The sequence below is a fragment of the Triticum urartu genome, chromosome 6 (genome assembly GCF_003073215.2).
Source record: "Triticum urartu cultivar G1812 chromosome 6, Tu2.1, whole genome shotgun sequence".
NCBI classification, from domain to species: Eukaryota; Viridiplantae; Streptophyta; class Magnoliopsida; order Poales; family Poaceae; genus Triticum; species Triticum urartu.
Genome location: NC_053027.1, coordinates 28822575 through 28893994, shown reverse-complemented (window position 1 = coordinate 28893994; position 71420 = coordinate 28822575). Strand labels below are relative to the sequence as shown.

Genomic DNA, 71420 nt, shown 5'->3' with positions numbered 1-71420 from the left:
CAGACATTTTGAGTATATGCTCACTGACAGAACTGTTCTCCTCCATCTTGCAGCTATAGAACTTATTGGAGACTTCATATCTCTCAATTCGGGCATTTGCTTGAAATATTAACTTCAACTCCTGGAACATCTCATATGCTCCATGACGTTCAAAACGTCGTTGAAGTCCCGATTCTAAGCCGTAAAGCATGGCACACTGAACTATCGAGTAGTCATCAGCTTTGCTCTGCCAGACATTCATAACATCTGGTGTTGCTCCAGCAGCAGGCCTAGCACCCAGCGGTGCTTCCAGGACGTAATTCTTCTGAGCAGCAATGAGGATAATCCTCAAGTTACGGACCCAGTCCGTGTAATTGCTACCATCATCTTTCAACTTTGCTTTCTCAAGGAACGCATTAAAATTCAACGGAACAACAGCACGAGCCAGCTATCTACAATCAACATAAACAAGCAAGATACTATCAGGGACTAAGTTCATGATAAATTTAAGTTCAATTAATCATATTACTAAAGAACTCCCACTTAGATAGACATCCCTCTAATATTCTAAGTGATTACGTGATCCAAATCAACTAAACCATAACCGATCATCACGTGAGATGGAGTAGTTTTCAATGGTGAACATCGTTTATGTTGATCATATCTACTATATGATTCACGCTCGACCTTTCGGTCTCCATGTTCCGAGGCCATATCTGCATATGCTAGGCTCGTCAAGTTTAACCTGAGTATTCTGCTTGTGCAAAAACTGGCTTGCACCCGTTGTAGATGGACGTAGAGCTTATCACACCCGATCATCACGTGGTGTCTGGGCACGACGAACTTTGGCAACGGTGCATACTCAGGGAGAACACTTCTTGATAATTTAGTGAGAGATCATCTTATAATGCTACCGTCAATCAAAGCAAGATAAGATGCATAAAAAGATAAACATCACATGCAATCAATTTAAGTGATATGATATGGCCATCATCATCTTGTGCTTGTGATCTCCATCTCTGAAGCACCGTCATGATCACCATCGTCACCGGAGTGACACCTTGATCTCCATCGTAGCATCGTTGTCGTCTCGCCAATCTTATGCTTCCAAGACTACCACTACCGTTTAGTAATAAAGTAAAGCATTACATCGCGATTGCATTGCATACAATAAAGCGACAACCATATGGCTCCTGCCAGTTGCCGATAACTCGGTTACAAAACATGATCATCTCATACAATAAAATTCAGCATCATGCCTTGACCATATCACATCACAACATGCCCTGCAAAAACAAGTTAGACGTCCTCTACTTTGTTGTTGCAAGTTTTACGTGGCTGCTACGGGTTTAAGTAAGAACCAATCTCACCTACGCATCAAAACCACAACGATAGTTTGTCAAATAGACTCCGTTTTAACCTTCGCAAGGACCGGGCGTAGCCATACTTGGTTCAACTAAAGTTGGAGAGACAGTCGCCCGCAAGCCACCTGTGTGCAAAGCACGTCGGGGGAACCGGTCTCGCGTAAGCGTACGCGTAAGGTTGGTCCGGGTCGTCTCGTCCAACAATGCCGCCGAACCAAAGTATGACATGCTGGTAGGCAGTATGACTTATATCGCCCACAACTCACTTGTGTTCTACTCGTGCATATAACATCAACATAAATAACCTGGCTCGGATGCCACTGTTGGGTTTCGTAGTAATTTCAAAAAATTTCCTACGCACACGCAAGATCATGTGATGCATAGCAACGAGAGGGGAGAGTGTTGTCTACGTACCCAACGCAGACCGACTGCGGAAGCGCTGACAAGACATAGAGGAAGTAGTCGTACGTCTTCACGATCCAACCGATCAAGCACCGAAACTACGGCACCTCCGAGTTCGAGCACACGTTCAGCTCGATGACGATCCCCGGACTCCGATCCAGCAAAGTGTTGGGGAAGAGTTCCGTCAGCACGACGGCGTGGTGACGATCTTGATGAACTACAGCAGCAGGGCTTCGCCTAAACTCCGCTACAGTATTATCGAGGAATATGGTGGCAGGGGGCACCGCACACGGCTAAGGAATAGATCCCGTGGATCAACTTGTGTGTTTCTGGGGTGCCTCTGCCTCAGTATATAAAGGAGCCAAGGGGGAGGGGGCGCCGGCCAGGAGGAGGGCGCAGGAGGAGTCCTACTCCTTCCGGGAGTAGGACTCCCCCCCAATCCTATTCCAACTAGGATTCCCAAGGGGGAAAGAGGGAGAGGGGTGGCCGGCCACCTCTCCTAGTCCTAATAGGACTAGGGGAGGGGGGAGGCGCGCAGCCCTTATGGGCAGCCCTTTCATCTTTCCACTAAGGCCCACTAAGGCCCATATGATTCCCGGGGGGTTCCGGTAACCTCCCGGTAACCCGGTAAAATCCCGATTTCACCCGGAACACTTCCGATATCCAAATATAGGCTTCCAATATATCAATCTTTACGTCTCGACCATATCGAGACTCCTCGTCATGTTCGTGATCACATCCGGGACTCCGAACAACCTTCGGTACATCAAAATGCATAAACTCATAATATAACTGTCATCGTAACCTTAAGCGTGCGGACCCTACGGGTTCGAGAAAAATGTAGACATGACCGAGACACGTCTCCGGTCAATAACCAATAGCGGGACCTGGATGCCCACATTGGCTCCTACATATTCTACGAAGATCTTTATCGGTCAGACCGCATAACAACATACGTTGTTCCCTTTGTCATCGGTATGTTACTTGCCCGAGATTCGATCGTCGGTATCCAATACCTAGTTCAATCTCGTTACCGGCAAGTCTCTTTACTTGTTCCGTAATACATCATCTCACAACTAACATATTAGTTGTAATGCTTGCAAGGCTTATGTGATGTGTATTTCCGAGAGGGCCCAGAGATACCTCTCCGACAATCGGAGTGACAAATCCTAATCTCGAAATACGCCAACCCAACATCTACCTTTGGAGACACCTATAATGCTCCTTTATAATCATCCAGTTACGTTGTGACGTTTGGTAGCACCCAAAGTGTTCCTCCGGCAAACGGGAGTTGCATAATCTCATAGTCATAGGAACATGTATAAGTCATGAAGAAAGCAATAGCAACACACTAAACGATCGGGTGCTAAGCTAATGGAATGGGTCATGTCAATTAGATCATTCAACTAATGATGTGACCTCGTTAATCAAATAACAACTCATTGTTCATGGTCAGGAAACATAACCATCTTTGATTAACGAGCTAGTCAAGTAGAGGCATACTAGTGACACTTTGTTTGTCTATGTATTCACACATGTATTATGTTTCCGGTTAATACAATTCCAGCATGAATAATAAACATTTATCATGATTATAAGGAAATAAATAATAACTTTATTATTGCCTCTAGGGCATATTTCCTTCAGAGGGACGGACGTGTGGCGCTGGAGTAGCCACCTCGGCAACCGCGTATCATTATGGGCGGCAGATGGACGGACGGACGGACGGCACTTGTGTCGTTTGAAGGCGGAGCAATCGCCTGCACCGGGAAGCGGGGAGGGCGGCGCTGACTGTTTCGGGCGGAAAGCGCGCGCGGGCGAGGAGATGACTTTACTTGGAGAGGATGACAATGGGGACCCACCAGGTCCATAGCCTCACGTACGCAAGTGCCTCCTTATTATATATATATATATATAACTATAATTTATTTTGCTTCCTCCTTGTTTTCTGACATCACGGTCTCACACCATTGTTAACCGATGTAGTACTCCCTCCTTTCCGGTTTATAGGACTTATCTCAAAATTTTAGTTTTTCCATTTTATAAGGCTCAATTTGGTTGTTCCCCATCACATGTTTAGACTTCAAGGTGCATTAAATCATTGCATGCAAGTATTGAGAGAAAACTGACCAATGCATGCACTTTATTCATGCATGCATTGTAATTAATGCATTCGTAAACATAATTTTTTTAGGAAAACAAGAGCATTAATTGGGTGCTTTTACAAACTACAACAAATATTCCACCACTCATCATCTACCTTGGTTGGTGAGATTTTCGAATTGAGCCTTATAAACCGGAAAGGAGGGAGCAGTCAATAAACGAGAGAATTGCACAAGAAGCGGCCGACAGCTGGGACCAAGAAGCTCGAGCAGTATTTGTGTTTTTGAGGTGTGAGCACTACAGAGTTTTTCGATGTTTAGTCCAGATATTATTATTTTTCACCTCTGAACAACAACGAAAACATCACTGCAGGTATTAACTGGGTGGGCTGTGGCCCGTCTAGCCCAGGCCAGATATCCAGCCCAGATATTAATTTTTTTCAAGCTGAAAATGGCTAGCCCAGATATACTTTTTTTAGAAATACCCAGGCAAGGTCAAGTTGTTATTCTCCGCCCCGCTGGGCTGCAAATCTTTCCTAGGAGGGATGCATTAGGCTTAACAAGAAAATGGACTTTAAAAAATAATAAATGGGATGTAATTATAAAAACTGGGCAGTAACTATAAAAAATGCACCAAACATGTGATTACTTTATAAAATATTATTTTTGGATATTGAAAATTTTAATTTCATTAATTGTTGCGAGCGCAATGTTTCGTTGGATTTTTACGTAATATAAATTTATATTGAAATTGTATTTAATCTGATTAGAAATTTCGGGATAAAAATATTTCGGATCCCATCAAAATGTGGGAAATTTTATTGAATTCAGTTTTGAACGGTTGGTTGAAATGGACTGTACTTTTAACAAACTGTAAATGGACTGTAGTAAATTCCATTAGAATTCAAAAATGGGCTAGACATTCTTACAAATCTCAAATGAGCTATAAGTTCTCTGCCACACACTTCTGGCCTTACTAAGTTGATGCGTCCCCTAAAAAAACAGAGTTGACGCGTATGCAAGGCTTTGTCAACTTATAGTCAACACACGGTTCTAGTAGCAGTGGCCGTTGGATGTCCATCCAATGGATGTCGTTCTTCTTCTTCAATCTCGGATATTCTAGCTTCACCCGCCCAAAAAATGATTCCTCCCCCTGACATCTGGGGCGCACCGTTTCAGAAGCTGACCTATGGGCCTACTAAGTTGATGTACCAAGGGCTTTCTCAACTTAGTCAATATAAACGATTCTAGCTGTAGTGACCGTACGATGTCCATCCAACGGCCGTCGTGCTTCTTCAACCTCTGGTCTTCTTGCTCCAGCTGCCCAAAGCAGCGCCGGTCATGCCGCCTACTCCTGCCTCCCGTGGCCGGCCGTGCTGCCGCGGAGGCCTCACCGCCCCCTACTACTCCCACCGCTGGCCAGGCCATCCCTCCACTCACCCACACCCCCTGTTATTCTGCGGCGACGGCAGCGCAGCCGAAACAGTGAACCCTCGTACTCCTCTCCACGTGTGCATCCACTTCCGCGTCTTCCCCGGCTCCGCGTCGTACCCTTCCTAGGCCTCGCCGTCGTCCACCGCCCTGGTGCTCTCGGCGCGGCATGGTCAACGTGGTCAAGGAACGACTTCCATCGGACGTGGACTGTACGTGGAGAGGCTGACAGTTGGGTCCATGGCAGCCGCAAGGAAGTGCCTCCTTATTACGCGCAAAATAATTATTCCTCCACCTGGCAGCGGGGACCCACCGGACGGGCCACCGTATTTCACGAAAAAAATGATTCGCCCCCTGACTGCTGGGACCCACGAGCTACATCTTCGCACGCAAGGAAGTGCGTCCGGAAAAAACGATTCGCCCCCCTGACTGCTGGGACCCACCAGCTATATCTTCGCACGCAAGGAAGTGCGTCCGAAAAAAAAACGATTCGCCCCCGACTGCTGGGACCCACCAGCTACACCTTCGCACGCAAGGAAGTGCGTCCGGGCAAAAAAAACGATTCGTTCCCCTGACTGTTGGGACCCAGCAGCCACACCTTCGCACGCAAGGAAGTGCGTCCGGGCAAAAACAAAAAACAAAACGATTCGCCCCCCTGACTGCTGGGACCCACTAGCTACATCTTCGCAGGCAAGGAAGTGCCTGACAGTCGGGACCCACCTGGTCGAAGCGTATGTAGCGTTATCATTCTGGTCGCGAACGTGTACGTACATACTGGTCGATGTAGAGGCGCGCGCGTGTCGTAGTAGAGGCACGCACGTGTCGTAGTAAAGGCACGCACGTAGCATGTACACGTACGTACAGCGGCTAGGGGGCAAGAAAGAAAATACGTCCACGTATGTGTACATACGGGCAGGGTCTCGAACGCCTACTCGTGCATACGTACGGCCAGGGCTCGTGTACATGGCTGGGTCGGAACAGAGAAACAGTGTCGTCGTCGTGTTCATGGGGAGGCAACGGAATGCGTCGTGTTTATGGGGAGGCAACGGAATGCATCATGTTCATCGGGAGGCAACGGAATGTGTCGTGTTCATCGGGAGGCAACGGAACGCTGGGAGCCAACCGGCTGGGTTGGAACGGAATGTGTGGTCGTATTCATCGGGAGGGCTTGGACAGAACAGGCGATGGAAATAAGGCCTGGCGTACCATAGAACGGAGGAAACAGACCTCCTACGGTCGAAACGGGGGTCATGTTGATCGGGAGGGGTGTGGCGTACCGCAAAACGGTGGAAACGGACCTCCTACGGTCGAAACAGGGGTCCTGTTGATCGGGAGGGGTGTGGCGTACCGCAAAACGGACGAAACGGACCTCCTACGGTCGAAACGGGGGTCCTGTTCATCGGGAGGGGTGTGGCGTACCGCAAAACGGGACTCCACGGGATACTGTTCATCTCCACCGTCGACCTCCTCCAGCCTCCACGGGCTACCATCGACCTCCTCCAGCCTCCACGGGCTCCTATTCATCCAGCCTCCACCGTGCACTACTCCACCGGCTACTGTTCAACCACCCCTCCACGGGCACCCCTCAACCGTCTACTGTTCATCCAGCCCTCCACACCACGGGGTCCTGTTCAACCACCCCTCCACGGGCACCCCTCCACCGTCTACTGTTCATCCAGCCCTCCACCACACCACGGGGTCCTGTTCATCCAGAGGCAACGCCACCGCTCACTGTTCATCCAACCCCCCCCCCCCCCCCCCCCCCCCCGCAACGCTCACTGTTCATCCAATCGATTGGCTTCAGTTAGCAGCAGTAGCGGAGGAATCGCTCTATCGGGTTCAGTTAACAGCCATCGATCGATTGCTCGGGTTCAGTAACGCGTAGCCTACAGTGCAATCGCTCGGGTTCAGTTAGATCCCAACGCCTCACTTGGGTTCAGTTAGAGCCAACGCCTCGCACATACGCGCGCACGTGTACGAGATAAACGCGCATCGCTCGGCCCCGACCTCCCACCGTAACCGGGAACTCCCCGAAATTTTCCTCGCCCTCACTTCTACCACGGTTTTTTCTGTCATGGACGGCCCAAAGAATGTCATGCAGCTGCGTCTCCGGCCCGCCCTGGACGAAAAGCCCATTTTCTGTCATGATTTTTTGTCATAGAAGTAGGAGGCCACCACATCTATGATGATACCGGGTTTTGTCACAATTATCGTCATAGAAGTGTCATATGTATGACAGAAAAAAAAATCGTTCGGCCCAAAATGTCATGGATGTGTCTTTTTTTTGTAGTGCCCCTCCGGTGTCTATATAAACCGGAGGGTTTTAGTCTGTAGGACAACATACAATCATACCATAGGCTAGCTTCTAGGGTTTAGCCTCTCTGATCTCGTGGTAGATCTACTCTTGTAATACTCATATCATCAAGAACAATCGAGCAGGACGTAGGGTTTTACCTCTATCAAGAGGGCCCAAACCTGGGTAAAACATCGTGTCCCCTGCCTCCTGTTACCATCCGCCTTAGACGCACAGTTTGGGACCCCCTACCCGAGATCCACCGGTTTTGACACCGACAGCCATCGTCATCGCCAACGATCCTCTCATCGGGAGGGGGTCAATCTCCATCAACATCTTCACTAGCACCATCTCATCTCAAACCCTAGTTCATCTCTTGTATCCAATTCTTGTCTCTAAGTCCGGGATTGGTACCTGTGGGTTGCTAGTAGTGTTAATTACTCCTTGTAGTTGATGCTAGTTGGTTTATTTGGTGGAAGATCATATGTTCAGATCCTTTATGCATATTAATACCCCTCTGATTATGAACATGAATATGCTTTGTGAGTAGTTACGTTTGTTCCTGAGGACATGGGAGAATTCTTGCTATTAGGAGTCATGTGAATTTGGTATTCGTTCGATATTTTGATGAGATGTATGTTCTCTCTCCTCTGGTGGTGTTATGTGAACGTCGACTACATGACACTTCACCATTATTTGGGCCTAGAGGAAGGCATTGGGAAGTAATAAGTAGATGATGTGTTGCTAGAGTGACAGAAGCTAAACCCTAGTTTATGCGTTGCTTTGTAAGGGGCTGATTTGGATACACATGTTTCATGTTATGGTTAGGTTTACCTTAATACTTCTGTTGTAGTTGCGGATGCTTGCAATAGAGGTTAATCATAAGTGGGATGCTTGTCCAAGTAAGGACAGCACCCAAGCACCGGTCCACCCACATACCAAATTATCAAAGTACCGAACACGAATCATATGAACGTGATGAAAAGTAGCTTGACAATATTCCCATGTGTCCTCGGCAGCGCTTTTCTCTATATAAGAGTTTGTCTAGGCTTGTCCTTTGCCACAAAAAGGATTGGGCCACCTTGCTGCACTTTATTTACTTTTGTTACTTGTTACTCGTTACAAATTATCCTATCACAAAACTATCTGTTACCTATTATTTCAGTGCTTGCAGAGAATACCTTACTGAAAACCGCTTATCATTTCCTTCTGCTCCTCGTTGGGTTCGACACTCTTACTTATCTAAAGGACTACGATAGATCCCCTATACTTGTGGGTCCTCACAGAGCTAGATGGTAGTTCCTTACCTCCCCTCGTAGTTGAGGGATAAATCTTGGTTTTTGGATCTCTCAAGTTCTTCATAATGATAAGCAGATATAAATCCCAAGTGACTCAAAGAATAGAGCTATGCTCCCCGGCAACGGCACCAGAAAATAGTCTTGATAACCCACAAGTATAGGGGATCGCAACAATTTTCGAGGGTAGAGTATTCAACCCAAATTTATTGATTCGACACAAGGGGAGCCAAAGAATATTCTTAAGTATTAGCAGCTGAGTTGTCAATTCAACCACACTTGGAAACTTAATATCTACAGCAAAGTATTTAGTAGCAAAGTAATATGATAGTAGTGGTAACGATAGCAAAAGGCAATGGTAGCAAAAGTAGTGTTTTTGGTATTTTGTGGTGATGATAGCAATAGCAACGGAAAAGTAAATAAGCGGAGAACAATATATGGAAAGCTCGTAGGCAATGGATCGGTGATAGAGAATTATGTCGGATGCGGTTCATCATGTAACATTCATAACCTAGGGTGACACAGAACTAGCTCTAATTCATCAATGTAATGTAGGCATGTATTCCGAATATAGTCATACGTGCTTATGGAAAAGAACTTGCATGACATCTTTTGCCCTACCCTCCTGTGGCAGCGGGGTCCTAGCGGAAACTAAGGGATATTAAGGCCTCCTTTTAATAGAGTACCGGACCAAAGCATTAACACATAGTGAATACATGAACTCCTTAAACTACGGTCATCACCGGGAATGGTCCCGATTATTGTCACTTCGGGGTTGCCGGATCATAACATATAGTAGGTGACTATAGACTTGCAAGATAGGATCAAGAACTCACATATATTGATGAAAACATAATAGGTTCAGATCTGAAATCATGGCACTCGGGCCCTAGTGAAAAGCATTAAGCATAGCAAAGTCATAGCAACATCAATCTCAGAACATAGTGGATACTAGGGATCAAACCCTAACAAAACTAACTCGATTACATGATAAATCTCATCCAACCCATCACCGTCCAGCAAGCCTACGATGGAATTACTCACGCACGGTGGTGAGCATCATGAAATTGGTGATGGAGGAAGGTTGATGATGACGATGGCGATGGATTCCCCTCTCCGGAGCCCCGAACGGACTCCAGATCAGCCCTCTCGAGAGGTTTTAGGGCTTGGCGGCGGCTCCGTATCGTAAAACGCGATGAATCCTTCTCCTTTATTTTTTCTCCCCGAAAGCAAATATATAGAGTTGGAGTTGAGGTCGGAGGAGCTCCAGGGGGCCCACGAGGTAGGGGGCGTGCCCAGGGGGGCACGCGCGCCCCACCCTCGTGGCTAGGGTGTGGGCCCCCTGGTCTTCATCTTTTGCAAGGATTTTTTATTATTTCCAAAAATATGTTCCGTGAAGTTTCAGGTCATTCCAAGAACTTTTGTTTCGGCACATAAATAACACCATGGCAATTCTGCTAAAAACAGCGTCAGTCCGGGTTAGTTCCATTCAAATCATGCAAGTTAGAGTCCAAAACAAGGGCAAAAGTGTTTGGAAAAGTATATACGACGGAGATGTATCAGTCACCGGTACCCGTCAAATTGCTCGGGGCGATCTCCACAACCTAATTGGAGACCCCGACGCTTGCCCGGAGCTTTGCACCACAATGATTGAGCTTCGAACACCACCAACCGTCTAGGGCGCCCAAGCATCCAAGAGGAACAAGCTCAAGGGTACCAAGCACCCGGGAGTAATAAGCTTCTCAACTTGTAACTTCCACGTATCACCGTGGAGAACTCAAACCGATGCACCAAATGCAATGGCAAGGACACACAGAGTGCCCAAGTCCTTCTCTCCCAAATCCCGCCAAAGCAACTAATGCTAGGGAGGAAAAAGAGAGGAAGAACAAGACGGAGAACACCAAGAACTCCAAGATCTGGATCCAAGGGGTTCCCCTCACATAGAGGAGAAAGTGATTGGTGGAAATGTGGATCTAGATCTCCTCTCTCCTTTCCCTCAAAAACTAGCAAGAATCCATGGAGGGACTGAGAGTTAGCAAGCTCAAAGAAGGTCAACAATAGGGGAAGAACACGAGCTCAAGAGATGAGGTTCATTGGGGAAGAAGACCCCCTTTTCTAGAAGGGGGAAAATCCAACCGTTAAGTGCTCAGTCCGCACACGAGCGGTACTACCGCTCGGGCGAAAGAAGCAGGGAAAAGGAGCAACAAAACATGAACCTTGGGGCGGTAGTACCGCTCGGTACTACCGCTCACCCCAACGGTACTACCGCTGGAGGAGCAGAACACAGGACCAAAAGAGGCAGGGCAGAGCAGAGTACGACGGCAGTAATGCAGTAGCGGTACTACCGCCCGACCGGAGCGGTACTACCGCTTATAGGCGGTAGGCGGAACTACCGTGCCTTACTGCCGTGCAACTACTGCTAAACCCGACATGAAAAGTGCAGGATCCGAAATCGAGGCGGTAGTAGAGCAGTACTGGAGCGGTACTACCTCTTGACGCTACAAGCGGTACTACCGCTGCCAACCGCGGTACTACTGCAGGGAGAAAACCAGAACTACCATAACTTCTTCATAAGAGCTCCGAATTGAGCAAACTCAAGCTTGTTGGATACAAGACGACGAGTAGCATCAAAACAGAGGAGTGAAACCTCCAACCGAGAAGAACCGGCAAAACCTCCAACATCGAAAACATCATAGAAGATGCATGTGAACTCCGTTTTCGATGAACTCGAGCTTGTCATCAAGATGACCAAAAGCTCCAAAACTCACAAAGAGAACCAAAGAAGAACCAAGAAAGATGATGCAAGGATGCAATGGTTTGAGCTCTCTATGAACGATACGATCAAGCTACTCATCGAGAGCCCCCCTTGATAGTATGGCAATCAATCCTATAACCTGGTCTCCCAACTACCACTATGAGACCGGTAAAATAGAAAACCTATCAAGGGCAAACCTTTGTCTTGCACATAGTCCACTTGAGCTAGATGATGACGATCTTGACTTCCTCAAGTTGGACCACCTTTCTTGATTGCGTTGGCTCGATGAAGACTAGTTGATTGCTCCCCATACTCCATTACGGGTGAGCCACTCTTCCGCACATCTTCATGAATCCATTGTTACCACAATGGACGGCAAGCTTCAAGCATTTGATCTCTTCATGATGCTCCACTTGAACTTGCACACCGCAACCTAACCCCACAAAGAACTCTCATGAAGAACATGGGTTAGTACACAAAGCGTAATTGATAATGCTTACCATACCATGGGATCACTTGATCCCTCTCGGTACATCTTCTACGCTTTGTGAGTTGACCAACTTGATTCACTCTTTGACATAGTCTTGATCAACCTCTCACAAGACCAATCTTTAGGTAATTCCTTGAATAGCACCTTGGTCGACACAAACTCTCCTTGAAATCAACACATGTACTCCAAGAAAAGCCTATGGACAAAACCTTCAAATAACTCAAGGTAGCCATTAGTCCATAGAGATTGTCATCAATTACCAAAACCAAACATGGGGGCACCGCATGTTCTTTCACTTGGCATGGTGATGCTAGTGTGTGGAAAAAAAAATTGGGTCCCTTTTATTGTTGTGGAAAAAAGTGCATCTAGACTTATCGTCTCGGCCTACTAGAACCACCACATGTGAGCATGTGGTCATAGTAATGGTAGGCCTCGACGCGGAAATTGAAGGAATACGGACACCGAACGCACGTTGCATCAAGTTCTGCTAGTGTTTTAGGGTTTTTTCACAAGGAAAACCTTAGAAAATGCATAAAATGTCATAACTCAATGAAATTTATCATGGATTCTTGGTATGGTGATGCTAGTGTGTGGAAAAATTTGGGTCCATTTTATTGATGTGAAAAAATGCATCCAGACTTGCCCTGCCTGCCTACCCAAACCACCACCATTGAACATGGTGTGCTTCTTGCCATGCATGAAATGACACCAAAACTTGCCAGCATGTGGGCATGCTCATGGCAGGCCTCCATGGAAAATTTGAAGGAATTCAGATACCGAACGCACGTTGTGTCACGTTCTGCTAGTGTTTTATGTTTTTTTACCGGGAAAACCCTAAAAATGCGTAAAATGTCAGAGCTCAATGAAATTTATCATGGATGCTTGACATGGTGATGCTAGTGGGTGGAAAAAATTTGAGTCCATTTTATTGTTGTGGAAAAAATGCATCCAGACTTACCATATCGGCATACCCGAACCACCTCTTTGAACATGGTGCACTTCTTGCCATGTATGAAATGACACCGACTTTTGCCTGTGTGTGAGCATACTCATGGCGGGCCTCCATGCAAAAATTTGTCCAAACTTTTCTGGTTCGGGTTGTTTTCCCGTGTTTCTCATGAAAAAAATTCATCGAAACTTTCTAGCATGAGATCTAGTTTCGAAGATCTCGACATGAGAAATCCAATAATGAAAACAGTTCATGATTTGGACGCACAGTTTAAGAAATAAAACATTTTGAATAAATAAATCTAGAAAAAAAGCGAAAACTTCCAGATTGCGACAAGTGCGTCACTTTCACAACCTGAGAAGTTAGGAGCGACCTTTGCAAGGGCGCCCCTATATCTCGCGCCCAGTGAGAGGGTGGGACCCTCGCTAACTGGTGGTGTGAGTTGGGCCGGCCCAGGCGCATGGGAACATTAGGCTCATTTTTCTTGTTTTGTTTATACTTCCAAAATATTATAAATAAATATATTTAAAAAATCACCCCATATAAAAACATTTGAAAAATGATAAATTTGTATAGAGAAAATGTTTATCACATATTCAAAAATTGTATACAAAAAATATGTTTGAAACAATCTGATCATGTATTTAAAAAATGTTAACCATGCATTTGAAAAGAAAATGTTGAACAAGTGTTTGAAAAGTGTTAAATGTGTATGTAAAAAATGTTTACCATGTATTATAAAAATTATGAATTTTTTCTGATCATGTATGTAAATTTTTTAATTAAGCTTTTGAATTTTTTTGAAAAAGTTTTTGAATTTTTTTAATCAAGCAGTTAAATTTTTTTCAATATGTATATTTTTTTGACCATATATTAAAAAAAGATAAACAAATTAGAACATGTATATAAAATTGTTAATCAAGCATTTGAAAAATATTAAACAAGTATTTGAAATGTTTTAATCAATCATCAATAATGTTGAACATGTATTAGAAAATGTTAATCTTGTATTTGAAAAATGTAAATCAAGCATTTAAAAATTTTAAAGTGTTTATAGAAAAAATGTTGATCATGTAATTAAAAATTAATCTTGTATTTGAAAAATGTAATCAAGCATTTAGAAAATTAGAAAATGTTACAAATGTTTACCATGTATTAGGAAATATATAAATTTGTATTGGAAATATATTAATCACGTAATATAAAAATGTTGTTGACATATGTAAAAAATATAGAATAAAATTAAAAAAAGAAACCCAAAAACCAAAAATGTAATAAAAAAGAAGAGACATATGTAAAAAAAATTGATAAAAAGGAAAAAACAGAGTAGAAAAAAGAAACAAAACAAAACCAAAAGAACTGAGAAAACCAGTTAGAATTGCTTTTAGTAGGTCGCACACGGTACTACCAACCATTAAGGATGTGTTTGGTTGCCTGCATATACTTGACCAGGCGCGCGCGGGAAGAATCCGGCTTGTTTGGTTTCCTGTATACACTGTTGGGCGTGCATAGCATGGAACTTAAAGCACCTTTGGGCCTAGCTCGCTGGAAACACTTAGATCAGCAGTTTCTCGCGAGCCAGGCCGAGCTGAGCACAAGCGAGTGGGCCCTTGCACCAGTGGAGAAAGAGGGATGCAAGGTGATTATTTGAGGTCTTCTTCAATATCCATTAAGCCCCTATCTAATATCCTCCCTCTGATCTATAAAACGGTGCTTCGGTTCGAGATAAGCTTTACATAAAAAAGATGCACCTCGATGCTACGGTTCCATTCAGGCGATCGGTTAGTAGTTTCGTCGATCGTAAGTTCTTAATTTCGTCTTCCCGTTTGGAGTTATTCTGGACAAATTTTGTCAGATTCGTCGCACACAATCGATCATTTGAAAATTCTTTTGACCAGCAGCCTAATCTCGCAGTTCCTCACAACATTCGTGTTGTAAATTTTTGGTTTCGACGATTGTAGCTTCATCTTTTTGAGCAGCAGTCTACTGCACTCACGCCATCATGTCGAGCTCCTCTGTCCTCTGCTTAGAGCCCTCCTATTCGTCTCTCTCGACGCCGAAGCTCTTCTCCTTGATCTCCTTGCCCACGTCCTACTACACTAGAGTCATTTCCGGTGTCGCTCATCTAGAACTACTCTCCGTCATCCTCATACTGCACTGACGCTGCAATGACGCGCACACTGCTTTCTTGTGTCCTCTGCCTCCATGCACACTGCAATTCGCCGCGCCGCCGACGGGGTCGATCATCTTGACCTCCTCTCTCTCGCCCTACTACACTGGAGTCATTTTCGGTGTCGATCATCTCGGCCTCCTCTCTCGTCCACTGCACTGACAATACCATGGCACGGCACTGCATTCTCCTCCTCTGCTGACTGTCTTTGTGCGAGCACAACAACTAGTTCGCTGACGGTGTCGCTCGCCGTGCCGCCGACGGGGTCGCTCATCCATGACTCCATGCTCGTCATGTTGGACACGGCGCCTTGGCCACTATCCACCACAGTCGCCATGGTCCGGCGCACACTGGCTTTCTTCTCTCCCTTCCTCTACTAGCTCTTTAACCCTATGTGCTAAGTGCAAGTGCTAGCTCTTAATTATACCCCATGCGGGCAACCAAACAGCGTGTAGTTGTATGCGTCGAGACAATGCAGGCAACCAAACAATATGCCAAAGTTGATCCACTAATGCAGACAGTCCATATGCAGACAACCAAACAACTTGCAGATGTTGCATATGAGACTGTTTTTCAAGAGCCAGACTGAGTGGAGAAGGATATAGAATGCAGGTACTGTAACCGACGGCAACCAAACACGTCCTAAAGGAAAGCAGGTGGAGTGGTTAGCAGCGCCTTCAATCTCCCTGGAGACACGCTTGCGTTCACCCCCTCTTCATTTTCTTTTTTCTTTTAATGTGCACGGATGGGCTGGCCCAACTACTGTAGATGCTCTAGCGAAGTTTCTATCGTGTCGCTGAATGCGAGATATAGTCGCTGCGTCTGAGAGCTCCTATTGGCCCGCATGCCTTCAATAGTTAAGCTTTCGCTGAATGGCCACAAATGGGCCGACCCATTCGAAGGCGTCTGATGTAAAATTTCACAAAAAAAAAAAATCCAGGCGCGTGGAGCCGAAATAAAGACCTCACGCTACAATGCACCGACAGCAGACAGTCGAGGTGGCTACTATGGCTGGATAAAACGCAGCGCTAACTTATGAGTAACAGCTAAATAAAAAAAGGGCTAATAAAAGGAATAGAAAATAAATAGAAACGGAAACAGAAATAGATTAGAATAGAAAAGAAGAAGAAGAAGCTGAGCGACCGTGGGCCAGCCCAAAATGCGGCGTCCGGCGCCGAGGTTCAGCGAAGACTCATCCTTTTGACGCCTGCCGGCGTCAAATAGGATCTGGCTTTTGGGCGCTGTTTTGGATTACGTGGTTGGGCCAGGCCCACTATCAAATTATCGCCAAGGAAACCTAGAACCCACAGGCATCTTCTCTCCTCTCTCTTCGTCCAGGCTCCCCTCATCCTCCAAAAAAAAAAGGAAAATTCTTCGTTCAGCCGCCGCACCAATCCATTCCCCCGCTCAGGGAGCCGTGCGCGTGCGTAGCCATGGCCTGGCTGCCCTCCGGCGCGGCGGCCGGCCCTGCGCTGCGGGGAGCGCGAGCCTCTCCGGCGCTGTCGTCGGGGGTGGCGGCCGCCGTCATGCTCTACAAGCGCGCCCTGCCCCCGTCTTCTCCACTACTCTCCGCCCGCCCGTCCGCCACGGCTCATAGGTCAGCCCCCGATTCTCCGCACGCCTTCTCTCTGGAGCGGTACGCGTGCGTGTCCCCTGAGCTAGATTTCCGCCGTCCCATTCATTGCTTCGACTTGGGACTGGAGGCGCCTTCTTCTGTAGTTTGGGGGAATAAAAATGACTGCTTGGGCTATGAGATGAGGTTATACAAAAGCGAAATTACCAGTAAATTGAGCCCCCTTTTGCTAGACTAGCCAACGGTGTTTTCGTGTTAGGCTTCATTGTTAAATCTTGATATTGGTTGAGTATTCATGATTTCCAACTAAAGCCAATAACCAAGAGCCAAAAATCAGCAGCAGGTTAGCAAACATAAAATGTTCAATATTGGCTGAGCTACAGGACCAGAGGGAGCTACTCTACTGGAGAGGGAGAAGGAGGAGGGGAAGCACCAGAGCAGAAATCATATCATGCGTTGGTGCTGTTGCTGCCGGCGAGCTGCTTCAGGAGCCCTGAGCCCACCACCACCGGACGCTGCTGCTGCTTGCTGCCGTTAGGGGAAGTCAGGGACGAGGGAGGAGGTGAGGAGGAATGAGGAGCATTGCAGCAGGACTGCTGGAGCAGTCTGCAAGCTTGCCGGCGGCAGTACTGGAGCCTGAGGGGGAGGAGCAGAGGAGCACTCCACCACCTGCTGGCCTGCTGCTGGATACTGAGAGACTGAGGTGGGGAGGATGCGAGGAGCAAAATGCCATCTTGCCATTGATGAGATGCTACTGGAGCCTGAGAGGGGGAGGAGGTGAGAAGCCCACCACCATCTTGTCGCTGGTTTGCCGTGAGCTGCCAAGATTGAGTATGAAAGGGAGGAAGAGGTTCGGGAGTTGGAGTCTGTACACAGGGATTGGGGTAGGCCAGGGTTAACATATGCTCCTTACTGAGTTTTGACTGGGCTGGACCGTATCAAGGAAGTATCAGGGAACGTATCTGCATTCATTTTATTGCCTATATTCACCGATACTGGCATTGATACATATCGGGACGTTGGGAACGGATCTGTATCGAATACGGTAGACACGCTGTATCGCTGTTTTTTAGATGTACTAACGAACCCCCTTTTGAGAGAATACAAAACTTCTGCTCACAAATTACATCTGTGCGTTTTATTCGATAGTTGCATTTGCATAGTAAAAAAACAATTGTGCACCTTATTCCATAAATCACATGCAGACCTGGGTCGAAAAAAAATCTCCCCCTATTTAGGTCGATTCAAACTATTTGGTTTGTGTATTTCCTGTGTTTATTGCACACATTCTTTTCTTCTACATGTGTTACCTCTGGAATTCATATTTATGTGATATTTTCTGTTGTTTTGTTACTCTGAAATAACCACTAAGCATATCATATTTATTTTGATAGGCCGTGCCATTGTAAATCATTTATTCTTTTTATCCATGGTAATTAGCTAAATATAGAATTTTACAACTATTGACAATCATATGCTGAAACAACCACTAAGCATATCACAGGAATTCAAATATAGAATAATCTCCTGGTCTTGAATTTTAAGAAATGGTCTTGGGCTAAATCTTTGAAATTCGACAGTATAACTAATATACTACCTCCGTTCCTAAATATAAGTCTTTCTAGAGATTTCAATATGAATTACATACAGATGTATATAGACACATTTTAGAGTGTAGATTCACTCATTTTGCTTCGTATGTAGTCCATATTGAAATATCTAAAAAGACTTATATTTAGGAACGGAGGAGTATATAGCATGCTGTTCTCCCCCTAATAATATTATTTTTCTGTTTTATTCCAACCCTTTGTTGTCAGTTTTTTTGTGTGGTAATTCCCTTTGCTTGTGTGTGCACATAATCAAATCGTAGTTACAGTGGACTGAAAAACAACACCATCAGAAATGAGCCAAAGGCAAAAAAATGGTTTATGTCTTGTTTTTACTGATATGTGACCGCAAAGATCTTCTTTAACCATCCAATCCAAGTAGCTCTTCCTGTTTTATTCTAGATTGTAATTGTATGTCAAGTGTTAGATGACAATGAAGATTGATAACCTATTAAGCTTCTCCAGTCTGAATATACTTTCAGAATATGGACTCTGTTGATGCAGCTATATTTATCTTTAAACTATTCATTTCGTTATGCTATTTTGAATATGTCTTCATCTTTGGTACTTGGAACTCAGGTTTTTTTGTCAACTCTTGGAACGAGGGGCTTCTACAGTCTACTTGGGTCGTTGGGTCCATTCTGCAACATGCAGTGTTTCTGTAGATGACAGACCACATGTAGAGTTAACAGATGGATCAAATGTACATTTCTTCAAACCCTTCGCCGAGCATGTCTTTTTGAAATTTATGTCGTGTTCCATATTCAGAGATTTATTGTCGCATGCATTGCTGTCATGAAAAAAGTACTTGTATAGTGTGCTTACCTGTTGTTTCCTTATTTTTATTTCACATTTTGGTAGTCATCATTTTGAACCAAAATTTTAGCATATTCTTGATTGCCAAGATTCCTGTGTGTTATTTTTATTTTGAGACCATATTTTGTTGGTGTCAATTTGTTCCTCTAACTTCTCTCACCTGACCGATCTGATTCTTGTATGTGCACCTACATTCATATTTAGCTTCCTCAAAAGTCTTAAGATCCTGTTTCTCTGTATAATGTATTAAAAAATAATCTCATGTGTATTGTCTAGTTTTTTGCATTTTCACTTGAATTTTCTTTATAGCCAGAGTTTCTGCTGTGCTTAGTGGTTATATGATAGGAGTGTAGCTGGGCTTACTTTGTGGGTGTCACAGGGGTTGTTCGTAAGCATATCGAAGCTGCATAATCTACAAGAACCGTGATGCTGCAGCTGTAGTATACTTGACCAGTGCTAAATAACAAGGAGCTGGTTAATAGTGTAATATATATATAAACCTCAAGTGCTGTGAAACTGAGTTTCTCTGCTTCAGGCCTAATTAATTCTTGGCACCTCAAGAGCTGACATGTACTTGGTGCATTTTTTAATGTTATATGAAATTTCAGCACGAAGACATATACTAGGCAAAAGTTACTTCCATTAGCACTGTATATTTACTATCAGATGCATCATAAGTTTCTTTTGTTTGCTATTATATATTCATTCAGGGAGATCTTGTGCAAAAGCGTGAAATGGTTGGTGCATTTCAAAGAATACCTATGGTGATGCCTGCAACTGATATACTTATGTCAGCACAAAGAAAATCAAGAAATGTGCCACCCACAAAGGGTATTCTTCAATTTAACATATATTTTAGCATTTTTTTCCTTGTAGCTACTATGACATTTCACATACAGTTCTGGGTCACCTATTTTGTTTTAAGATCCATATATTCTGTAGGTATACAAAACATAGCCAAGCGTGAAAGAAACAAAGGTGCAAAACAACTTGATGCCTTAATGAAGGTAAGTCCTCTATGTTGTTGCACTGCCAATGCAAATAGTTCAACTTGGTTACTGAGAGCTGTTTTGTTTTTTAGGAACTTTCGGTGCCACTGAGAACTTATACAGAGAACTTCCCTAGAAGGAGAGATTTACATCCTTATGAGAGATCTCTCATTGAGTTGACCTTTGGGGAGGGATATTATGAAAAGGTACAGTTCTTATGTAAGTTGCCCCTCCCGGTTCTGAGTATAAGCACTGGACTAATGATTACAGAACAAATGTCAAAACTAGCAGTGTTGCTAATTCTTTCAATTGTATTTGTCATGAAAGTTCTTCATTTTACTTCTAGAGTTATTGTGATTTTATTGGTAGTGCTATGACAGGTACTAGGGCGAGTGGATGCTCTTAGGAAAAAGATAACTTCTGTCGGGAAGCAACATGCTTCTGTCTGTGCTAAGGTTAGCGTAGATGCAGACCTTGTGGGGCAATCCCATCTTCATTTGTTGAAACCAAACATTATCCTGTCTTTAATAACTCAAAGAAAAGGAAACGGCATGTTGAGAAAAAGCACCACCAAAATTCAGTAATCACATAATGAAGTATCCAAGTACAACAGCCTAAAGAACAAATACAATAGGGTAAAAGAGTGAGTGAATAGAAATTCAATGCGACACGAACATTACAAAAAGGACAGAATCAGACCATCTGCCTCCAAACTGGTCACACCCATATGCTCTGTTAACTTCATTCCCACCTGTATCAATATTGTACCATTGCAACTATTCATGTATTGTTTTTACTAAGCATTTGACAAGTGTCTTACAAACACATTTGGAACTAGTAACTATAACCATTGATGACACATAAAGTCATTTATGTTTCAAAGTTAGATTGGCATTCTGATAGGAAATGATTACAATGAGCACATAATGTAGGGAAAATTATCACACCGTATATGCACCGACATGCTCGGTAAGGTACTTTGGTCGTCCACTATGGGAACGAGGACAATTCAACAGCCTTTTAGTATGCTATTCATTGTTGTTCACTTACTAAGCCTAGATAGCCAAACCCTAACTGTTGCGAGCTTCTTCTCTTTCAACAAAATAGTAGCATAAATTTTGTAAATTTGATTCACGATCTACATTTGATATTGACAGTCTTTGACGAAGCGTGAAGCAGAGGAGCGACTCACTGAGGTTTGTTCAAGTTTAAGCACATATAAATAAGTGTCTTCCTAGACCCTACTATCTTTTGTTTTTTGTTCAAATGTATAATCAGTTTATTTACACTTCTTTCTCTGCTTGATGAGTTCTTTGGTTGCATCTAATATTTTTTTAGGGCCGGAAGGAACTTGAGGAAGTTTTCCAGCGTGGTCAAAATGCAATTGAGGATTTAATAAACGTTGCAAAGGTAATATTCCTTACTTTGTCATTGGGGATTGTTGTGTGCGAAAAACCAAGAAAATTATTATGGTGTCTCATAATTTATTTTTTCACACTTATATAGGCTTCTAAGATTTCTATTTCACTTATTATGTTATTAGCACTGACTGATCAGTAAACTATTACAGGCTTTGCGTTCTATGCCAGTTGTTGATCCACATATACCGACACTTTGTCTTGTTGGATCACCCAATGTGGGGAAGTCATCATTAGTTCGAATATTATCCACTGGAAAACCAGAGGTGAGCATATTTCTAAGCAGTGAATAATGCTTATTGCTTAATTTATCTGTAGTGTAGTTTGGTGGTAGACATAGCTTCCTGATAATTCATGTATTACTGGTTACTCCCTCCGTCCCATAATATAAGAGCGTTTTTTACACTAGTGTGGTGTCAAAAATGCTCTTATATTATGGGATGGGGGGAGTAGTAATTAAGATTCTAAACAACTGTGCTCATTTACAATTCTTTGAAGATGGCAATTCTTAGTACTCTTGTCTTATTCAGTATTAATGCTGCTTTTTTCTAATAGTTCCTCCATTGTATAGCACTAAGGCTTCTTGTTTTTGATTAATATCAAAGCACAAATGTTTTAATTTACTTTTAACCCATGTTGACAAGTTCTTTGTCTGGCCTTAGCCTAACTGAGTGTGTACCTTGTAGCCTCATTCTACTCTCCTTTCTTTATTTCTATAATTTTGTGTTTCTGTTTTCTTATTCTACCTCACCTTTCTGCAGGTCTGCAGCTACCCTTTCACAACAAGAGGGATTCTAATGGGTCATATAGTATCCAATCATGAACGTTTTCAGGTTCAAACACATGCATTTCTATTTTCTCTACTCTTCAGACAAAATGCTTATTTCCTCCTTCCCATCTAGACCTGACGCCACTGAACAACCAAAATATTTGTAGGTTACTGACACTCCGGGGCTTCTCACAAGACATGATGGTCAGTCAGACTTCCCTTATTGAATATGATGTGAATACAATGTGATCCCCTCCCCCCCCCCCCCCCCCCCCCCCAATACTGAATATGTGATTCCCTTTTTACATAAAGTTTGCAGCAGTTTCCCGTAGAATGTACATCCATAACAAAATGTTCTCTAGTAAGTAACAGTGACATTTGCCAACACTATATAAGCCTTTCTTGGTTGGGAAATGCCCTTTGGTTCCCGTGTGTATATACACCCGATATGGGATTTTTTAAAAGAAAAAGTCAAGTTTATTTGCCCTGAAGGCAACGGGGGGTTTTTCTTTCGTGGATTTTTTTTACGATTACAATGGATCGTCAAGTTTATTTCAAAAATATTTTCAGAATTTTTTAGTTCATATTGAATTAGTAATTTTTTTCCAAACGTCTATATCCTGGGTGCTTATATGTTCTCCGCTCCGTACTTTAACAAAAATTCCATGTTCTGTGCACCTGTATTATTCTGGCATTTCCTTTATCACATCCCTTTTGATCTATTCCGAATTTTGTGGTTGACAGATGACCGGAATAACATAGAGAGATTGACACTGGCTGTCCTTTCTTACATGCCAATTGCTGTTCTGTATGTCCATGATTTATCTGAAGACTGTGGGACTAAGGTGGCTGATCAGGTGCATCTTTTATTTACCTCTCCATTTTTATTTTCTTTGTCACTTATAGGTTCTAGCCTCCCAATACCAAACAGATGACGTAGTCAGCCGGTCAGCCCATTGGTTTTGCATTCTCCCACTTGATTGGTTGTACTAAACACAACTTGTTCCTCCTTTGCAGTACATCACGTACAAGCATATAAAGGAGCGGTTTGGCGACCGTCTTTGGATCGACGTCGTGTCCAAATGTGATCTTCTGGACAGGGCCACGCCCTCCAGGTTCGACAATGCCGCTGATGATGGCGTCGACGATGAATTAAGGAGATACAGAGAGTTTGGACCGGAAGACGCCATCCGGGTGTCCGTGCAGAGCCAAACCGGAACACAAGAGGTCAGCAAAACTCATGGCTGCCTCGCTAGTCATGAATCGTCTTATCGGTCGGACGGTTATCCGCCTCTTTATGAGATTGTGAAAGTCATGACCGTGTCCGGGGCTAATATGTTGTATATGTCTCCTTTTTTTCCCAGCTGAAGCAACGGGTACATCATCTGCTAACCTCTCAGAGGGCTCGGATCAAAGCCGACACGGGCGATGATGAAGCCGTCAGTGAAGTTAGATAAAAAGGGATTCATGTTGGACTATCGTTATAGGTTAGATGTTCTTGTGGAGCTGATCTGGTCAGCCTTATCTCATGCAACATGCATGGCGCATCAGTCACGTTGTTGGAGGCATTCAGTCAGCCAGGTTCCCAAACTGGAGCGTCGATCAGCTCGAGCGTTTTCTTCACGAGCTCTAGTCCAGCGCCGTCCTTCGGTGGACGCGCGTGGTTAGGCTGGCTGATGCTCTGGAAGTAGACCTCTTCAAACTTCTTCACCGACCTGTATGTACGACATTTATATAAACGAAACGGCCCTCCATATGTATGTATGTACTCCCTTATGGCCTTTTAGGGATCGGTTAGAAATACCCTAAATGCTCTTATATTTCTTTACAGAGGGAGTATATTATCATATAAGAACAACTTTAGCAGAGTTGTCGTATCAAACCGAACTTCATAATAACCTCTGGGGCATTTTTCTTTCAGAAAGTAGGTGGAGAGTAGCCACCCCGTCCTCCATCACGGTAGTAAATTTTTTGAGGGTGCTGCAATAATAAAGGACGCTGCAATAACAAGGTGACGGACATCCGAAATCACTAATTTAGGAGTACTTTCTAGTTGCGACAAGTGGTGCACATGTCACTTGTTGCAACTTGAGAGTTTTTCCTTTTTTTTGGAAAAAAAATCTTGCCTCTTGTGGAAGCAAAAACAAAACGTGTTTTCTTTGTGAAAGGAAAAAAAAAGAAACACGTTTTGTGGGAACAATTTTTTTTGTCAAAAAGCTAAGAAAGACCGGTGGAAAGTCGAGAAAACCATCTAAAAACTGAAAATGCGTGCGAAAAAAATATAAAATAAAATCTAAAGAGAGCACCCAAAGCGCGAAACATGGCGGCGGCTGAGTGTCGCGCTCTCAGCCCACCCCAAATGATTGTTAGGAGGATCCTGAAGGAGGCTCCTTAATTAATTGCTCTCACGGACACACGCCCAAAACAAGTTTTTTTTGAGGTAACACCAAGTTTTATTGTTCAAAATCCACACGGGATGGGATGCAAATGGGATCGTCCCTGATCAAAAGAATAAGAAAACTTAGCTAATCTATCTGCATCAATGTTTCACAACTCTACCTTCATAAGTGAATGTACAATTGAACATTAAAGCTCTACTCTTAATTTCGCTAATAATATTACTATACGCGGCCAAACAAGTTGATGATCTATCCTAGACAGGCCGCTCCACATGCAGGCTCGCCTATACGACACCACACAGAGGCCCGGTGGCACACATTTCATTCTTTTCCTCTCTTCTTAAAAAAAAACTAGCTAGTAAGTTACACCAACCTAAAAAGAAGGTAGTAAGAGCATCTCCAGCCGTTGGCCTCCCAGGCGACGATTTTACGTGCCCCTTAGGCAAGCCAGCGCAAAAATCGGCGCGGGGCGAGCGGGTTCCCAGCCGCTCGCTCTAGGGTCGGCCCCCAGACGCGATTTTCTATTTTGAAAAAAAACCAAATTCAGCAAAGTTTGGCTAAATTCGACAAACTTGACATAAATATTGGACATGTTCGGCGTTAGATAAGTTATATTTAAAGAAAAACTAACTACGGGGCGAAGAAGTCGCTGAGTGCGGCGAAGTCGCCTACGTCGCCGCCGTCGTCGGCAGCGGCGGCGGCCTTCTCCTTCTTGATGGCGCGGCCGCCCCTGCTGGACCCTTGCCCGACGTCTCCATGACGGACCGCTGGCGGCGGCGCGTCCTCGTCATCGCTCTCGTTGAGGACGACCACGCCTCCCTCGTCTCGGCCACGGCGCCGAGCTTCGAAGCTCTCAAAGGCGAGGCGCTGGCGCTACAGCTCCGTCTGTGCCCAGTCATCGCGCGCCCACTTCAGGGCCGCCGCGTTGTCGAGCTCCTCCTCCTTGACGCCGCCGGAGAGCTCGGGCTCCGTCTTCACGACGGGGAGCCCCGGCTCTGTCTTTGGCTTGACGTAGCGTAGAGGAGCCGAGGAGGGGGCGCGCCTGCCACCCTAGTTGATGATGATGCCGGCGCTGCGGGTGCGCCGGCCGAGCGACGTCTCCGTGGCGGGCTCGGCCTTGACGCCGAGCAGCGCCGGCGAGCCGGAAGAGTGGGAGGAGGAGTGGGAGGACGCCTGAGATGAGGAAGAGGAGGAGGAGCCGAACCTCCTGGGCGCCCATGGCCTGGCGCTCCGGAGGGGGGAGGGTAGGATATGCCAGCGGTGGGTCATTGCCGTCCTCGAGGTACGACAGTACCTCGTGGAGCGTGCGGCTGGGGACGCCCCACCAGATGCAGTGGCCGTCACTGTTCTTGACGCTGCCCACCACCGGCGCCCCGTTCGTGGACGCCAACCGCTGTGCCTGCCGGCGCCGGAAGTACTCCGCCCACGCCGTGTGGTTGTCGGCGGTGTACTGGGGGAGGGCGCGTTGCTCATGCGTCAGGGACGATCGCACACGGTCGACCTCGGCGGCGAAGATGCCGGGCCGCGCGTCGATGTCGGGCACCGGGGGGATGGGGACGCCCCCGTTGTTGAGTCTCCACCCCGTCGGCCCGGCGTGCATGTCCGGCGGCGTCGGGATGTTGGCCTCGAACAGGAGCCGTGCTTCCCACTCTTGGAGCGAGCAGCGGCCGAAGCCGTTGGCCGCCGCGGCGTCGCCGGGGAAGCGTTCGGCCATGGAGAGGGAAAGGGGAAGGGGAGGAAAGGGGAGAGAGAGCGGCAGAGCTCGGTGGCGGACGGCGGCTGGTTTGGCTCGGCGGCTCGGGCTGGTGTGGCCAGCGGAAAGGGGAAGCCTCTGGTTTTATAGCCTCGCGCCATGTGAACGCGTAGCGAAAGGGGAGGCGTCGCCGCACTCGCCAGTCCGTGACGCGTCGCCTGTGAGGAATCAATGGCAAGGCTGACCGGCGGCAGCCTTGCCATTGATTCCCACGCGGGAAAACGAGGCGTTCTGGGGAAGACGAGGCGCCTGCCGCTGACTCGGCGGACCCACGGCTCTTTCGCGCCAAAACCGCTCGCCCTGGCGCCCCGGGGCGCCCCCAGCTCGCCGGGTTCGGCCTGGGGCCGCCGGCGCCAATTTCGGCCCTAGCCGGCGAAAAACGGGCTCCTGGGGTCGCGACTGGGCCGATTTTTGGGCGCCGGCCCGGAAAAACGCCTGGGGAGGGCCTGCTGGGGGCGCAGCTGGAGATGCTCTAAGTTACACACGTGAGAGCATCCCTAGCCAGACCCCGTAAATGTCGCAAATCCACATAAATCCGGCGAGTATATGGGCTCGGCCTAATTTTCTGGCCAGAACAGAGCCCGTATAAAATTATACCACGGCTCACAAACCGCCTAGCTGAAGCAGTATATCTACGGGTTTGCAGGGGGATACGGGTTGAAGCCCTATCCCTCCACCGTGATTCCCCACTTCCCCCTCACATTTCTCGCCGCCGGCGAGCCCGCTCCGCCTCGAAACTCCATGTGGAACTTCGGATGCGGCTCCGGTGGTTGCCGCGACCCCGAGCGCGAGCGTCGTGTCCGCTCGGACGACGCAAGGAAGCGCATGGACAAGAAGTGGACGAACCGGGGCCTCTAGCCGCCGTCAAGGTTCCTCCGTCGCGAGACGAAGGAGTATGACCGTCAGCAGGCCGCGGGGTCCTCCGCCGCGGGCTCTAGATCTGTCGCGTGGCTCACCCGCGCGGCGAGCTCTTCCTCTTCCGGCGCGAGGCTTCTCGCCGTGAAGAGGGAGTGGTCGGAGGAGCCTGAGGAGATCGTGTGCCACGGCGTCGTCGGGCCCGAGGACTTCGTCACCGATGTCTACGCGGTCGCAGCCGCCATTGCCGAAAGCAGCTTGCGCGAGGAGGCGGAGCGCCGGCGCCACCATGAGGAGCTCGAAGACCTCGTGTTCCAGCAGGCGGTCGTGGCGTACCTTGCCGCCAAGGATAAGGACGACGAGTGGCGGCGCATCCGCGAGGAGTAGAGGGAGAAGTACATCGACCTCATTAGCTCCGACGAGGAGGATTGAGCTCCTCCACCGCGTTGTCCATGGCCGCGAGCTCGGCGCCGTGAGATCCCCACCCCCCCTACTACTAGTAGTGAATGTAGTATGTAATATGAACTAGTGTTTGATCATGTAGTATATGTAGTATGTGATGAACTACTATGGTTGCAATTTCTCCCGCCAAACTTTTTTTTTCAAATTATACAGTTTCATATATGGTTTCTGTTCTGCCGCGCACATTTTCGACCCGCAAACAAGATCTTCGTCGACCGGGAAATGGCTTATGCGGGTCGGAATTTTGCAGGGTCTGCTAGAGATGCTTTGAGAGTAATTGTGACTGGATATATAGATTTTGAAGTCGCACATCCATGAAATATAAGAGTAGGTTTAAGTTACATCGCTCATTCCATTAAAAATTAAATTATGACTACCGAATATGCGATCATTGCGTGGTATATACTACACCAAACTCATGTATAGTCCGAAAACACAAATGGACTTTAGGAAAGATGCTGCCATAGCTTGGAAATAATTAAATAAATCATAGAGTAAAATAAATGCCAATCGTTTAGAAAGAAAAAATATTGGAGAATTTATGCATTGTATGCAAGTCTAGAACAAACGATAAGTGGTTGTGTTTTGTGCATATTTTACAATGTGAATGATATTTCTACTATTTAAAAAGAATGTAAGGCTTCATATTTCATTTTTCTTCCCACTACCCCTTCCTCCAACCATCTCTGTATTGTAATCAATTATGTTAATAAACTTACCTTCTGAACCAATTTCACTTTAATTTACTAGTAAATCTCTTTCTCTATCTCTACTATTTAAAAAGAATGTAAGGTTCCATATTTCACTCTTTTTACTACTACCCCTCCATTCAACATTTCACGTATGATAATCAATCACCTTAATTTACTTACCTTCTTAACCAATTTCACTTTAATTTACTAGCAAATTTCTCATCAAAATATTAGGTAAATCATGAACAAGATTTGATAAAAATTTATTTATACGTTGGTGTTAATATGGGCAGGTAAATCACAAGCTAACTAGAACATTTACATCCCGTTGCAACGCACTGGCTTGTCCTATTAATAAAAATAATACTCCCTCTGTTCCACTATATAAGGTGTATCGATTATCGTGCAACTCAAATTTTTCTATGTTTGATCAATATTATAGAATAAAATATTGACATATAGAATAAAAATAAATAAAATATGAAACTACTTTTCGTGATGGATCTAAGATACAAATTAGGTACTGTAGATATTCGTATTTTTTTTCTAACAACTTGGTCAAATATACACATGTTTGACTTTTCAAAAAATTAATACACCTTATATTTTGAAACAAAGGGAGTAGGTTGGCAACATTTGGCAAGTATGCATCTCCAACAGCAAAAAGAAAAACAATCGCTAAGAAAAAAAGCATACAAGTAACTAAAATTTAATAATGATTGTTGCAGCCGCTTTTGTTAATATCCTTCAACCAACAAATCCAGTGCATCTCGCTATGTATATAACCTTTTATTGCAAAAATGACCAGATCTATTATAAAGTTCATCAAAAGTACAAAGCATTTCAAACATAATAAAAATTATATTGAGATTCCGAGACCACTACTATCGTCAGGATGATCCGCCGACGCGCCTTTGTCACCGCTCACTTACCGGAGCCGGCTTGACCTTGTCAATGACAACCGAGAAGTCTTCGTGCATGTGTCCCTAAGGACTAGCGTCCTGAATCTACAGTCGTCGCCGTTGAACTCTTGAATAGATCTGAAGCACCTGTCACCAGATCTCGTCACATGTAAGAAACACTGACCTCACCACCCGAAGGAGACGACATGAATCTACGCCGGAGGTTTGTCGAGTACGCCAAGACAGGCAAACTCTTCATGCTCTGAAAGGTTAGCATTGATAATAACAGGATATATTTTCTTTTCATCAAAATAAGCATATTTAAGTGTATCGGGTAGTTTCTTTAATTCAAACACAGGATCGCTCTTGGGTGGTAGAGGATCTTCAAGAGTTTTAACAGGTAAATTATGTTTAAGGATAGATGCTTGCTTAAAGAATGTCTCATCTATTTCATTTCTTTCATTCATATGCAAGGAGCATCGAAACCTGAAAGACAAACTTAAAGAAGAAGTGTCACTATCCATCCGAGCGCCGCCCGCAAGGATTAAAAACCCCTAAAACCTAATTAGACTACTAACCAGAGCGAAGCCACCGGGATTCTCTACTACCTATACTATCCACCCGACGCGTCTAGAGCTTTTTTTTTTCGAGAGAGAAAAACCGAGAGGAAGCCGCCTTTTAAGCTTTATTACACATTCTCTGCTACCTATACTATGCATGAACGTATATGCAAGTATGCACCGACTATAATAATGGAAGAACGCACACACGTATCTGAGCCGAGCTGAAATTAGTACAGGCATGCACCTCTAATAACCGGCCAGCGAGCATATCGATCGGTCCCCTAGGTAGCTAGGATGATGCTATTTTCATTTTCAGCACCAATGTGCACTAGGATCAATTTGCTTTTGGTTTCAAATTTTGATTCCATGGGGGCAGCTGCTGGCTACTCAACCTTTTACAATACCGATCTGTCCGATGCAAGCACGCGAGCGAGACGAATAATATTGGACCACGCCATTGTATACAAACCGTACTAACTTACTTTGACTATCCAATATAATGCTTTGACCATATATAATTTATGTTACATAACATAGCCACCATCAAATATATTTTTCAAAACATTTCCGTGTTGTTATAGTTTTGTAACCGGGTAAACATTGTACGGGAGATTCACGGTCAAAACATGCACTTGGACACTCAAACTACGCCTTATGTTTTGGTTACTGTAGTGGTTTGGTCAATCAAACTTTTGAAGTTTTAACATGTTGGGACTTTTCCTCCTGTCCAAGACAACTATATAGTCAATGCACTTAACCCTAAAAGTTTTTTTTCATTGTTTGGTGCTACAACCATACACCCACAACTATTGCTTATGTCAATATACAGTCAACTCTCAAATAAAAAAATGGTTTATATCATTTATATCACTAGTTGTGTCCCACTATTCAGTTTTGTATTAAAAGTTACAACCGCTCAAAAATGCCATCGTTTTGTGAGATGCTTGCTCAAATATGCTATTAGACACCTAAAAAAATGACATCGCTCCATTAGATGTTTGCTCAAAAATGTAATCAAACACCGTTACTGTCATGTCAAACTAGTTGACTATGTTATATGACCAAAATACCCCTACACCCGCATGTTAGCTCTCTTTATCTCACAGTGATAATTGTGAGGCCTACTTACCAGAAGCAATCAACCAAATAATTTTAGAGGAAAATAAGAACACACTTTGGGGTTGAGTGGGACACACACTTTATTGTAGCGAGATATAGGGAGAGCTGTCATTTTTTCCATGGGTATTTTGGTCATATAATATTATAAACGAACTTTGAGCTGATAGTAATGGCTTGTAGTGGCTTTTTTAGCATGTGCCTAACAGAGCAGTGGCATTTTCGAGCAATGGCATAAACGAGTAGTGGGACACAACTAGTGGCATAAATGATAAAAAACATTTCATTGTACCAAATTCTCATGTCTTTCCTATTCCTATGTTTGGGGATCATGCGAATCAAAAAGTTTCATAAACTTGATGAAATGACCACATATGGCCACCTTGTGCAGTCATGGCAACATCAACCTATCATAACATTGCTAGGAATGTGGAATGAGATTCAGTAACTAAAGGATGAGCAACATCAAGCGATTAAAACATGTGGAAAAATGACTCAAATAAAGTTTAGTTTAATCAAACAGAAGATCCAGTTTCATAATTATGTTGTATACATTGATCCATTGGTCCAAGCAGAACTGGTTAATCTTGCAAGAAATGTGAATTCATTATAAATATTTCTCAGCAATGCCAGGCTTCTTGTGTTCATACTACAATTGCATAAATACATATATATTCACCATTCCTTCACACATATAACTAGTTAAGTTAAAGGAACTTTGTGAATTATGCAGGGAGGATACATACGCATGCAATAGTCAGAGATGGGGTATATAAGAGTCACACACTTGGAGAGTTCTGTTTTTACTATATGATCACTAATAACCAATCTGCAGGCAGTAAAAGGAGCTCATTTATAATTCCTCATACATGAATCGGAGCAAGCAACTCCAAAATGATTTTTGGCAGATAATAAGCAAAGCAAAATCAGAGATTCTAGTTACTTACCACCAGCTGCTAAATATATGCAATGCAAGTCTAGTTATTGGTAGGATGGATTTCGATGAGGACGATGGGAGGAGCTAGCTGAACTTGATGCTTGGAATCGTCGACACATGGACTACTCCTGATTGATTGATGCTAGGTAGCTAGTAGGGCGGCCGTGCATGCGCCGCCCATTCCGGCGCCGCATGCCCACCGCCTCCCGGCATCAGGTTCGGCGGCACGCCGTACATCGGCATCCCCGCCGCCGAGGGGTCGCCGGCCATCATCGGAGGGACACCACCGCCGGGGGCTCCGTGCATGCGGGCGGCCTCCAGCTGGTGGTCCTCCTCGGCGTCGTCCAGCGGCAGCCGCTCGTAGGTGGCGTTGGCGAAGGTGGAGGCGATCACCATGACGGGCCCCGCGGCGGTGAGCGCGCCCACCACGCTGCCCCCGACCACCTGCCCCTGCCCGCCGGCGAGGTACACGGTGAGCCCGGTGGACCCCGGCGGGGAGGGCCCGGGGAGGAAGGTGCCGGAGAGGGAGAGTATCTCGAAGCGGCCGCGGAGCGCGACGACGGCCCCGGGCGCGGCGGGCTGGCGCAGGGCGACGTCGGCGACGGCGCCGGCCCCGCTGAGCACGCAGACGCCGCGCTGCCTGCGGCGGGAGAAGTGCGCGATGGCCTCGGCGACGTCCGCGCCGCTGGCCACCTCCATGACGTGGCTGCGCAGCGCGTTGGGGCTGTCCCGCGTGACGAAGATGGGCGGCTTGGGCTTGTTCTTGGACCCCGCCGGCCGGCCGCGCGGGCGCCGGTTCGCCGGCACCACCACCGCGCCCTCCTTGGGCTCGTGCTCGTCGTCCTGCCCGCTCCCTCCGCCGCTGTGGCTGCTCTCCCCGTCCACCTTGGGCACCGCCATGGCGTCCTCCAGCTGCTGCCGGTTCTGGTCGCTGGCGAGGCTTGATGCAGCTGCCGGCGCCTCCGTCAGCCGCCCTTCGTCCCACCACCTGTTGGCCATCTCTCCACCTAACCTAACTCTATGTGCTACAGCTGATCTGGTCTTCTTCTTCCCTATGTAGTTCCAAGGGCGGCTAGCAAGCTTTCTTGATTAGTTGACTTCTTGCAGAGCTAGCTTCACCATGATGCCCTGGATCTGAAATTGTGCACACAAATGAAGATCAGAGAAGCTTCATGTCAAACACACAAGAGATCGAAGAAAACGAGCTAGAAATATAGATGGGATATTCAGCATATGTGCGTGGGGAACTGGGGATTGGGAATCCGCTCCTTGTCAGCTTTTGATTTCATGAACAAAAACAAGACGGTAAAGGGCCCTGGATCGAAAAACCTGATCGATCTAGCTAGCTAGGAGGAAAAAAATATCAATACCTTATGCGCCATGAAATTGCAGCTAATGAAACCAGCTAGCTCCCATCAATCGATCTAGTATGAGATTTTGGTTGCTCCTCTTTTTCTTGGGGGGTCGAGAAAGCTAGCTAGCTAGCTAGAGGGTAGAAGAGGAAGACCAAGACTTGCTTGTTGCAAGCTGAGTAAGCGAGCTTTGTCATGGAGAGGGTGCATGAGGTGTGTTGATGGGTACCTTCCGGTTCTACTTGCTCAACACCTGCCTGCAAACTAATTAGTTAAGTTAAATACAGATCGATCGATACACATGTTATGCATACTAGTATATATGATTAGTATGCTAGTATGTATATATGATTAGTAATTTAGTATGTGTACATGATGCCACTGTTTTTAAATTTGCATAAGGCTAAGCTAGCGCACCCCTTTTATTTTACAGTGGGTAACGTGGTGGGGAGTACAACTCCCAGATATACAAAGCTGAAAATACTTCGTATGATTGCATGGACCACGCTATACTCTGGCACCATTTTATAGCAAGGTATTTTCAAAGCTGCATCTGAGAATATGCTTAAAAATTAATTAAGCTAGCTATCCTGCTACCATCACATGTGGATTTGCACATATTGCCAGCCCAACCAACCAGTTTATTTATGTTAAAAGGTAGCGTATACTTTTCAACGTAACACGTATATAAAAATAGAAATGATCATCGAGCCAAGTATCTACGTAACACATATGTAGGCTCTATGGCAGTCTCGCCGGTTTGGTGGGAACCGAAGACGCGCGCTTCTGAGCCGGCTTATGGGTGTGAAGAAATATTTCTTCCGTTTTAGAACCTCCACTATCAAAGATAGCTCACATATAGGGATATAAGGCTCGTGGCAAGAAAATTCCCTGGTCCGTAGCGTAGTATATATACATGGCTTTTTCGTGTTGTGCGTCATAACACTAGTGGTACCACATACCTTCATTTGTATGGTTTCATGGACCACTATTGGTGTCGTTTTTTAGATCATGGTATTTTTGTTGCTGCCACTAAGTATACACTTAAAAATTAGTCACCTACCATCAAATGTGGATTGACATACACTCACCATCCCATACCAACTGGTTTATTTCTGTTAAATCTAACACAAATATAAGGGATCCTTTGATTCAAAGGATTATCATAATAATTTTAGTGTGTTAGAATCCTTAGGAATTTTTACTATGTTGGTTTTTTGCTTCATAGGATCGAATCCTATATGATTTTTTCTAAGGATTTTTTGTACTACTTCCCATAGATTTCTAGCATCCACTCAAATTTCTTTGAAAGAATCCTTTGTTTTTCTATGATGCAATCAAACAACCAAAAATCATCTATAGTTGAGATGAGCATGGCATTCCAATCCTATGTTTTTCCTTTTCCCGTGTTTTTAGAATCCTGTGAATCAAACAGGCCCTAAGACATTCTAACTTTTTTGTAAATCAGATGTAAATAGACATGTTTGAGTGTGTTTGTTCACCCATTTTAGTCTTTATGTAGTTCATATTGAAATATACATCTTATATTTGTGAACAGAGAGAGTAATTTTCAATACCATAATTCTGAATACTTTACATAAGCTGATTTGTATACAAAATGGAGATGATCAATGATCCTATAGAGTAGAGAAATCTATGGTATACAATTGTCAACTTGTTTTTCCTTTTTCTAGATGGGAGAATAAACCCCTGGCCTATGAATCAAATGGATGCACAGAGCCATTTTCTCATCAACTAAAATTGTGTTACAACACACGATGTAGCAATAAAATATGATGACATCACGCACCAGAGATCTCAATATATATCATGGTGATTCCAGATCACATTGTCTTGATTCATAAGTTGAGAGAATCCCCAAATCACTACACATTGGGAAAATTAAGGTGCACCTAAAGATAAAAGTTATTATGTGGTTTGTTCACAAGAAAGTGATCTTGACCAAAGACAACCTTGCAAAACGTCGTTGGGAGGGTAGCAAATGATGTTGTTTTTGCAATTGTGATGAATCGATCCAACATCTTTTCTTTCAATGCCCACTGACCAGACTACTGTGGCGCACAATGCACGTGGCCTTTAATGTTAGCCCACTTAATAACATAGACACTTTATTTGGGACTTGACTTAATGTGGTGGATCTTAAACTAGCAACACATATTCGAGTCAGAGTATGTGCATTAATTTGAGCAAAATGGAGCTACCGAAACGACATCATTTCTAACATACAGAACATTACCAATTTTTTGCAGGTCATCTACAGAGCAACTTCCTGGATACATACGTGGTTGTTACTTAGTCATGCGGAAGCCAAGGAGCATATAGCTTATGGGTGCAACCATTGTGAGATGGTAGCACGGGGATACCTACAACCGGTTTGGATGGCGGTACAACAATAGGATATGTGTATAGGCATCTAATCTTATTTGTGTCGGTTGTGGCCTTGTGTATCTTTTATTTACTTTTCAAAACTTGTACCACACTTCGTACTCGTTGGAGACTTTTTTTAATAATATGGCCGCATGCATCTTTGTAATGTAGAGGCCGGGGCAATCCTCCTTTTCGAGAAAAGTTAAGTTGAGAGATTAAAATATATTGTACTAATTATAGATGGAAAATTTAATTGGCGAGGTGTGGTGACACCTGAGTATATATGTTTAACACTAGTGTTTGGAATATCATCAGAGAATGCATGCATGCATTGCATTTCTTTGTTGCTGAAGCCATACACATGATGACTTCGCCAATCCCAAGATGATGTGCTCAGTCTCTCGAAGGTGCTTATAATAATAGGGTGTGCATGGGTTCATAGGGGTGAGTGTATCTGCGTTTATATGAGCGTCTATGCCTACACTATGTTAAAAAATAAATCATTTTTCCTTCCTACTCCACGACTTCCGCTTTTCCGCATCCCTGCTGTTTTTCTATTTGCCAAAAGAAAAAGGGAAATCTTTGCCAAAACCATGATCAACTTACATATTACAACATTACTATCAATCAACTTGAAATGTAGCTACAGTGCATCCACACCGTCGACCATCCTCCACTCTGTTGTAACAACCCTCGATCTTGCAAGTTGTGGGTATCCTCAAGGTCGAGAGGCGGTGATCATCTGGTAATATTTACTATAGAGACATGAAGAAGCGGATTTCCTCTCCGCTAATTGTAATATATTGCTTCTGATCCAAAATGCACGTCATTATAGATTTTTTTCCAGTTAAACATTTTAGTTTGACGACCATCTATAAAGAAAAATAACAATAGCATCAACACCAAATAAATACTACTCCCTCTGCAAAGTTTTATAAGATCTTTTAGATCACTACAATTACTATACAAATTTTAATAATAGGAATTCAGCGAGCGCGCCTACTACAAAGCAAAAGAAATATAAGCTAGTATTCTAATGGAATGGGGGCTTGGGCTCGAGTGATATTAGAGCATGCAAGTCCCAATTAGTAGCTAGCTTCGATCCCCGGTTAATTAAAAGTACAGATAAGTAGTGATGAGATTCCTTTTGGCTCTATTAGTGGTGGTCCTAAGCACAAGTTGCCAAGTAACACTACTAACCAGGCCAACTACTAATCAAAGATCGATGATCCTGCCTGTCATGGTCATGCACTGTTTGTTTATCTGATTAATCCTGCTTGTTGGTTAGTTTAGAGTAAGCTTTGCTTCTAAACTCGACACGCGTACTCGGTCATGCTAAAAGCAAACACAACTTGCTAGAACAACAACTCACCCATTCTTTCCTAAAGAAAAACAGCTTGCCCATTCTCCTTGTTACACGTTCTAGAACAAGTAGACGACAATGTAATCCTAGTTGTCCACATGTTTGGGTAAATGGAAGGAGAAAGATATGTTTTGGTCTCTCAATTATTGCCAAGGTTTAAATTAATTTCAATACGGGAACTTTTGGTCTCTCGATGGTGCCAAAACCATACTGATTATTTTAAAATGAATTCAAGGGAGTCCCCAAAATATAATTATGAATTCGGATGCATGCTAAGGACTAGGAGGACTTGAACTTAGACGGTGGAATTATATACCCTCATGCCCAACTAAGTGAGCTAGGCTCTCCCCGTGAAAATAAAATGAGCTAGACTCTCACTTCTTAGAACCATCAAGATTTATTTTTCTATGACAAAAATCACAGGAAAAGTGAGGTAATCAGAAAGACATATATGAAAAGACAAAACGGATGGAGTTTTTCTATTTTTATAAATTCAACTAAGTGAAAGAAAAAATTGGGGAAACAAATTTCTTTCTGTGTGTAAAAAAATTAGAATAGAGAAACCATGAAAGTAGAAGTTTACAAAACACAAAGAAAGAAAGAAAAGAAAATGAGAAAAGTTCAGGGGAAATAGAAAAATAACTAATAATTAGGTGAAATCGCGAGTATACATGGTTTTCTTGAATACATTTGTCGTGTTCCATGGTTTTCTTGAATTTTGTTGCCAAACTCCAATCTTTTCCAGAATATTTATAATTGTTGTTCATTTTACATCCCAGGATCATTAGTAATTTTACTAGGTACGTGACTGCTTAACTTTCTGATATTCATTTGGATATTATAGATATTTTTGTTCTCATCTTGCTGCGCTTGAAACCGCGTCGTGTCACCATAAAAGCAATTGTGTGGAGCTATAGGACAAATGCAGACGGTTTTGACACTCAAGGGACCAACTTTGAACTAATTAGAGTCTCCTTTTATTTTGCCGATAGTTGAGGAAGTACAATTCTTATTTTGTTTGCTTTTTGGATGAGGGTTGATTAATTAGTAAATATAATTGCCTCATCGCTAGCTTAAGTAAGTGGTGGGAACATCATTTTATTTGTAGAAGAAAAAAGTTCAGAGTTACTTTTTTTTTCTTTCTCAGGGGCAGGTCAGGGGACACTGGGACAGTCCTTTTCTTTTTATAAGATCAAGGCAGGGGATAGTAAGATCTGAGTTTTTTTTTTTGAGGGGTGTCAGAGCTGAGTTGAAATGTACTTGGAAGCCCATTCGACAAAGTAGGACTGCAAGCTTGGAAGCCCACCCACAGATAGGCCCATACTCCCACGGGCGCTTTGCCTGTTTGGCAAGTCGGCCGGCCGGTTGAATGCCGCCTCCGGCGATCGCCGGCGTCCGAGCCTCAGATGTCGCCGACCCATTGATTGGAGACGAAATGCTTCGCCTGCCAACACTATGTGATCCGGCCGCAGTGCAGGCGTGCAGGTCAGCCTCCCTCTACTGTGAATCCAAGTACCACCACGAACTCAACCTGTTCGACGGAATGCCTCCTAATCCACAAAAACCATGGCCGCCATTTTGCTAATTAAGGCGTGCATACCACATCTCCTAGTTAATTCTATCATAATCGGAGACTTTTCTTCCGCTTTCTGACTCTATCACACACCTATGAACCACACCACTCGGTGGCATGGCCGCGGGCAGCTTGGCGTCTGTCTCATGATCCTAACTAGTTATTTAGTCAAGTTCAACTGAATCAGATATTAATTTCCATTCCACGTATTGGTTTGGAATGTGTGAAATGAACTTGACAGAAGAAGCTTGGTTAGCTCCACCATCATTGTTATGTTTTATTTTGCTGTTTTCTGTCCTCCCAGTTTTGTATGTTTTCCAGCCATTTGATGTTGCTTCTTTTTCGATCCCAAAGATGAGGCACTGTTATGTCATCCCTATCGTTTGGACCCATACAACAAACTACAATGTTAATTGTGATTCCCTAAGCACGAAACTTCTTTTTCGGTTGCACTAAACCAAATGTCTGGCTTGTAGGCAATGAATTAATGATCATAGGAGGGAAAAAAACATAGCTCGGCATATCAGAAAAAATGTACTCCCCCCATCCCAAAATTATTGCCTTTGATTTAGTACAACTTTAGTATAAATGTTGAGACGAAGGGAGTAGACAAGAATACCAATTAAACTATAATTTTTTCTTTGTAGCAAATGTGTCTTCAGTGATTTGGTTACATTGCAGAACAAGAAGAATCACAATAACATAACAAAAGTGAGAAATGATTGTGTCTTCCTTTTCTTTCATGAAAAAATTGTGCTCACAATTAACCAAGCAGTCATTTAAATATTATTCCCCATTTTGTCTATTAACTTATTCTTCACATAAGGAACCAAAATAATGATCTATCCTCGACTGGTAGTTTGGAGATATCAAGATTAATGAAAATGGATAGAACACTAACCAACCACGATCAGATGATCGAGGCATTTAGCACGCTGATGTTGGCGGCTTTGCCTGTGCTTTCCTGGAGGGCCGATGCGCTGTGTGCCTGGGTCGCTGCGGACTATGGAGGAATGGTGATTGGGGAGGCAATCTACCGGCGGCAGCCTAATCCGCAACAGACGACGGCGCCCTCATCCGCGCACAGCAATTAGGCGATGCCAGTTTTGCGATTGGAACTTGGAACCGCACACGTCGGCTGGCTCCTAATCTCCTCAACTTTTGGGGTTAATCAGCCAGCGGCAAGCCCTCAAGGCCTAGTAGATAGTACACTAGCAGCCCAGTTAGCATGTTGGCCCAGGTGGCAGCAGAATTGTTTTCTGCTTTGTTTGTCTCCAGCGCTGTACGTAACTGATGGCCAAACAGTATATAAATGCATACAGGAGCATATATACTAAAACTTCTCTGTATAAAATATTGGGTATGCATTGCATATCCTTGCATTAGGCTAGCTCCGCCCCTGAGTGTCCTGTAGTCAGTTTGCCATGGTATTCATTTTCTGAACAAAATATCAATCACTATGAGAATACCCTCGGATCTTAAACTGATTAGACAAGCCTTTATGAAGCTGTTTGTGCTGATGTAGAAAGAAAACCGAATGCAGTTTTTGATACATTGCTGTTTTTATATAACAGTGGAGGTTATCCTATGTTTGGTAATATCTCTTTAGCTGTACAGTTGCGCGTGAGAGAAATCAGATTTCATTTTTTTTGCGGTGGAAAAGGAGCTTTATTAAACAATGATAGGATTACAATCAGCAGCCAGCAAGTTATTCAGAGCCTGTGGGGCATCCTGCAACCACAAGTCGGTTCGATGCTCCGCTCTCGACATATAAGCTAGCCGATCTGCAGCCCTATTCTGCAAACGATCAATACATAAGAAAACATGCTCCCTTTCACTCAACAACTCCTTAATCTCTTGTATCAATTGGCCTAGGTATGACTTGTTCTGCCCAGTCTCCCTCATTACCTTAACAACAGCAGCACAGTCAGTTTGAATGATAAACGATGAGGAGGTATGCATCAGTGCTACTTTGACTCCTTCCCTGACTGCCATCATTTCTGCTTCAAAAGCATCTGCACAGTGTGGGATATACCAGCATGCTGAAAGCACATGCCTACCGTTGTTGTCTCTTACTACCATTGTCGCCCCAGCCCCATCATCACATGTTCCAAAAGATCCATCTGTGGTAACAGCCAACCAACCCGCTGGAGGTGGAGGCCATGGATTATGCTCTTTGGGATGTTTGGAGCGTACATTCCTATCCGTGGGATCCTCCACTATAGCTGGCCCCTTTCCTTTCACCACATCTCTTCCATCATTTAACTTGATTTGTTGCAAGGATGAAACATAACTTTGCAAGAAAATTCGTGTCGCTTCAACTGGAGCCGGCGTCTTATCATGCAATATATCATTTCGGACTTGCCAATTTCTCCATATAATCACAAGGACCCTCATCCTCTCCACATCCGTGAGTGTGACCAGTAAATCAAAGAGCCATTCATGCCCAGTATTTAGTATAGACTCCTTTGTAGGGATCTTCCAGACCTCGCTCATGGTGTCCCAACAGCCCTTGCCATCGGGCAAGACACAACGATATTAATGAGTGTGTTGTTATGGGAATATTCAGTAAATTTGACAATGATGTGTTCTGTATATCTACTACTGTTTTTGTTTCAAATTATTGTAAGTTGTGCTTCTCAAGTTACAGTTGTAAGTTTATGTAAATATCTCAATGATGCCTCGTTTATTTTTGGCAACGTCATTCTGCCATGCGCCTTCATTGAATCATATATTTCTTTGCCTATGTTCTTTTATGTCCCGTTTTATGCGTGTTTTTGTTGTTATTGAATTTGCACCTCAATATTTAGAAGTATAGTTCTGACTAATAACTAATGTTGAATCCCATCAGTAGGCATGACCTGGGAGTTGGGAAGAAGCTCCTGTGAGTTGAACTGAATTGCACCTGCCTTCCTGCTGCTATTTGCTACTGAATGCATAGCTAAGGATTCAACCAGGGCCGGGTTATGCAGCGGCGTGTTTTTGGCGAATGGATGAAGGCCAGCTGGAGTGTGTCCCGTAGCCAGTTTTGCCATGGTACTCATTTTCTGAAGATAATGTCACTCACCATGAAACTAACTTTGATCTAAACATGATTAGAGATAAGGGAATGCTGGTCATCTCTGTTTTCTAAGACAATCCCCTCATGTATCTGCCTGCGTTGATGTAAAAAGGAAACAGAATGCAGTTCTGATCCAAATCCAATGCTGTTTATATAACAGTCAAGTGAACAACTGAACATTGTTCTACTAGTATCTCTTTAGCTGTACAGCTACGCATGAGAGAGGTCAGACTTCAATAGCATGTCAGCAAGTAAATACTTCCAAGCTGTTTACAAGCTTCTGGATGTAATTCCAGCAGAATAGTTGGTGCCAGAAAAAAATGATTTTATTTCCATCTTGGCAGAGTCCTCGCCCACGGTCGATGCACAGTAAGTGTTTGTTGAAATGCCACATAGAGAGAAGAGGAGGACGAAGAATAAGATGGATGCTCACGTCTGGGCCCTACTTGTCATAACGGTCAAAATAAATGACGTTGACTTTCCTGCCACGTCAGCCCTGATGGGTGGGTCCTGCTTGTCATAAATGTGTTTAAAACGTCTAAAACAGTCATCAGCCGAAAGTTGTAGTTTTTAGGGACGAATTACGAAAAAAGTGGTAGTTTTCGGTCAAAATTTTGATAGTTGTAGTTCTGTGGGACGCCAACCCCAAAACTGGTAGTTTTTTGTTAGTTACTCTGCTATTTGCTTCTACTGGCGATTCAACCAGGGTAGGGTTTCAGTGCTACTCTGCTTTCTTTGGGATGCTAATATTTGATTTGACTGAATTTCGGATTCTTTCATGAGCCGGCTAGCATTTGAAATGTTTTTGGAGCTAGCTTCTGAAGAAATGAAACATCTCGCTTATTTCCTTGCAAAAAGTAAAGATGAACAATTTGGTTGTTCTTATCAGTACAGGGATATGTACATCAAAGCTAAATCCATACCAGCCTTGATTTGCTCTAAGTTTCAGTAGCAATGTTACTTTTTTGGCTCGGATATGTTCTTTTTCATCCTTGTCTGAAGCGAGGCGAATGTTTCAGTAGTAATGCTACTTTGCTTCTGGGATGTTTTTTCTTGTCTTCTTTGTCTGAGGTGTGGTGAAGGTCCTGATGTTTGGCTAATGTTTGAATTTTAAATCCTCTGTGAGTTAATTAGTTCAAGAAATATATTTTCGCTTTTTTCCTCTAAAAAAGACAAGTAAAATTGGTAGTTATGATCGTGTCAGGGCCAGAGATAGGCCAAATCAAAGCCAGGGAAAATTTTGTTTTTGCCACTCTAGATTTTGCCAATTTTCCTTATGCCACTCTAGATTTTGACATTTCAGTATTGGCACTCTTAGCTTTTGAAAAATATCACAATTGCCATTATGTGGCAATAGCAAATTAATTTTATTTCACTTTTGCCACTCTAGCTTTTGACAATGTATCACAATTGCCACTCTAATTTATTTTGGTTTTGCCACGGAATGGCAATTGTGATAATTGTCAAAAGCCTTATTATTATGTATATGCCTCTAAGTATAGAAGCTCATTTCAGAGGCATGAGTCAGGGGCAGGCCAAACAAAGACATGTTAACATTATTATTGATATGCCTCAACGTATAGATGACAGCCACAGAAATTAATTTTATCGGTTGTTGCCACAATCACAGCGGTTCGACATCGTATATATATACCATCGCATGATCAGCAAGCTAGCTCTTCAAATCTTGTTCTCTCCTCCTAAAAGGGAGCAGCTTGGAACTTAATTATGGGCCTTGTGGCTCCATATCTTGTTGCAGTTCTGCACGCAGAGGTCGGCGTCAGCCGCATCTGCAAAATAGCAATGCAAGACGAAATTGTTCATGTCAAATGTAAAAGAACAGGCAGATTCAACTCGTCAAGAAGAGGAAAAACGTGATCAAGGTGGTCTGCCGTCTTACCGGCTGGCGCCACTGTCAAGAAGTGTATCTTGCAGGCCATCATGCACGTGGCGGCGCCACTGTCGACGGCCTGGTTGGTATTGGCGTGTTGCAGCTGCACTTCTTGGCGCAGAACGGAATGCAGGCCAAGTGCGGCATGCCGGCCCTCCTGCACCTGGGGTAGCACACATCGAAGCACTTGCAGAACTCGGACATGGACGGCAGCACGAGGGGCATGATGCACAACGCGGCAGTGGCTGCCACTGTCTTCTTCACCATCTCTTCCTTCAGGGTCACAAGAGGAGAAGGAACTGCTGTTGGTGACTGACTGGTGACTCTGCTAGTCAGTTTTGGGGCACAGGAGCTCTGAGGGCAAAACCGACATTTGGCCTGGATAATTCATAAGGCAGTTTTTTTTTTCGAGAACACCTCAAAAGGGGCAGGGGGTTCCTGCATTTCATTGAGAAGAAGAGAGTTGGTCCAGTTTATAAGGAAAACCGGACCCGAAAATCTAACATTCTCGGCTAATCAGGGAAAACCGAATGAAACCCCAAAAAGAAAGAAAAAAAGAAAACGAGAAAAAAGGCACTAGAACTTGGGGACAGGGACAAGACAACAATAGCATCAAGGGACAACATCAGAGCCAGACACCAAAGCATCCAAGCCCAAGGCAGCTAGGCGAGGCTCAAGTGCAACCAAAATAACTGCCACTCGCCGAAGGGAAACTGTCCATACCGAAAGACTCTTCTGACTCGGCCTCAAAGAATCATGTGCTAACATTATCAGGTGGAAAACATCCTGATAGGTCCAACTTTAACTTCCCAGCGATCCTCGCCAAAGAGCTCAACGCCTCGATCACTTGCGGTGAGAGCGGTTTTTTGTACATGTCCAGGTATGCTTGCATCTTTTGCTCTGGCCCCTCTGCTTTGCCAACCTCCGGCAACTCATCAAAAGCCTCCAATATTCTATACTCTGCACGCTTGGATGTCGGAATGTTGCACGCCTTGTTCTTCTTATCCAGACGCCCGCTCTGTTGCCCGCCATTCTTCTCCCCATGCGAAGGCACTGGGGTCCCAAGCAGAGGTTGTGGGAGCGAACAAGTAACCTTGCTGAGAAAATCCTCCAGAGATAGTGGTGCCGCTTTAGTTTGCACCACCTTCGCAACAACATTGCACACCTCATCCATAGGCTCAACCAGAACATCAGGCGCGTTGAAACCGAGCAGCTCCTCTGAACTCGGCATCAGACGTACAAGGGAGTGCACCACAGAAGACGAGGAGGAGCCTCCATGGTGTGGCGAGAGAAGAGTAGCCTCTGAGCACATAGGATCAACATATTCCTCACTCCCTACGGACGAGGCACCATGGCTGAACCACATGTCATCGCCCCAAGCGGAGCAGTCCCTAGGACCAAGGATGACAGGCAAAACCTGAGGGGAAGGCACCATTGCTTCATCAAGCATAGGATCATTAGGCCACGGATCGATGCCCACCGGCCTAGCCGAGAGCATAGCAGCAAGGAGATCCTGCTCAACCGGAGCGAGAGGGAAGACACAACCGTCCACACTACGAGCCAAGCGATCTCCAAGGGGTGGCGCTAAGAGAGCCTCGGCGTATGAGCGCTTCCTAGAAGCATGGCTGGCCGGCGCGTCACGGCGATTCCCAACACCAAGTCGAGGACCGTGGGAAGGCACCGTCGAGGAGAGCTTTGACGAAGGGCCAAGGCACTGGCTGGCAAGATGGAAATCTTTGTAGCAACGCCAGCACTTTAGCGGCTCCTCGCAATCCTTGGCGAAATGCTTGCGGCTGAGACACCGAAAGCATCGAGCATAGTATTTCGCTATTTTCAGTGCAAATCAAGACTATGATTTCATAGCGTCGCGTCACGGCTCGATTGCTTGGCATGTTTCGGCGAATGGGTGATGGCCAGGTGGAGTGTCCTGTAGTCAGTTTTGCCATGGTATTCATTTTCTGAACAAAATATCAATCACTACGAGAATACCCTCGGATCTTTAACTGATTAGACAAGCCCTTATGAAGCTGTTTGTGTTGATGTAGAAAGAAAATTGAATGCAGTTTTTGATGCATTGCTGTTTTTATATAATAGTTGAGGTTATCCTATGTTTGGTACTATCTCTTTAGCTGTTTTTATATATTTGCGCGTGAGAGGAATCAGATTTCATTGACATGGCAGGAGGTAAATACTTCCAACCAGTTTAAAAGCTTCTGCAATTTGGATGTAATAATTCCAGTGTAACACAGACAAGCCAGAAAAAAAATTCTTCTAGTTACATGCGGCAAATTATCTGTTCATTCTTTTACACAGGCAAGCACCACCTGAAAACCTTGCATATGTTACAAACCCTTGTGAATTCATGCCGCAAAATCATCTACTGAAACTGAAGTATCCGCTATGCGGAAAATGAGCCTGCTTCGATGCTACATGCAATTGGTCTATGCTGATAGGCACAGTTATGGATGCTGAGTCTACCAGTTTAAGATCTGAGGTTATTATCATAGTGGTTTTGTGCGTGTTTGTTTTTTGCGGGTTGAATTTTGTACCACAATATTTAAACCACAGTTCTGACTATAATGAATGTTGAATCCCATGAAATAGTCTGACCTGGGAGTTTGGGAAGAAGAAGCTCCTACAAGTTGAACTGAATTGTACCTGCAGTAGCCTGGTGCTATTTTCTACTGCATAAATGGATGGCGATTTCCTTCTATTTTGAGATGCTGTGAAGCCATGGATGTTAGATCAGCTGCCCAAATTTTGGATTCTTTTATGAATTGGCTAACATTTGAAAAAAATTATGAGCTAGCTTCTATGCGATAAGTTATAACGAAAACAAAGTCGCACACAGAGGATTTACATTTGGTTGTTACGATCCAGTCATGGGAATGCCAAATCAAAGCCAAATGAACTTTATATTGTGTATGTATGCCTTACACGTTACATATTGAATACTCATTTTATTGGTTGCTGCTACAATTACGGAGAGGTTCAACATCATATATACGATCACATGATCGACAAGCACTGTAGATATCCTTTAACTTCTCCTAAAACGTAACAGCTTAATTGTGGGCCTTAATTGTGGCTCCATTTCTTGTTGCAGCTTTCCACGCAGATGGCCGCATCAGCTGCATCTGCAAAACCATGAGAACAGAAGCACAAATGACACTTGTCAGAAGAAAAGGAAACGCAGACTCGATGGAGCAAACGCGATGTGGTCACTGATCAAGATGGTCCGACATCTTACCTGTCGGTGCTGCTAACCAGCCGCAGATTTCGATATCCAGCTTGTTGCAGGCCATCCTGCACATGGCGTCGCCGCCTCTGGCGGCCTGGTTGGGGCTGCACTTGTTGGCGCAGAACACTTTGCAGAGGAAGCGCGGCACGTCGTCGTTCGTGCACCCGGGGAAGCAGTCTTCGAAGCACTTGCAGAACTTGGACTTGGCGGCCACCTCCCCGGGCAGCAGCACCAGGAGGAGGAGCACGCACAGTGCGGCAATGGTGGGCGGCCTCGACCTCTTCGCCTCCATCTTCCTCCTCATGCAAGCTACAGCCTCTTCTTCTTCGGGATCAAGGGATGGGAGGAGAGAGCTGCTGTGATGAGAGTGAGAGTTTGTGTTGAAGTTTGGGTGCTTATACGGGCACTGGAGATATGAGGGCAATATCGTCATTTGGCCCGGATATATAACTTGTAATGTGCTGTAGTATTTTGCTATTTCCTGGTAAATCAAATGGGCATGATTTCCCTAGCACGGCTCCGGGTTATGCGGCGGCGTGTTTTCGGCGAATGGATGAAAGCCAGGTGGAGTGTGTCCTGTAGCCAGTTTTGCAGGGGTACTCATTTTCTTAAAATAATATTCCCTCCGATCCACTAAAACGACAACACTTATTATGGATAGGAGGGAATATCACTCACCATGACTCCATGAGACTAACCTTGGACCTAAAAATGATTAGAGACAAGGGAATGCTGCTCATCTCTGTTTTCGCAAGCCACTATGAATCTGCCTGTGTTGATGTAGAAAGGAAACAGAATTCAGTTGATCAGTTTTGATACAATGCTGTTTCTGTATACCTGCAGTCTTGAGTGAACAACTGAACATTAAGTACTGCTATCTCCTGGTAAATCAAATGGACACGATTTCCCTAGCATCGCCGCCGGGTTATGCGGCGGCGTATTTTCAGCAAATGGATATAGGCCAGGTGGAGTACGTGTGTCCTCTAGTCAGTTTTGCAAATTGTATTCATTCCTGAAGATGATATCACTGATCACCCACTATAAATATAACCATGTTGGACCTGAAAAATGATTAGAGACATGGCAAGGCTGCTCATCTTTGTTTTTGTAGGCAAGCCACTATGAGTCTGCCTGTGTAGATGTAGAAAGGAAACAGAATTCAGTTATGATCCAGTGCTGTTTATATACCAGTCGAGTGAACAACTGAACATTACTCTACTAGTATCGCTTTAGCTGTACAGCTACGCGTGAGAGAGATCATACTTCATTGGCATGACAGCAAGCAAATACTTCCAGGCAGTTTACAAGCTTCTGGATGCTATTCCAGTCGGATAGTTGGTGCCAGAATAAAATGATCTCACTCTCATCTTGGTAGGCTAAATTTGTTCAGATAAGTAAATCATGATCACTTACGTATTGTGGCTGTGATTTTTCAGTAGTAGTATACTTTATTTGTCTTCCAGTATTGTGTAGAACAAGCTTCAACGATAGCTCCGGATGACGACTCCTTTCTGACCAGCTAATAGTCTGATTGTGCATGTTCTTCATTTTTCATACGATATTAATGAGTATATGCTGTTCTGGAAATATTCAGTAAATTTGGCAGTAGGTGTGTTCTATATACTATCTATTAGTGTGTGTGTTTATCAAAACTGAGTTGTATTTCTGAATTTACAGTTGTAACTTTATTTAAATATCTCCCTAATGTCTCCTTGTTTAGTTTTGAGCTTTTCTCTGAAATGTCATTGTGCCATGCGCATTCATTAAATCAATCATATGCTAGCTACTGTCATTGCTTTGCCTATGTACCTTTATGTCCCTTATTTTGCGTGTTTTTTGTTGTTAACTTCGCGCCTCAATATTTAGAAGCACTGTTCTGAATAATGAATGTTGAATCCCATCGGTAGTCTCAGTCTGATGTTAGGAATGTTGGGAAGAAGTTCTTGTGAGTTGAACTGAATTTGCACTTGCCTTAGCCTGGTATTATTTGCTACTGCGTATATGGCTGGCGACTCAACAACCAGCTCTAATATATGGTTCCAGTGCTACTTTTCATTCTTTTTTTTAAGATGCTATGAAGCCTTGGGTGTTGTATCAGTTGCCTAAATTTTTCTCATCTCTGGGTTAAGTTAAGGGGGGAAAGGTCGCACTTTTTCGTCGCAAAAAAGACAAAAAAACTTTGGAAATGCCAAATCAAAGCCAAATGAACTTCATATTATGTATATTATGCCTTACATATCGACATACTCAATTTATTGGTTGCTGCTACAATCACAGCCATTCAACATCATATTCATATAGTATATGTACTGATCCCTTGATCGACAAGGTAGCTCTTCAAATCTTCTTCTCTTCTCCTAAAACGGAGCGGTTTGGCGGATAATCAGTCTGGGCCATCTGGCTCAGCTTCCTGTTGCAGTTCTGCACGCAGACGTCGGCGTCAGCTGCATCTGCAGAAATTGCAATGCAAGAACAGAAATCATCGATCAGAACAAAACATGGAAGTATTCTTGTCAAAAAGAAAAGAACACGCAGATTTTCAACTCATCAAGAAGAAGAAGAAGAATTAATGTGATCAAGATGGTCCGTCGTCTTACCGGTCGGCGCCGCCGCTGAGTGGCCACAGATCTGTATCTTGCAGGCCATCCTGCAGGTGGCGGCGGCAGAGCCGACGCCGACGCCATAGCCGGGCTGCAGGTTGGTGTTGGGGCTGCACTCGTTGGCGCAGAACACATCGCAGGCGTAGCCCGGCACGTTGTCGTTCACGCACCCGGAGTAGCAGTCGTCGAAGCACTTGCAGAACTCCGACTTGGCGGCCGCCTCCCTGGGCAGCAGCGCCAGGAGGAGGAGCACGCACAGCGCGGCCATGGTGGCCGCCCCCTTCAGCTTCTTCGCCTCCATCTCCTTCCTCGCGCAAGCTATGGGCTATGGCTTCTTCTTCTTCGGGATCAGGGAGTGGAGACAAGTGCTGTGGTGAGTGTGTGAGAGACTGTGGCAGTGTGGGCTCTTCTTATATGGGCACCGGAGTTCCGTTCGGAGGGCATAACCGTCATTTAACCTGGATGACTCATGATGTATTTTCCGAGCATCGAGCATCGTATTTCGCTGTTTTCGGGAAATTGGGACGGGCGCGATTTTCGCTGTTATGCGGCCAAATGGTTGATGGCCAAGTGGAGAGTGTGTCATTTAGCCAGTTTTTGCCATGGTATTCATTTCCGAAGATAATATCACTCACCGTGAATACAACCTTGTTGGACCTAAAAAATGATAGAGACAAGGGAATGCTGTTCATCTCTGTTTAAGTAGGCAAGCCACTATGAGTCTGCCTGTGTTGATGTAGAAAGGAAACAGAATGCGGTTCTGATCCAATTCTGATATATATACCAGTACAGTTTCATCTTGGCAGGCTAAATTTGTTTAGATAAGTAAACCATGATCACTTATGTATCGTGGCCGTGATTTTTCAGTAGTAGTATACTTTATTTGTCTTCAAGTATTGTGCAGAACAAGCTTAAACGATAGCTCAGGATGACTCCTCCCTTCTGACCAGCTAATTCTGATTGTGCATATTCTTCATTTTTCATACGATATTAATGAGTATATGCTGTTTTGGAAATATTCAGTAAATTTGACAGCAGTTGTGTTTTATATATCTATAACTATCTTTGTTTCAAAAGTGAGTTGTGTTTCTGTTTTTTTTTGAGACTGTGTTTCGGAAATTACAGTTGTAAGTTTATCTAAACTAATAAGTATGCACGTGCAACATACGTCTCAAACGTAAAACAGGTGAATTCACATAATAAAAAAATACATGTTTTTAAAAATATAAATCAAATGGATACACAATGTTTGATGTCGCTCAAATTGTATTTTCAAAAGCGAGACACAATAGTGGTTATGTTGCTGCATAGAGTAATAGCAGGAAAATATTCTCATTTAAATAAAATCAGTAATTATTTATTAATGCAGTAATATAGACATGTAGTACAGTCTTCTCTTCGAGTGCAGCCAGGAAAAAAAAGTATAAACTGCCTTACGGTGCAATTATATTGTTCAAGATGCTTAATTCTCAAATCTTATTTTATTCTACTAATCTGCATAGCAAAATATATATTTGTACTAATTTGGATCAAATTATATATATTTTTTGGTTGTGTGGACTGCCAAAATTATATAGCTACCTACTATGGATGATAGGAAATAGAAGATGATATGTGACTACAACGACTTCTATATGAAATAAAGATGATTTACAAGAACTAATTGAAATGTAAAAGGGCTAAAAGAAATCCAATAATTATCATGATAGAAAATATTTATCCGGTTTTGTATGTGTTTATGCGTTGGCAACCATACTAACTTACAATGATGTAAGACGCTTTGTACGTATAGAAACTGAAATAAGTTATGAAGAAAAATAAAGATGAAAGGAGAAGTATTCTAGAGTATTTGTCAAGCTTAACCTTATCAAGCTTTCAGGTCAACTTCTAAATTACAAAAAAAAAAATGATGAATCCTCAAATAAGAAAGAGCCAACAATTTGGAACATGCTACAAAACTGGTGAAGATAGAAAGCATTCATCCTCTTTTTCCTTGTCGTAAGGAGTAGCTTCAGCATACATTTGTAACAGTGTAATACCTGATTCAGAAAAAGTTGTTCATTATTATTATTGGAGGAAAGAGGCGCGCAGACAAAGAAAGAGAGACGGTGCAAATAAGGCCTTAAACATCATGTCTTCAAGTTTGATGACTGCAGATATGTTGGATCATTCAAAACTGCACAAGTATATAAGAATAAATATATGTGCCAAAATAGCGAAAGGTATTTGGTTTCTCTGTCATGAAACAAAATAAATCCGACTGAGTACAGTTTATATGATTTCTCTGTACCAATATACGACAGTTGTATTAGGACAGATCCTTTAAAGGATCTATTTATTGGAACTCAGCCGGATTAGTTTCTTCATTGGATCCTTCTGTATGGTAAAATTCTCTTTATTGAAACGCAGTAGAGATTGCATACCTTTACAGAACAGCGAGAGATATTCTCTAACAACAGTTACGGAGTCATGTGACCCGTTTTAGATGTATAGAATCATGTAACTGAAATAGTAGTACATCTTCAATATCTTGCTTCCTACTGAATCTTACATAATTTACTGGACTGTTGTGCAATTATGTTAAAGTGACGCGTGTAAAGTTTTCTCTAAGAATGAATCATATATTCTGATTTCCAACCTATCCCTGGAGATAGTGCCTAGGCAGGTGCAACCCACCTTAATTCCAGGTAAAGCAACGTCATATGTAAAACACACACTGATCAAATAGCACAAATAAGGCAATTCTAATCAAGGGGATGGCGTTACCTCTTGATACGGTCCAGTTTAATGCATATGGTGGTACGAAGTAAAGCCCAAGGAAGCCGACATGAACATGAGAAGTAATCATGGGAAATAGACTCTGCATCTTGACTTCTTCAGTATCCCTCTTGATCCTACTTTGTAAGACAAGATTGCTGCATTCTTATGTGCGTGCCATATATAATTACACATTTTCAGTATAGCAATCGACAACCTAAGATAATTCCAAATCTATAATTCTAGATTGCTTGAAGCCCCACAATTCTTATTTAATATGTAATGCACATGCACCCACTAAACAGATACTTTGTCGGCGTGGGTGCTGCGAACGGAGCTGAAGTCAACGCGGATGCCGATGGTTGCCGGAGAGCATGCCCTGGACGTGGATGGAGTCGTCGCAGTAGCGGCAGAAGAGCGCCTGGCCTCCAAACAGAAGACGATGGCGGCGATAGCACGTGTGTTTCCGGAGGAAGACGAAGCTCCTCGCGCTTCCCCCATTGTGGCTAGCGTGCATGATGGCGGCAGGCGGCTCGCGATTAGCTTCCTAATAGGATGGATGCGTCCGAAATAAGTTTTTTAATAGGATGAATTTGTCTGAGATTAGTTTCCTAATAGGATGGATGCACTCTGATTTAGTTTCCTAGAATAGGATGCACCTGTGATTATTAGTTTCCTAATTGCTCAGGCATGGAGTTTCATATTTTTCCTTCACGGTGGAGTACGGTCAGTCAATGTAAATTGCTAAGTGCACACAGAAAATGGTTTAGGTTAAGGCTAACCATTAGATTGATTTTAGTGGGTCGTGCGGTGGTATTGGATGTGTGTACGCTTTGTGAGGTATGCTTAAAGAAGTTCTTGTTTTATTGTTTAATAGTAGTATAGATATCTTCCTAACGGCTCTTGTTCCGTTTTGAGCTTTCTCTGGAATGTCATTGTGTCATGCGCCTTCGTTAAATCATATGGCAGCTACTGTCTACTGATTTGCCTATGTTCCTTTATGTCCCTTTTTGTGCGTGTTCCAGCGCTACTTTTCCTTCGCTTTTTAGATGCTATGAAGCCTTGGATGTTGTATCAGTTGCCAAAGTTTGGAATTCCTCTATGAGTTGGCTAAGAATTGAAATATTTTATGAGCTAGCTTCTGAAGAAAATAAGATGGCTCACTTGTTCCTGCCAAAAAGTTGAAGCCTAACTTGCTTATGAAGAAATGATTTCCTTATTCTTAGGAAGACAGGCAAACCAAAGCCAAATAATCAGTATTAGCCTTTGTTATTAAGTTTCAGTAGAATGCTACTTTGCTTCTGGGCGTGTTATTTTTTTCTCCTTTCTCTGATCTGTAGCGAAGGCTTCAATTTCAATGGCTTGGCTAACATTCGGATTTTTTTCTCATCTCGGGATAAGGGGGTGAAGGTCGCACTTTTTCATCACAAAAAAGAAAAAAAAACATTGGAAATACCAAATCAAAGCGTAATTAACTTCATATTATGTATACATGCCTCGCATATCGAGACACTCATTTTATTTGTTGCTGCTACAATCATAGCCACTCAACATCATATATATGTAATGATCCCATGATCGACAAGCAAGCGAGCTCTTCAAATCTTTTTCTCTTCTCCTAAACCGGAGCAGCTTGGACCTTGGAGGTTAATTGGTACGGGCCATGTGGCTCAGTCTCCTGTTGCAGTTCTGCACGCAGCCTTCGGCGTTAGTTGCATCTGCAAAAATTGCAATGCAAGAGCAGAAACCATCAGAACAAAAGATGAAACCATTCTTGTCAAACGGAAAAGATCACATAGATTCAACTCATCAAGAAGAAGAATGTGATCAAGACGGTCCGACGTCTTCTTACCGGCCGGCGCCGCTGACCAGCCGCAGATTTTGATGCTCAGCTTGCTGCAGGCCATCCTGCACATGGCGTCGCCGCCGACGGCGGCCTGGTTGGGGCTGCACTTGTTGGCGCAGAACAGTTGGCAGAGGAAGTGCGGCACCTTTTTGTTCACGCACCCGGGGAAGCAGTCGTCGAAGCACCGGCAGAACTTGGACTTGGCGGCCACCTCCCCGGGCAGCAGCACCAGGAGGAGGAGCACGCACAGCGCGGCCATGGCGGCCGACCTTGGCCTCTTTGCCTCCATCTGCTGCTTCCTCGTGCAAGCTATGGCTTCTTCTTCTTCAGGATCAGGGAATGTGTGGAAGATGATCCAAGCGTCTCCTCAACTCCTCGTAGAGAGCCCGCGTTGGTTTATATTGATTATATGGGGGGGCTTATCCCATCAGCGCATACATATTTGGTTATAATCCTTGAGGATCAAGGGAAATCAGAGAGAGAGAGATATTGTAGAGAATACAAGGAAGGTTACAATCAGAAGAGATCTCCTAAACAATATCCTTGTAATACAAAGATATGAGCCAAGTATATTGCCCACTAATATTACGTTCAACACCCGCCCTTAATCACAACTGCACAAGTTGAGATTACGTCTGAACTCCTCAAAGCTTCTTGCGGGCAAGGCTTTAGTAAATCCATCTGAAAGCTGATCTTTGGACGGGATAAATCTGATTTCCAATTGTTTGTTAGCAACTCATTCTCGAACAAAATGAAAATCGATCTCAATATGTTTAGTCCTGGCATGGAACACTGGATTTGCACATAAATAGTAACACCAAGATTATCACTCCAAAGGCATGGGGTTTGTATGTGTGACACCCCAAGTTCTTTGAGTCTAGACTATACCCAAATAACTTCAGTTGTAGCATTTGCTAGTGCCTTCAATTCTGCTTCATTGCACACCATGAAATTAAGTTTGGGCCATAAAAAAAATGCAATACCACTAGTGGACTGTCTGTCATCTAAGCACCCAGCCCAATCCGCATCGGAAAAGACACTTACACGAGTAGAGGATGATTTACTAAATGTTAGGCCAGTACCTAGCATTTTCTTCACATACCTCAGAATACATTTGGTTGTCGTCCAATGAGAAGTGGTGGGAGCATACAGAAACTTACATACTTTGTTAACCGCAAAAGATATATCAGGCCTGGTGAGAGTCAAGTATTGAAGCACACCAACTATACTTCTGTAACTTGTGTTGTCTTCCTGGTTCAAGAGTTCTCCTTCTGTCAAGGATAAATGTTCAGAACTTGACAATGGAGTGGGAGAGGGTTTGTGGTCATGCATGCCAACTCGAGTTAATATATCACTAGCATATTTTTCTTGTGATAAATGTAAACCATCTCTGGTTTGTTTTACTTCAATGCCCAAAAAGAAGTGTAAATCGCCCAAATCCTTAAGGGTGAAGTCTGAGCTCAAATCCTTGAACAAGCCTATGACTGCCTTGTCAGATGAGCTAGTCATAATGATGTCATCAACATAGATAAGAAAAAATATGATTGTGTGCATCTTGTTGTAAATAAATAGGGATGTGCCGGACTTGGAAGGAACAAAACCAAGAACCTGTAGTTTGGCACTTAACTGAGAGTATCAGGCTCGTGGTGCTTGCTTTAGACCATAAAGAGCCTTATCAAGTTTGCACACATGAAACGGTGCATTCTTGTCCTCAAACCCAGTAGGTTGTTTCATGTACGCCTCCTCTTCCAGAACACCATGAAGAAATGCATTTTGCACATTAGTTGCCTTAAGCTCCATCCCCTGTAAACATCAATAGATAGGACAAGATGAATAGTAGCAGCCTTGACAAAGGTGTCCTCATAGTCAATATCATATCGTTATTTAAAACCTTTGGCTACAAGTCATGCTTTATAGCAATCAATAGTTCCATCAGATTTGCTCTTGATTCTGAAGACTCACTTACTATCAATTAAAATTTTACCTTGACTTCGAGGAACTAAATGTCGTGTATTGTTGGTTTGCAGTGCTTTGTACTCTTCCTCCATAGCCTTCTTCCATTGTGCATCACCAAGTGCATCCGTGAGATTGCCGGGTTCACCTATTGCAGTACATGACAAACCATACATAGCAATATTTTTATAGTTAATTCGTTGAGTAACTCCCCTTTGAAGTCATGTGCGTGGAGGCGGTGCGCCAGCAGGAGGACTTTGTGGCACTCCGGCTCAGAGAAATCGGAACGCCCCGTATTCCAGCCAAAAGATCGAGGAGATGTCTTCTGGAATACGACACTGCTTAGTATAGAACAAATCAGCTCTTTATTACAAGCTATATGGATACAAGGGGATTACATCGGCACGGTGACACTACGCCTGCCACGGTTGCTCCATGCAAGCAGCAGAACAATACGAAGCAACGGAATAACTCTAGCAGCGGAACAGTGACGACGGTGATGAACTCCACTCCATAGGCACTCTGACTGAAACACTTATCCTAGCTCGTAAACAAGGGATCCACAGCAAACAAGCAATTAAATCCGGCATGACCTGCAAACTGGCATGACACGCCAGGTCAGTACATTGAATGTATTTGCAAGCGCACAGCAACCAAGAGCAATCAAGACAGACAACATCATGGCAATTACAGGTTAACAAGGATTAACATGATACTATCATAGCAATCATAGCATGAACAAGATGAACATGATACAAGTAGAACAATATGAGCATGGCATGAACATAAGAACATGATGATACTAGCATATTCAATACTTCTCTGATCTTGAACATGAATATTCATTTGTGAGTAGTTACTTTTATTCTTGAGGACGTGGGAGAAGTCTTGTTATAAATAATCATGTGAATTTGGTATTCGTTCGATATTTTGATGATATGTATGTTGTCCTTCCTTTAGTGGTGTCATGTGAACGTCGATTTCATGACACTTCACTATATTTGGGCCTAAGGGAAGACATTCCGTAGTAATAAGTAGATGATGGGTTGCTAAAGTGACAGAAGGTTAAACCCCAGTTGATGCGTTATTCTGTAAGGGGCTGGTTTGGATCCATATGTTTCATGTTATGGTTAGATTTATCTTAATTTTTCTTTCGTAGTTGCGGATGCTTGCGAGAGGGGTTAATCATAAGTGGATTGCTTGTTCAAGTAAGAACAACAACCTAGCACCGGTCCACCCACATATCAAATTATTAAAGTAGCGAACGCGAATCAAATCAACATGATGAAAGTGACTAGACAGTAATTCCCATGTGTCCTTAAGAACGCTTTGCTTTATATAACAGAATGTTTTGGCTTGTCCTTTTCTATCAAAAGGATTGGGCCACCTTGTTGTACCTTTGTTAATTTTGATACTTGTTACGAATTATCCTGCTACAAAACTATTTGTTACCGCTACTTTCAGTACTTGTAGAGAATACCTTACTGAAAATTGCTTATCATTTCCTTCTGCTCGTCGTTGGGTTCATCACGTGCGTCCCCGCACAGCGCCCCGCTGGGCACGTGGCAGGGTCGGGTTGGGGCGGGCTGCTAACCGGACCAGTGTGCGTCTCCTGCCGCGGATCGGGCGCCAATCCCGAAGCTGCTACGCCAGGCGGCTGCTATGCCTGATATGAGAGCATGATTAATAATATAGCCAAGAGCCGGCTATATGGAGTTGTCATGTCACTTATAGCCAACCTAATAGCCCACCCATACAATGATTAGCCATACTAGTATGTCATATAATTAATATATGACCCACCTCTTTCTCTCACAAAGCTTATTGGGTCTCGTGCTACAGTTGGCAATAAGTTTGTAGCCCGCTTTCTCTTCTCTCTCCTCTTTTCTGTCCTGCAACTAGGCAAAAATCTAATGTGACATCTCTTATAGCCCGCCTACATCACTCTATTGTACTTGCTCTGAGGCGGATACGCCTCGAATGCCACCAGCAGTTGTGTCTCTCCCTGGGAGACACATAAACTGATGGTTTTGAGTGCTACTTGTAGCTGCATGATCACTATTTTCCTCTGAATTTTTTTTTTGCATCATGAGACAACTAACATACGCAATTAGTAGGAGGGTTAGTCATAGTTGGATCAAGACAATTATCAGCCCTGGAATTGGAAAGGTGTGGTGGAAGGAGAATTTCTTTGCGAAGTAAAGCACCGGCGTTGTGGTGGAGTTGCTCAAATGGAAATTTGGTTTCTTCAAAAACAACATCTTTAGAGATATAAACTCGACCAATGGGAACATCTAGACATTTGAATCCCTTATGTTAGGGCTATAGCCAAGAAAAACACATTGTTTCGAACACCAATCCCTTACATTTCAAGAATTTAATTTCTCGTATTCGCCACCCCAATCTGATTGAACAACAATAATTTTGCAATCAAATTTTCTTTCAACAAGAGCCTAAAAATTGTGAAAGACTTGAAATACATCGGATCATTTCTTAAGAAGATAAATCAAAAAGTAGAATGTGTGAAATTCTAGAAACACATTGTAATTGAGAGCAACACGATAAACGGAAAGGAGATTTTTTTTATGTACTAGGAATATGCATATTGCTAACATGACTTATCTCCATACCTATACCATCGGTGTTGTGAACTTGATCGTGGCCGTGATACTTCTCATGCATGGTGACCTTCTCGAGTTCACTAGTGATGTGACCCGTGGCACTGGAATCAACATACTAGTCAGTATCTACTACATAGGAGGTGTTCGCCATGGCAGCAACTTTCTTCTTCGTAGAGTTATCTTCGACATAGCGCCACTTGCAATCTTTTGCAATATGGTTATCTTTCTTACAAAATTGACAGATGCCATTATACCCTTGGAGAAAGAAGGTGCCGCCACATTGACGGCCGTCGTTGTTGTTGTAGTATGGGCGCCCGGAGGTGTTTCGGTTCTGGTAGCCGCCATGGCCACTGTTGTAGCCACCGCTGCCATGGCCGCCATTGCCATGACCACCGCCATAGCCGCCATGGCCTTGGCCACCGCCGTAGCCGCCATGGCCTTGCCGTCGCTCCTATATCGGGGACCACCGTGGTTCCCCTTGGAGAGGTTGCCGCGGAAGCGTGCAACAGCATTGGCGGAATATTTGAATCCTCCCGTGCCCGTCCCATGGAAGAGCTCCACTTGCTGATCGAAGTTGGGAACCATGGAGAAGAGGTCGTCGATGGAGAGAGGATCTGTACGGACATCCAGGGCGGAGACGATGGGCTGATAGGCCATGTCCAGACCGGCGATGACGAAGGAGATCAACTAGTCGGTGGTGATTGGGTCGCCCGCCATGGCGAGCTCGTCCGTGAGGGAGCGCATATGGCCGAAGTAGGCAGCAGCAGACTGGATACCTTTGTCTGCGTTCGTCAGGTTGATTCGAAGGTTGTTGATGCGTGACCTCGAACTGGAGGCGAACATGCTGGTGATGGCCACCCAGATGGCATGGGACTGCTCATGCGAGGCCACCTGAATGAGGACCTCCTTGGATAGGTTATTCAGCAAGTAGGCAAGAACTTGCTGATCTTCTCATGCCCAGATCACATGTGCTGGGTACATGGTGGTTTGCTCCTTGCCACAAAAAAATTTGGTGGTGATTGTCTTGGGTGGTTCAGGTGTAGATTTGTATAAGTACTCACTAGCACATATGCCCGTGCATCACAACCTGAGAGATATTTTTTACCAGAAGCAACCTGAGAGAAATGATGTGTCCTCCGAAAATAGTCTCCACAGCAGTGGACAACAGAGCAAGGAGCTGTAGTCTTCTCGCGGGTCATGTTTGGCACACGAGATCATGATAGTGGTGGGGTTTGTCGGCGTCTCCTACACAGCATAACCGGATGGATTACTAATTGTAGCGCATAAATCAAAGTCATGTTGACGTGTTGCTAGCTAGTCAGACAAATGTGTCCCAATAACCAATGGCCAGCCCGAATATTTAAGAACATAATGCAGCGTCAAATTCGAAGCATTTTATGATTTTTTTGAACTTTTCATAAAAAACAATAATGAATTTCCGAATATTCTTTGAAACGTGAATAGTTTTTTATTCTGAACATTTACGAAAAAACATGAGCAAAATTTTAAATTGGAACATTTTTTAAATTAAAAAAAATCTGAAAACATGAACTTTTTATAAAAACACAAACATTTTATGAATTAATGAATGATATTTTAAAATGGGAACATGTTTTGAACATTAAGAATTATTTTCAAAGATGTGTTTTTTTAATGCAAAAATTATTTTAAATTTGTGAACATTTCAGTTAAACAACAATATTTTCGAATTTCAAACATTTTTTAAAATGCAAAAAGATTTATTCTAAATACTGTATAATTTTGGAGAACATAATATTTATTTATTTTCAACGAATTTAGGAATTAGAAAAAAATAAAGATCTGAACATTTTCGAAACCAGGATTTTTTTTGGAATTTGGAACATTTATCAAAAATTTGGAAAAAAATTTGTAATTCTGAGTATTTTAAATTTTTTGAATTTATGGAAAAATATTAAACTTCGAAGGGAAAAAGGTAAAAATAAATAGGAAAGAAGAAGAGAAAGGAACGAAAAAAACAGAACACAGAATGAAACGAAAACGGGCCAGCCTAGTACTGGGCAACCTGTGCGAAGCTCTGGCTATTTGACGCTCCATGTGGCAAATAGGTCGGCTGGCTTAGCTGGGCCTCAGAGCGCAGCTCAGGTATGAAATTCAGGACAAACCATTTTTATTTTCTAGTAGATGAACGCATAAAAATTTATTACCATCTCGGATAAAAAAAATCGTCGGTGAACGGATGAAAAATTGGAGAAACGCACTTTGCATTATTATTAAAAATTAAATTAAAATTTAAAATTAAAATTAATTAAAGTAGAGTAGATAGATAGTAGATATAGATATAGATATAGATTTATTAGTAGGTATAGATATAGTTATAGATATAGATACATGCTCGCAGCCCTGATCTGAGAGAGCACTTGGGCATGCCATAGGATATAATTGGTGTGGGAGAGTTTCTCCGAGACTTGAGAGGCAAGGTTGAAGGCAGGGGTGGTGGAGGAGCACACCATGGATGGAGAAAAAAACAGGAGCTAGATACTATGGGGAAAAGGGGCTCTGTATACCATGTGCAAGATGATCGAAGCGTCTCAACTCTCTGTAGAGAGCCCGCGTTGGTCTATAGTATTGATTATATGGGGCCTATCCCATCAGCGCATATATAGTTGGTTACAATCCTTGAGGGTCCAGGGAAATCAGAGAGAGTGTGAGATATTGTAGAGAATACAAGGAGGTTACAATCAGAAGAAATCTCCTAAACAATATCCTTCTTCTTCTTTTTTTGAGGGGTAAACAATATCCTTCTAATACAAAGATATGTGCCAAGTACATTGCCCACTAATATTACGTTCAACGGAGTGGAGAGGAATGCTGCGGTGAGTGTGTGAGAGACTGTGTGGCGGCGTGGGGAGCGGCTCTATATGGGCACTGAAGCTCCAAGGCTGTAACCGACATTTATCCCGCTGGATGGCGCGTAATGTGTTTTTCGAGCATGGAGCATCGTATTTCGTTATTTTCAGGAAATTGAAATGGCCACGATTTACCCTAGTACCGCCTCCGGGTTATGCAGCGAGTTTCGGTGAAATGGTTGATGGCCAAGTGGAGAGTGTCATTTAGCCAGTTCGGACATGGCCAAGTGGAGAGTGTCATTTAGCCATTCTACAAGTTAGCTTAAGAATACTTGCTTTCACTTTTTCCGCACAAGAAAAGACAAATAAATTTGGTTGTTGTGAATTGTGATCCAGCCATGGAAACATTATTATACGCCTTGTGTATCAACATAACATCGGCAGAAACTCATTTCATTGGCTGCTGCTACAATCACAGCCGTTCAACATCGTTTGTATACGATCCCATGCATGATCGACAAGCTAGCTCTTCAGATCTTCCTCTCTTCTCCAAAAACGGAGCAGCTTGGAGGCTAATTATCCACCGCGGCGCCAGGTGCATCTGCAAAATCGCAATGCAAGAACAGAAATCATCATCACAAGAAATAATCCTTTCCAAAAGTAAAAGAACACACAGATTCAACTCATCAAGATTCAAGAAGAAGAAGAAGAATGTGATAAAAGGTGGTCCGTTGTGCCTTACCGGCCAGCGCCGCTGACGATTCGCAGGCGCGTGTCTCGCAGTCGCACGGGGCGGCACCGCCGCCGGCCTGGCTGGTGAAGATGGTGCACGAGTCTTGGCAAGACGGGATGCAGTCCCAGCGCGGGTTGTGGTGGTCGTTCCTGCAGCTGAGGTAGCACCCGTCGAAGCACTCGCAGTACTCGGACCGGGACTGGGACTGGGCGGCCGCCTGCCCGGGCAGCAGCACCAGGAGGAGGAGCACGCACAGCGCGGCCATGGGGGCCGCCCTCGACCGCTTCGGCTTCATCTCCTTCCTCGTGCAACCTATGACTTCTCCAGGATCAACGGAGAGAACTGTTGTGCTGGCTGGTGACTGTTGGTGAGTCAGGTTGTGGGATCTTTACTTCTAATGGAGGAGACCGTAGGTTGTTTGGTTGGTTCGCACGTAGTTATTAACGCGAATCTTTACTCCTAATGGAGGAGATCATACGTCGTTTGGTTCATTCGCACGAAGTTATTAATGCGAAAATAATTTAGAAACCGAATGCCGAATCAATTAACAAATTAACAACTAATTACTTGATTATCAATTATGGATGGAAGTAATTTTGTTCATTTAAATAAAGATTTTTCGCACGGAATCAATTTTAAATCTTTACTCCTAATGAAGAAGATCGTACGTCGTTTGGTTGGTTCGCATGAAACCATTAATGCGAAAATAATTTAGAAACCAAATGCCGAATCAATTAACAAATCAAACCATTAATGCAACCAATTACTTGATTATCAATTATGGATGAAAGTAATTTTGTTCGTTTAAATAAAGATTTTTCACACGGAATCAATTTTAAAACTGAGCCATAATCTCTACTCCTAATGTCTGAGTTGGTTGAATAGTACGGTTTATTTTTGTCCCACCACTTTCAACCGTTTTATTTCGTTAATTTTTTCGTCCTTCCCCCAGCCCCATCGGTTTAGTTTCGTGTCACCCTCTCACACACAACGAAAAAAAATCTGAACGGATCAGATATTTCTATGCTGGTGCAAGTTATTTTTAGTAATGTCTTTACGTGAAAGAATCAATCACAATCAATCTCTAAAGATCAAATCTAAATTAATTAACCTTAATTTAAATCGCTCAGTCACATTAAATAGGAAACACATATTTAAATCGATTTTAGTTGTCAATAAGATCAATATATTCTCTATCTCTACTATTAATAATGTCTCAGTGCGTACATCGTTTCGTTCGCTTGTTCCTTGGAACTCAACCCCCCATCGATCTAAAGAATCAATCTCTATTACTAATAATGTCTCAGTGCGTACGGAAAAGAATTCTATGAGACCAGGTCTCACGCGAGACCCATCCTGATGAATGACACATGGCATTTATAAATCACAAAGCATCCCCCATCCCCCATTTAAAATCAGGAGGAGGGAGATTAGATGCTTTGTGATTTGTGAATGCCACGTGTCATCCATCAAGATGGGTCGTTCGTTGGAACTCAACCCCCCATCCATCTAAAGAATCAATCCCCGCCGATTTCCTTCCACGAGCTCCGGTTTTTGTCTCTGATTTTTTGGCCTTCCTCCCCCAGGCCCTGTCCCCGAATGTGTAAATGAAAAATAGAAAAGGAAAAACCGGAACCACGAGCCCTCGTCCCTCTCAATATTCTCTTACGATCCCGATCTAAATCTTCCTCTCCCTCCCTAGCACCCCTCTCATGGAGTACCCTACCGACGCTGTTGTCCATCCTCGCTGGTATCCCATTCCCATCTTTGGAACTGGCGGCTTGCCATCCATGGACAACGTTGTCCGAATGGTGTTCGATGCTCAAGCTGCCATGCTCAGTCTCCAAGATTCTTCTTCCGCTGAAGTCCTCTTCAACTTCAAGCTCCTCCACATTGCGGCACTCTCCATCGTCTCTATCGCGTTGCGGCGGTCATATATAGATTGGCGGCAGCGGTGGCAGCAATGCAGGTATGTTATTCTCTCATCTCTCACCACGCTCTCTCTGGTCTGCAACGGCGCTGGGACATGGGCATGGCAGCGACAACTTAGCAAAGGGCGGCGACCGGTGTGTGCCTGAACCGACCGTGCTCCTGCTAGACATGTACGTGCATGTATTGCTTGTCTGTTTCAGCCGGGACTCGAGCCTTTGGCAATCTAATGTACGTGGTCCTTTTAATCTACACCCTACAAGAAATAAAGCCAAGAAAGAAACAAAGGTTAGCCTCTTATAGCAATCCAATTGTGTGTGCGTGTATTTCTGTGGAGGTATCTATACATTGTTGCGTGTTTCCAACCGGAGCAATATCTGGATGCAGAGATGCAACTTTTACCAAGTCCTTTCCGGCAAGATGCAGAACAACCTCGATTTCTTTCCGAGCAAGCATGTATGGTAGTACACGGCGAGTTGTGCACGTACGCAACCACACATGCAAGCTGATTGATTTTCTCCAGCGTGGGGGAAATTAATTGGGTAAGTCACAGTAATCGATCTCACGAGCCAATTTTGATGCGTTGCAGTGCACAGGGGACGGGACATGAGCCGCTCATGGCTGGGAGGGATTACTTGTAATTCTACCGATTAAAAATTAATCTCAGGGCCCAAATCCGTGCTCGTCCGCCGCTCAATGATCGGTGCGTGGCACATACGCCGGCCTGGGAGGAATTACTTGTAATTCTACCGATTAAAAATTAATCTCAGGGCCCAAATCCGTGCTCGTCCGCCGCTCAATGATCGGTGCGTGGCACATACGCCGGCCTGGGAGGAATTACTTGTAATTCTACCGATTAAAAATTAATCTCAGGGCCCAAATCCGTGCTCGTCCGCCGCTCAATGATCGGTGCGTGGCACATACGCCGGCCTGGGAGGAATTACTTGTAATTCTACCGATTAAAAATTAATCTCAGGGCCCAAATCCGTGCTCGTCCGCCGCTCAATGATCGGTGCGTGGCACATACGCCGGCCTGGGAGGAATTACTTGTAATTCTACCGATTAAAAATTAATCTCAGGGCCCAAATCCGTGCTCGTCCGCCGCTCAATGATCGGTGCGTGGCACATACGCCGGCCGTAGCTTAGTTATAGCTAGGGGAAGAGGCGGTGGTTGTCTCGCCCCCTGGCCCCCGCGTCGCTCCCACAGGGGCGACTCGGGCGGCGATAACACTAGCCGCCGCTAGCCCTCCTTCCCCCCTTTTCCCTCTCCCTCGCCACCACCGGAGGGGGTCGCCGGAAAGCCGCGCATCCGCCGGGGAGGGTGGTGGCGAGGATCTGTCCGCCTGCTTCGCGCAAGGGGCTTTGGAGCCGGGGCGGAGGCCTCGGGTGGTGGTGCGTCGCCGTCTTCAGCTGGCGGCCGTCGCTGGTGCTGGCGGCCCCCCTTGGCCACGCGGGTGGCAAGGCGGCGGCGGGGGCCGCGGGGGCGCCCGCCCCGGATCTGACGCCTCCGCCCCCAACCATTTCGGCTCTATCAGATCTGGTTTTTCCGGCTGGCCCAGGTCTCCGGCGTCGCGTCTGTGGCAGGGGTGGGGGAGATGTGGGGCCTGGAGAAATCCACGGCTGGCTATGCCGGCCACGACGACGGCGACGCCTGCGGGCGCCGTCTCCTACTTGTAGGCGCCGTCAAGGTGCCCCTTTTCCCTCTTCTGCCTCTCTCCCTGCCCGTAAACCGGGGTGAAAACCCAAATCCCTCTGGATTGGGTGGCAGCGACGCTCGCGGCGCCGTCACCTTCATGGAGGTGCCACCTACGGTGAGCATGTGGTGGTGGCAAGTTCGGTCTGGTTGGTGGGCGTCCGGCGGCGACATGGTCGGAGTTGGTGGTGTCTTGGAGGTTCTTCTCCAAGTTCAGTGGCTTCCCACCATCGTTGCGCTATCATCAGCAGCCCCGCCGTGCTTTTTGCTTCTCCTTGAGTGTTGGTTCCCTCTTAGTACCATGTTTGCCTTTGTGGAGCTCGGCGACGCGAGTTGGTGGTGCCCTGGTCAGGCTTTCCGGGCGGCAATGGCGTCGGTTGTACACCTTTGCTCTTAGGAGAGCGTTTGCATCGTCCGGCGAATCGGCGCCTCGAGCCAGGCGAGGGGCTAGGGAGCCCCTTCAGAGATGTAGGAGGTTTTCAACGGTTCTGTCGGAGTCTATGGAGCTGTCAGCGTTACCCTTACATGCTAGTTGGATCTCCTCAAGGCTCGCTGGTGTCTCGACGGGGTGGATTGCACTCAGTGGAGGGCTTCATTGCCTTCAAGCCGGTCTTGTTCTTTAGTTTCTTCATCTTTGCTTGTATATGGTAGGAAGCCTATTAGCTATTGGCACAGCACTCTGTATCCTTTTAGCTATTTCTTTGTTCTGTCTTTGTAAGTTTGGCGGTTGATGTAATCCTGGCCGGTTGATGGCTTTGTTAATTCAAAGCCGGGCTCGACTTGAGCCTTCGTTCTAAAAATATTTAATCTCAAGCAATCATTTTCTTGATAACGAGACGTATTAATGACTTCTTTTATATTTTGTGCGTATTTAATTTGTTTTATCTTGTTGTTGCTTCATTAATCTGAAGTACTTTCTGAGTATAAAGAACGTCTTTATAGAGACCTTTGTGAGTTAAGTACAGTAATTTGGTAGCCATATATATACTATGATTCTGCTAGCTAGGCTGTCCTGAATTTTCATTTACTTCAGTGAATTAAATCTGAGTTGTAGGTTTTGTTCTCAGTGGTTAATATCTGTGAGGGCTGATTCTGAAGATGCATATCTCTTGTTATATTGCATTACTTTGTCCCTTTCAGTTTGAGATGAATAAAAATGGTATCCTTGGTCAGTGAAATGTTTAATCCAGAAATATCACTTAAATGTAGCCGGGTAGGTTTTCAGTTTAAAACGTTGCATTGCACATATTTCCATTCCGTGCAGATGATACATTTCATATCACTCGGTGTACTATTTCACCGAAACAGATCCTCCTAATCATGGCATGCTTCTTGGTCTGACGTGCTTTAGATAGCTTGTGCTGACTCGTTAATTCTTCAATGATAATGAGCGATACATAAATCCAGCAACAGACTAGATTTGTTTTGTCCCGAGATCATGGATACTTGAATGCCATTTATTCAGCATCTCCTGCAATACAGGAGCGAAAAACTTAGCAGTGTTGATTCTAAACTTGAAGTTACAACTGATTAACCCCACAATAATTTAGTTCTGGAGATTGCAGAAGCCGTTTCAAGGAAACAATGAACATAAAAGATGGGGGCATCCTGGGTACATTAGTTGGGAGTAGCCTAGAAAAATCTGACAGTAATAGTGACAATAGCAGCAGCATGCCTGAGACAAGAGAACAAAATAGTGATTGGAACATCAAAGCAACAGCATGCATGATACAAGACAACAAAGTAGTGATTGTAGCACTAAAGCCCCTTGTCTTTGGATTTTGATTGGTTTTCTTGTATCTCCCGCTTTGCTCAGACATTCAAATGTCTGGTTTGTTTCTGCTATTTGGTATTCATTTTTTCTTTAGTCTCGGCTTTGTTTCTACTATTTGGTATTCTTTTTTTCTTTAGTCTCATTAACTTTACAATTTCTGTAAAAAAGGCGTATGTTTCGCTTTTCAGTCTGACCCCCTACAAAATATTGTAGGGTGAAGAAGTGCTTATGTATATGATCCAAAAAAAATATGCCACAATCACTGGAATTATGGTGTTATGAGCTAGAAGAATTTGAAAGCACACCAATTAAGAACTTACACATATATACACCTCAGACGGGGAAGCATGTGTTTGATCTTTGCTGTTGAGATTCAATATTTCCTATCAGAGATCTAAAACAGAAGGTTGAAAGTCTACTTAAATTTATTAGAAGAAAAATATTTACAAGGATTACATGTATGTAATTTACATGGGGCTATCTTATGTTTGATATCCAGGCCTCTAATTATTTGTATTTGTTTGGTATAGATCTATGGATACCAAGATCATTAGTTCTTTAGAAGTATTGCATTTGTATAGGCTTGGCACCACTTGATTGGAAATACAATCGCGTCGGCAATTCATATTATATCAATTGTGACATCCATAAGAAATAGGAACTCCTACCATTGCCTTGAGAGGTGATACTTTGTCATGAACAGAGAAAGGACAAAGTTATGCGCAATAGTTGTCGGAGTGGTTACCATGCTGAGAGCAGAACAATATATAAATAATACCATGTTCTTCATTATTGTTGGCTTATGTAGATTATCATGTTCAATGAAATTGCCTAATACTTTATTGTTGTGTTTCTAATTAGAAGACTGCAGTTGCACCTGAGATGAGGGGGTGGTAAATGGAAGATGCTAATTAAAAATAGTTTATTATTTAGATATTATATATGAAAATATCAAGTAATTATAAATGTCATTTACAATCATCAACGATCTTACTGGATGATTGTTTTCATGGACATAAACGAAAAAAATATCCTACAAGTTGAGTGCAGCTGGAGGGGGCTCAATCCATTTAAGCCAATAAAAGTTTCTGGTTGTAGCATCTTGAAACATTTGTTTTAAGGGAACAAAATCCTCCATGTGTTATATTTAATTAATGCATAATAATGGACATGCTTGTGAGACGATCAGTCTTAGCATAAAAATCATCCATGTGTTATCTATCATTTGTAATGTAGTGCACAAGAAAGGGTTCTATGTTTTTGTACCACCTTTTCTACTTTTTGTGCATCAGATTTGATACTATAGGTCGTCGAATTTCAATTTTTTGTCGAAATATATTACAAGTGGAGTCAATTTCAATTCTTTTACCTCCTTTAGAGCATCTACAGCCAGACTTGGCAAATCCGGTCCCTCAAACGCCCAGGCGCGTTCGTGGGCAGTGATCGGGCACGCCTCAAATTTCAACAGTTACATCACTAGTGCAGAACCGGGCTTTAGCGCCGGTTCGTAAGAGCCTTTAGTGCCGGTTCCACAACTGGCACTAAAGAGTGGGGACTAAAGGTCCCCCCTTTAGTACCGGTTCATCACGAACCGGCACTAAAGTGCCACCACATGGCACGAGCCAGGCTCGGGTGGGTGTAGGACATTAGTACCGGTTGGTAACACCAACCGACACTAAATGTTTTGGTTTTATTTTTTATTTTTCCATTAATTTTGTGTTTTCCATTTAATTCTTTTTTGTTTACTAGTATTTTACGATACGACGTATTGTACACGTTATGCATATATATAAATAGATTTTCTCGTAGAACCGATCATATATATATATATATATATATATATATATATCATTGAATGTCTCACAACCACCATTAATTATTCACACATACACATGTATATATATATATATACAATTTCTCCTACATGTTGCCTTGGTGCCTTCGGAGCACGATAATAAGTGGTTCATGGGGGCGGTAGCGGGTAATAGTATTCTCTTTTCGGATCTATGACCTGGTCGAGCAAAAATCCCGCTATTTCCTCTTGAAGTGCTAGTATGCGCTCCGTTGTTAGCAGCTTCTCCCACACCTCTTTGAACTGTTAAGAAGTAGATCAATATGCATGTGTATTAGTTGTGTGACTAGATATCGATAATGATGTAAATATTGTGAACAGTGTTCTGGCAAACGTACCCATTCCTGTCTTGAAGATTTGCTCCTTTCGGACGCCATCATGCGAATGTTTTCGCAAGCGTAGTATGCACACAGATTATTCCCCGGAGCCTCCCTCATGGCCTTTACAAGAATGAAATTTAATCAGATAATAATTAATCAAGCATGATAATTAATTAATGGTATTGAAACAAGAATTAAAGAGATGGTAAGCTAGCTAGTAATACTTAATTACTTACCTTGGGTCGATACCAATACAGCTTTTGTCGCCATTTGCCTGGAGTCATCTTGATGAACTTTTCCCAAGCTCTGCCCGCCAGCAAAGAAAATGAATAAAGGGGTTATTAAATAGTTGATATCAGGAAATGACGAACTAATTAAATAGGCCGAGATATAGTTAATAATGATTGAAATTACCTGCCGACTATCCCCTTCACGATGGCGAAGTCACTTTCTGCCTTAAGTAAGTAGTGAGTCCAGTACTTCAACTGTTCCTTTATCAACTTTAATGATTAACAAGATCCAGTGAAAACTGCATGCGCACACGTTTGCATGTCTTAATTAAGCGGGCATGTGCACAACACTAATCAACTAGCCTAAACCCTATACACTTAATTATTAACATCTAGCTAGCTAGTAAGCAAAAACAGAATTTGTAGTACAAGACAGTGTGACTCACATGAAGTTGTAAGGAAGTATTATATCTTCATTGCTATTGAGACGCTTGAAGAACTCTGGCATGCTTTCCTCTAAACTTGCTCAACAACTTGGAATGTTCCATGTGTACTCATTAACGGTATTAGGGTCAATGAACCCAATGCCATAGCGTCCAGATTTTTTCCTTTCATACATCTTCATCCTGCATAATACCACAGAAAAGAATATAGTGAGGATAATTACAGGCAATGATTGATCAAAATGGTCGCTACAACTAGCTTGAGACTTCAATTATAGAAAGAAATCACTTAAAGACAATAGCAACTGACGAGAGATTTGTCGAGTGCATCTTGATTGTATAACTGAAATAGTTCTGAATACTCAACGGACAGAGCTTTCTCATGGTAGTAATGCTCCTCCTTGACATTCACCATGAGGGACTCTTGATTGGAAATCTTGGTAATGTTCATGTACCACTGATGCAATTCATACATTCTCATTGGGAGGTTCTTGACCTCCTCGGGCTTGACCAAAGGTTGGCCACGGACATATTGCTGTTTGCTACCTCTTTTAGCACTGCGTTGGTTTTCCCCGAAGAGGAAGGGATGATGTAGCAAAGTAGCGTAAGTATTTCCCTCAGTTTCTGAGAACCAAGGTATCAATCCAGTAGGAGGCTACGCGCGAGTCCCTCGCACCTGCACAAAACAAATAAATCCTTGCAACCAACGCAAATAGGGGTTGTCAATCCCTATAGGGCCACTTACGAGAGTGAGATCTGATAGATATGATAAGATAATATTTTTGGTATTTTTATGATAAAGATGCAAAGTAAAATAAAGGCAAAGTAAATAGCAAAGTAAATAACTAAGTAGTAGGAGATTGATATGATAAAGATAGACCCGGGGGCCAT

General features: G+C 43.8%; 5 protein-coding genes across 6 annotated transcripts; 1 reads left to right on the top strand and 4 right to left on the bottom strand.

Moving 5' to 3' along the window:
* Positions 1–16549: 16549 nt before the first annotated feature.
* On the top strand, positions 16550–24270 carry LOC125513384 (GTP-binding protein 4). The gene is made up of 14 exons (XM_048678491.1): positions 16550–16827; positions 18990–19113; positions 19937–20057; positions 20169–20233; positions 20308–20421; positions 20596–20670; positions 21373–21411; positions 21554–21625; positions 21786–21899; positions 22395–22466; positions 22570–22606; positions 23147–23259; positions 23420–23629; positions 23767–24270. Exons 1-14 carry the CDS (start codon positions 16664–16666, stop codon positions 23857–23859), a joined length of 1413 nt encoding a protein of 470 aa, XP_048534448.1. The 5' UTR covers positions 16550–16663; the 3' UTR covers positions 23860–24270.
* Positions 24271–29331: 5061 nt separating this feature from the next.
* On the bottom strand, positions 29332–33679 carry LOC125517435 (AT-hook motif nuclear-localized protein 20-like). Of its 2 annotated transcripts, XR_007287601.1 has the most exons (3): positions 33452–33679; positions 32092–33215; positions 29332–31973 (listed from the first exon to the last, which is right to left on the bottom strand). XR_007287601.1 is itself a non-coding variant. In XM_048682638.1 (2 exons), exon 2 carries the CDS (start codon positions 33078–33080, stop codon positions 32232–32234), a length of 849 nt encoding a protein of 282 aa, XP_048538595.1. In that variant the 5' UTR covers positions 33081–33215; positions 33452–33679; the 3' UTR covers positions 29332–32231. The 2 variants fall into 2 exon arrangements, 1 of the variants encoding a protein (XP_048538595.1); XM_048682638.1 differs by having other exon boundaries at positions 29332–33215.
* A 12928-nt stretch (positions 33680–46607) lies between these two features.
* On the bottom strand, positions 46608–47345 carry LOC125517457. Its single transcript, XM_048682658.1, has 2 exons — positions 46960–47345; positions 46608–46846 (listed from the first exon to the last, which is right to left on the bottom strand). The coding sequence occupies exons 1-2, from the start codon at positions 47252–47254 to the stop codon at positions 46788–46790; spliced, it is 354 nt and encodes a 117-aa protein (XP_048538615.1). The 5' UTR covers positions 47255–47345; the 3' UTR covers positions 46608–46787.
* Positions 47346–49156: 1811 nt separating this feature from the next.
* Positions 49157–49930, bottom strand: LOC125517416. Its single transcript, XM_048682612.1, has 2 exons — positions 49548–49930; positions 49157–49400 (listed from the first exon to the last, which is right to left on the bottom strand). The coding sequence occupies exons 1-2, from the start codon at positions 49849–49851 to the stop codon at positions 49288–49290; spliced, it is 417 nt and encodes a 138-aa protein (XP_048538569.1). The 5' UTR covers positions 49852–49930; the 3' UTR covers positions 49157–49287.
* A 3857-nt stretch (positions 49931–53787) lies between these two features.
* Positions 53788–54554, bottom strand: LOC125517573. The gene is made up of 2 exons (XM_048682778.1): positions 54160–54554; positions 53788–54025 (listed from the first exon to the last, which is right to left on the bottom strand). The coding sequence occupies exons 1-2, from the start codon at positions 54440–54442 to the stop codon at positions 53955–53957; spliced, it is 354 nt and encodes a 117-aa protein (XP_048538735.1). The 5' UTR covers positions 54443–54554; the 3' UTR covers positions 53788–53954.
* Between the last annotated feature and the right edge of the window lie 16866 nt (positions 54555–71420).

Bases quoted from the DNA above. Each gene is read 5' to 3' on its own strand.
- LOC125513384 (XM_048678491.1), top strand. From the start codon at position 16,664: ATGGCCTGGCTGCCCTCCGGCGCGGCGGCCGGCCCTGCGCTGCGGGGA. The intron at 20,058-20,168 runs GTATTCTTCAAT...TATATTCTGTAG, and splicing joins AAATGTGCCACCCACAAAGG to GTATACAAAACATAGCCAAG. The intron at 22,607-23,146 runs GTCAGTCAGACT...TGTGGTTGACAG, and splicing joins GCTTCTCACAAGACATGATG to ATGACCGGAATAACATAGAG.
- LOC125517435 (XM_048682638.1), bottom strand. From the start codon at position 33,080: ATGGCCAACAGGTGGTGGGACGAAGGGCGGCTGACGGAGGCGCCGGCA.
- LOC125517457 (XM_048682658.1), bottom strand. From the start codon at position 47,254: ATGAGGAGGAAGATGGAGGCGAAGAGGTCGAGGCCGCCCACCATTGCC. The intron at 46,847-46,959 runs GTAAGATGTCGG...ATGGTTTTGCAG, and splicing joins CTGGTTAGCAGCACCGACAG to ATGCAGCTGATGCGGCCATC.
- LOC125517416 (XM_048682612.1), bottom strand. From the start codon at position 49,851: ATGGAGGCGAAGAAGCTGAAGGGGGCGGCCACCATGGCCGCGCTGTGC. The intron at 49,401-49,547 runs GTAAGACGACGG...CAATTTCTGCAG, and splicing joins CTCAGCGGCGGCGCCGACCG to ATGCAGCTGACGCCGACGTC.
- LOC125517573 (XM_048682778.1), bottom strand. From the start codon at position 54,442: ATGGAGGCAAAGAGGCCAAGGTCGGCCGCCATGGCCGCGCTGTGCGTG. The intron at 54,026-54,159 runs GTAAGAAGACGT...CAATTTTTGCAG, and splicing joins CTGGTCAGCGGCGCCGGCCG to ATGCAACTAACGCCGAAGGC.